This window comes from Mangifera indica, chromosome 14, assembly GCF_011075055.1.
Source record: "Mangifera indica cultivar Alphonso chromosome 14, CATAS_Mindica_2.1, whole genome shotgun sequence".
In the NCBI taxonomy this organism is placed as follows: domain Eukaryota; kingdom Viridiplantae; phylum Streptophyta; class Magnoliopsida; order Sapindales; family Anacardiaceae; genus Mangifera; species Mangifera indica.
The window spans coordinates 14131634-14203722 of NC_058150.1; the positions used below are offsets into that span (position 1 = coordinate 14131634).

Consider the following 72089-nt stretch of genomic DNA (forward strand, 5'->3'; position numbering starts at 1 on the left):
TTATTTTGTGATTTTTGTTAATGAGTTTTCTCAGTTTACTTGAATATATTTTATGAAAAATTGTTCTCAATTATCTGAAATCTGTGTAAATTTTTTCACTCTTGTAAAAACCCAATTTTATTGTGTTATTAAATTCTTCAAGCAGATAATATTATGGAATATAGAGATGCTAAACTTCTTACTCTTCTTTCCTGCCATGGCACAATTGTTCATATGTCTTGCCCAAATACCTAACAATAAAATGGTCATGCAAATACAAATACAAACACATTTTTTACATTGTCCATTCTCTTTTAATCTCTACATCATGTCTTGAATGATTTTGGGGACAAAAGGTTATTACCATTGTTTAAACAATCAATTGCATTCTTACTTTTAGTGACTAATAACCAAAGTTGTTATGAATGACTATATGGTAAAATTGTTTATTAAATATTCTTAGAGTCTTTGGATCTACTTGTTTTGTTTTTCTATAATCAAATAAATGATCAAAACTAGAACCTCATTCTAGGTTATGTTACTTTTTTGGGTTTTGGTATTGAATATAAAGGCAATTGTTATTGGGATCCTACTTCTGAACATCTTCGTATATCTAAGCATGTTACCTTTTGGGAACATAAATTGTTCTTTACTCTGTTTGAGTTTAATTTGTCTAAACCTAACTCACTCTTTTTCACAAATTTATCTATTAAGTTGTTTCTTATTACATTCTCATTTAATGACAACACAAAAACTGCTCCACTTTCCTCTAACCTTATTAATGCAAGACATACAAATGATCACATTACCACCAGTCTTGAAGCATTTCACTAGTCTATAGCCTTCACCAAGTTCTTCCTTATCAATGCGATTACCTTTGTTATTCTGCTATTGTTTCTTTACATGAATCTTTCTCTTATACATAAATTAATGCAAACCTTCGTTGGCAAAAGACAATGCTATAAGAATTAAATGTCTTAATAAGGACTTATACTTAGGACTTGGTTGACCTACCATCTGGTAAATTTATGTGCGATGTAAATAGGTTTACAAAATTAAAACTCGTTCTAATGGCTTAGTAAAACATAGTGGAAAAGGAATTTACTCAAGATTATGGGATTGATAATGAGAGACATTTGCTTTAGTGGCTTGCTTGACTTATATTTATAGCCTTATAGTTGTTGCAACTATAAAAAATTGTAACTTTTCCAAATGGATGTGAAGAATATCTTCTTGAACAGGGATCTTTCTGAGGAGATGTATATGAAACCTCCACTTGGGTATAAATATTATCCTAAAAAGGTTTGCCATTTTTATAAAGCCTTATATGGCCTTAATAGACCCTAAGAGCATGGTTAGCCAAATTTAGTGTAACACTCATAGAGAATAGAGAGTTTAAGAAAGATTTTGAATGCTTTAAGCCTGTGAACGCAAGGGGTGGTGGAGAAAGGTTATTCAATGCCATGTGAGGAGTTCTTGCTTTATCAGAATTAAGGTAAGTAGACAATTTTTTGACTTCTTTAGATATTCAAATTATTTGTTGATATTATATGTGTGAAAGTAGGCTGATGAGCAATTGTTTAATGAACTTGAGATGCTTTAATGCGTGAATATGAGTATATGTATGATGATGATCTAGGGAGCATTTGTTTGATATATAATGGTGTGATCACGATTGTAGAATATGAAAATATGCTGATCATGCTAGAAAATTCCTCTAATATGCATGAGAATGATAATTTCGTGATTGAATGTGTAATATGGTCATTTAGGATTAATATGAGGACAAAAGGATTACTAAATTGTTGATGACTCTGTATGAATTTCATGTGTATTATGAATTATGGTATGATTGATCTTGGGTAATCTCTTGGCTAAATTAACCATTGAATTCTCTTAAGCTTGACAAAAGTAATTCTAGAAATTTTGGGTGATGATAAGGTCGTTGTTGAAAGAAGCAGAAGAGGAGAGAAAGGTTATGCGAATAACCATGTGAACGTGACTTTGTAATGATTAGGGTGTGGTTGTTGATGAGAAATTATAATAAGATGTTGTTGAAATATGTTAAAAGTTTTTGGTTTGGTGTTAGTAGGTTGGAATAACGCAAAAAAATGTTTACCAAATTCTGGAAGAAAACAATACATGTCTGTGTATAAAAAATGCATGGTTATGTGCTTTGGCCGGGGGGGGGGGGGGGGGTGGAATTTCTTCCTATGTAGATTAATGCAATGGGAGTATGGATTTGGGAACAGACACACGCCTATATGGTATAGGACAATTGGCCATGTGCCTTGCCTCAAAGATATACACCCATGTGCTTAGGGTTTTCGCCATGTGAATTAGATAACACATGCCTGTGTATGAAAGATACACATCTGTGTATTTTTGGGAAAATTTGAGAATAAAGACATGAAATGTTAACAAAGAAAGTAGGGAGTTCGAATATGAGTATAAGAGTTTGGAAATGATTAATTTACCTTTAAAAGGGATGATTATGAGGAAAGACAATGATAAGACCCTAATAAAGGCTGTTGGTGATAAAAATCATTATAGATATGCTTGATTGTGTGGACAATGACATATACCTTGATTGAATCAATTCCGAATCAAAAATTGGAAACGATGTACTTTACTAGTTTGAACCATCGCGTAGTGTGTAGTATGGTAGTAAAAATAACAGGGCTAGTTTGTATGACCTTAATACCTTTAGATGATTATGCACCGATGACAGACATCGTAACATTTGGAATGCATATGCCATAGTAAGAGAGGTTCGGGGTCTCACTGTTATTTTGATTTGGTATCCTTAGCCCAAGCCTGGTTGACACGTGTATAAGGTATACCTTATGGATGACATTTGAGATATTACCTATTTTCACTAGATATTTGAGACGTCAACATACATCGTTTGACATTAGTAATCTAAGATGACACTGCCACTGAGGAAAAGGCGCTAGGCACCAAGATAATCGAGATGGGTATTTGAATATGCTAGAAAACATTCGTGAGGCCACAAATGAAATAATAAATGACAAATAAATCCTATTATGTACCAACATGGGATTATGTATTGTGCTTTATGGATTTCCTACTTACTAAGTATGTATCACTCACATGTTCTGTTTGCATGGTTTTGTAGGTATAGTTATGAAGCAGTGAGGAGCTAGCAGATCAGCTTGTGGTGGTACACGAGGGCAGGGGCAATTTCATCATGATTAGATACTTTATGTATTTCTATCTGTTTACTATTTATGCATATTTAGTTTATGATTTCGCTTTTTAGATTTATATACTTGGATTTCATATAATAATTAATACACTTTTGTGATTGAGGGATTTTATTTCATGAAACATATTTAATAATTGTTGTTGCATGTGAGAGTTGGAGATGATATACAAGGCATTAGAGAGTTAAAATAGTTCCTTAACTCACAATATGAAATGAAGGATTTAGGTCATTTGAGTTATTTCCTTGGTTTAAAAGTCTCTTTTGATGGTGCTAGTTATTACTTATCTCAAGAAAAATATATTATTGATCTTTTATCTTGTGCTGGTCTATTAGATAATAAAACTGCCAACACTTGAGACCAATGCCAAGTTTTCTCCTATTATGAGGACTATTCTGGATGATCTTACTATCTATAGCTAACTAGTTGGATGTCTTATCTAGATAATGGCTACTCAACCATATATTACATATGTTGTTTATCTTGTTAGTCAATTCATGGCAACTCTTCGTACTACTCACTTTGCGATTATGCTTCTCATCCTTCAATATATTAAAAGTATTTTGTTCCACGACCTTCATATTTTTACCTAGTCATCACTTATTTTATGTACATATTCTAATACCGATAAGGTAGGAAATCCCACAAATAGACTATCCACTATTGGCTATTGCTTCTTTCTAAGAGATTCTCTCATCTCTTGGTGTACTAAGAAGCAAAAAATCGTTTCTTATTCAAGTACAAAAATAGAGTATAAAACACTTGCATACACTATTTTTGAGCTTCTTTGGCTTTGATGGTTGTTACAAGATACAAGAGTTTCTCAATCTAAAGTTACAAATATCTATTATGATAATCAAAGTGCTATTCAGATTACTCATAATGATATTTTTCATGAACACACCAAACACAATGAGATTAATTGTCACTTTGTTTGTTATCATTGGGTATGATCAATGACATCCTTCATCTTATTTTTGTACTTTCTATGAATCAAGTAGTTGACGTCTTCACCAAAACTCCTATTCTCGGACACTTTTATGACTTAAATTACAAATTCAAGTTAACAAACTCTTTGCCCACTTGAGTTTGAGGGGATGTTAAAATATATTCAAAATAATTTTTTATTATTGATTTTCCCTTTGCATATGATTTATTTTGATTTATTTCCTTGTACATCATAAGACTCATGTATATATTTAGTCGTGTATCAATATACAATATATACAACTCCAATTTCATTCAATATTTTTACAAAGTTTAAATTAAAAATTAAACTTGTTTTTATAAATGAGTTGATTTTAAGCTATTTTAAATATTCAAATATGAGTTGGTTTTGATCAAATCTAAAATTAAATTATTTTCAAATTTCATTTCATCGTTCTCAAATCAACCTTATTTGGATTCGATTCGAATGAGTCCAGTCCTACTGATGCTGAAAGGTTTACAAGTCTATTATTCAATGCACTGACATTTATTAAATATTTTTGCCCCAAGTTGGTTGGATTTTTCGGATTTATAGTCTTAAAAATCAATGGAATTTACACCAATAGAGAGTTAGGTTTGAATTTTGATTCAAATTTATACGCTTAAAATGATTGCGAAGCTACACCCTACAATGGTTCCTCATCAACTCTGCCTTTTAGGACGGATATACTTCACACTCCAACTATATTCCATATAAATAAGGCCACCCAAGGTTTAATAATACAATAAATTCCTAAACTTTATGATTTGTAAGTAAATAAATAAAAATTGTATATATTTTTTTTTATGTCAGAGGTTAATTTGATTAGAATTTTGTTTTTCGTTTTCTGTTACTTTTTGCATTCTAGCTATCCAAAATCCTTCATGCATATATGTTCAGTCAAACTACTCATTCCGCATGCTTTTCCATGGGGAAGGATGGTCCTCATCACATGTTTGACTTTTTACCATCACTTCATATTTGACCGAATTACTTAAGTTTGAAATTGAGTTTGAATCAAATAATTAAGTTTAAGTTAAAAATTAGATTTATTTTTATAAATAAATTGATTTAAAGTTATTTCAAATATTTAAGCTCGAGTCAATTGGTTTTATTAAATATAAAATTAAATGTTTTTAAATTAAATTAAATTTTCATCTTTATTGATCTCAAATTGTTCTTATTTAAGTTTGATCTGAATGAGTCCAACTCTGATCACACTAGAAGGTTTACAAGTCTATCATTCAATACGTTGACATTTCTTGAAAATATTTTCGCTCCAAGTTTGTTGGATTTTTCAGATTTATAGTTTAAAGCCAACGGGATTTACACCAATAAAGAGATAGGTTTGAATTTTGATTCAAATTTATACGCTTAAAATTTGTACAGAAGAGAATAATCTTGGTCAGATGAGGAAAAGTAAACAAAGCTTTTACCTTCTTCTACTTTTCTGCACAGGCATCGTCATTGCTGACACATATCAAGCTGAACAGCGACTATAAGTACTGCTGATTTCACGCTTCAACATCACAAAGACTCAAGAAATAAAAAAATATTTGACTTGGGGAAAATATAGCTAAGCAAAAAGGAGAAATGGCAAGTGACAGTGAAGTAGTGGTGAACAACAAGCAAGTGATATTGAAGCACTTTGCTAATGGAGCTCCAAAAGAATCAGACTTGGAGGTGAAAACAAGTTCCATTTCTTTGAAAGTAGAACCTGGTTCAAATGCTGTTATTGTCAAGAATCTTTACGTGTCTTGCGATCCTCTAATGGGGAACCGGATGAAGAATCTGGGAATTCCTGGTTTATCTTACACACTTGAATCGGTAAGCACTATACTTGAATGCCAAAGGGTTTCGGGTTTCTTTTTGTCCTATTTTGTTTTTTACGAAGTTTTCTTGTTCATTTTGATGTATGCATATGCATGGTGAAAAATATGTGTAGCCACTGGAAGCATTTGGAGTGGCTAGAGTTGTGGATTCAGGGCATTCAGAATTGAAGACAGGGGATTTGGTTTGGGGTGCTGTGGGATGGGAAGAATACAGTCTCATCAACAACACTCAAAGTCTCTTCAAAATCCATCACACTGATGTTCCCTTGTCCTATTATACCGGAATTCTTGGTGAGTCCTTCTGGTGTTTGCCTGCCTTTCATATATAATATGGTATATGTTTCTATGCATATAGCTGGCTTACCTCAAATCTATGGCTTAGCTTGAACAAATCAATCTCGAATTGGAACTTCAGTTCTATTGAGATCGGCTTATTTGTTTATCATGTGACATTGTTTGTCTCACCAATACTGCTTATTCCTCTGATGACATTGAACACCCCACCAGCAGCTTTGTACTAACATTGTGCATAAGCTTTGGAGCTCAAACCGGGGATTATAAGGCTTGGATTGGATCGGAACCACCATAAATATTCATATTTATATGCATCTTGATTTAACTTCTTAATGTCAACACAAAGCCTATTCACTTTTTAATTTACATCTAGTTTTTTGTATATCTATAGGCATGCCAGGCATCACTGCTTGGGCCGGTTTCTATGAATTAGCTGCTCCCAAAAAAGGAGAAAATGTGTACATTTCAGCAGCTTCAGGCGCTGTTGGTCAACTTGTTGGACAATTTGCAAAATTAATGGGCTGCTATGTCGTTGGAAGCGCTGGAAGTAAAGAAAAGGTAGCCAATGGCTCCACGAAAATCTTCATTCTTTAATTAATAATAATTCTTATACAAAGAATTAGTATACCACGCCTGTGTTTATACCCATTTTTAATGTATATAGTATTAATCTTAATAAATGAAATACTAGCCAAGAATCAGCTATATATTTAGGATTTTGCTCCATTAGGAGTTATTTAAAAGAAATGTAGGCATAATTTAAAAATTATAGATTAAAAATACAAAAAAAAAAAAAAAAGCAATAAAACTCAAAAATTTGAGGCACCAATTAATAGAAACTTAACTACTTTAATAGAAGAAAGGGGGGTTTTGTTACAAATACAAAATAGAAAGGGAGTCATTAAGTTTCCAAGAAAGGAGGGGGGGGGGGGGGGGGGGGGGGTGGTGTCGGGGTGTGGGTGTGGGTGAGGGGCGCGTGAGCCGCCACTCAGCCCTTAGTGGCTTTATCCCTGCGTAGAGTTACTGGTTTGTTGCAATTAAACATTTAATTGTTATGCAATAATTCAACTTGAGTAATGCTTCTGACAATCACTCGTACAATACTTTAGGTTGAAATTTTGAAGAACAAGTTGGGATTCGATGATGCTTTCAACTACAAAGAGGAGCAAGACTTGAACGGAGCTTTGAAAAGGTAAGTTTTGTTTCATATATTTACTCTAGGGGTGGATTCTATTCTAAGGTTAATTTGGACTCAAATTGAATTCATAATACCCAATTCAAGTTTAAGTTTATTTAAGTTGATGCTTAATATTACAAAAAGATTATCTATGGGTGAATAGTGACACTAACAGGATGAAAGTGTCTTCAAATGGAAAAACAAGTTGATCTTAAGTTGAGTTACCGAGCTAGTACTCGGAGTAGATTTGATTTGAGTTGTTTTAAATTAAATATATGATTCGACTTGAATGAGTTTATTTCGAGCTAGAGCTCTAGCTTAGCAACTTAGCTCGAGAACAACTTGTTCCTTCATTTAATAATACTATTTATCCTACCAGAGATACTGTTCACCAGCCAATGATAATATTCATCTTGCCTACAACCCTCAAATGATATTGTACATTAGCTCGAACAATCTTAAATTCAAGATCCAACCAATTGTAGGCTTGACTTGGCTTAAATATTAGCTAGCTAAAGATTTGGTTAGAAATGAACTCGTTCAAATTAGGCTAGCTGATATTAGATCTACCTTTAATTTACTCTTTCAAATTTAGGATCAAGAATGATGGAAACTCATCAACTTTTATTTTCTTTTTTCAGGTGCTTTCCTGAGGGAATCGACATTTACTTTGAGAACGTAGGAGGAAAAATGCTTGATGCAGTGCTTCAAAATATGAGAAATCATGGTCGAATTACAGCATGTGGAATGATCTCACAATACAATCTTAGGCAGCCTGAAGGTGTTCACAATTTGATGAACATTGTTTTTCAACGGATTCAGATGAAAGGATTCTTTGCCACTGATTACTTTCATGAATATGCAAAGTTTTTGGAGGTTGTGTTGCCTTTGATCCGAGAAGGGAAAATTATTTATCTTGAAGACATTGTTGAAGGTCTTGAAAATGCTCCTGCTGCTCTTGTTGGTCTATTTAGTGGTCGCAATGTTGGGAAACAAGTGGTAGTTGTTTCCAAAGACTAATATGTTATTAGGATAATAACATTTGAAGATATCAAATTATTACTTTTTTTTATTGAAGAGACTGAGCTTTGTGTTTTTTTTTTTTCAATTGAAGAGATTGAATTTTCAAATTTTTAGTATTGAAGAGGTTGAACTACTGGATTTTCCTATTAAAGAGATTAAAATTTGATTATTTCCTGTTAAAAGTTCCAAATTAGTCACTTTGCTTTCAAAACAAACAATCTTTATTGTGTTTGTTTAGTACCTTTAATAGGTAATACTGTAAATTTGATCGTTTTATAAGAAAATTTGAAAGTTCAATTCCTTTAATAAAAAAATTTAAGAGTTCAATCTTTTCAATAAAAATATATAATGTTTAATCACTTTATTAGGAAAAATTATAATAGTTTGATATCTTTGAGTGTTGTTATCACTTATGTTTTTCAAGCCTTCCTAATTTCTTTTCATATTTATTGGATTGAAAAATATCCACAATCTATTATGCCTTCCTTTAATTGTATTTTCATTTTTCCACTATTAAGCATATAATTTTTGATTTGTTCCTTAATTGCCCATTTGTACTATTGGAAATTAATGAAGGATGCGTAGATGTTATCTATTTTGGACTCAACATCTTTACAATTTTGCCTTTGAGATTTAACCCAAAACATATTTATCCAATGTTTTTATATTTGGATTAGGCCTTAATCCAGTCAAAGGAGGCTAGTTGGGCAAACTGGTGATGTCAATATAATGTAATTAAAATTATAAAAAGACTTTTAGTTATGTTGATGTCGACATGATGGTTAGATTGGTTTGATTTAACAGTTGAACTACTGTACAACATAATTGGAACTGGGCTAAATTTGATCAAAGCCTAACTTGAAATTGACTCAAATTTTTATGAATATATTATACTATGGAAATTTTTATTTCAAGCAACCATGTATGGGCACTTGATGTTGGTGTTATTTGTCCTTTTTGAGTTTCAAGCATTTATTTGTCTCAGACAAGATATGTTACTGATTTACCAGAAAGAATAAGAATATATGAGTGTAATCTCTTTGCCACACCTTTAGTTGTTGGAACCAATTTTTTTTATAGATGATAATCTCCTACTTGATGATCCTACACCATATAGAAGCACCACAAGCGAATTTCGGCATCTCACTATGACTAGGCTTGATATCTCTTTGTTATGAAAAAAGTTGAGCCAATTTCTTAAGGCTCCTACCATTCAACATTGGCAAGCTTGTAAATGAATGCTTAGATATGTCAAAGGCACTCTTGATCAAGGCCTAATGTTCAAACTATACTTATTGCCGCAAGTTGAAAGTTATGCAAATGCTAACTAGGCTGGAGATTTGGAGGACAAAAGATCAACTAGTGGTTATTGTGTATTTTTGGGACATAATATTATCAAATGGACTTCTAAAAAACTAAAGGTTGTTTCATTGTCTTCCACATAGACAGAGTATACGTCTCTTAGTCAGGTAGTAACAAAAATATCATGCTTAAAAGACTTACTCACTAAGATGAGGGTCAAAGTTTTGGACAATGTTGTAGTCTGGTATGATAACCAGGGTGCCAAGTCTTTAGCTTCAAAGTTTGTTCTGTATAGTAAGACAAAACTCATTGAAATAGATGTTTACTATGTTAAAGACCAAGTATGCAAAGTAAGCTTAAAAACATTTTAGTATTTTCTTTGTACTTAATTGTGAATTTTAATGAGATTTATGTAAGGACAATCATGCACTAAAAATGTGACACCTATTCATGCCTTGGAAGGGTAGAAAGTCATTTCATATTGAGCATGTGAAAATAACTAAGTACAAAACGGCACACGCCCGTGTGTGGAAGAGCACATGACCGTATGTCATTATTAAATTTGAATTTATAGATAAGATCAGTTTTGCATCAATTTCAAAAACTAACTTTATTAAGTAGCACCACATACGTCTGTGTATAGTGGAACACCACACATGCCTGTATATAGTAGAACACATGCTCGTGTGTTGTGTCTAGTAGATAAAATAAAAAAGGTGCAAGACTGATATTTGTTATTTTTGCACACAAATCCTTTATAAAATAAAAAGAATGGCCACTAAAGGAAAAAGAAGAGCAACCAAAGGAGTCTTAAGGGGAGTTTGGATGTTGAAAATTTTTTAGCCAAGCAAAGACCTTACTTGAATGTCAGAGGACAAGCAAGTATGGTATTCTTTTGGTTAATTAAATTCTAAGTATAAGATTATGATCATACTCGATTTTTGGTTTGATTTAGACTTTTGAATATTGTATGATGAATGTGATGACTTTAATAATGCTATTTGAATATGGAATCCACTTGTTTTAACCTGATGATTTGTAGTTATAATCCTGTACGATAAGAGTTGCGAAGTTTGGTTGATAAATTTCATGATATGAGGATTTTGATGTTATATTGGTGTGTAAATTGGTCAATAAAAGATTTTTAGACATGTAGTAATTGTTTGATTGTGTTTGGATTTGCTAGAACATAGTTCGCACAACTAAAAAACTTAGAAACCGATAGGTCAGACAATTTTAGATCATGAAACATGGTTGTGTGTGATGACTCACACGATCTATATCTCTCTTGTATAGAAATAATTCATGAGAAGTAGCATGTTCGTCCTAAGGAGAAACTCACATTGTTGTGTGGTATGAGATACACGCTCGTGTGTGTCTCCCCAATAGTGGGGCCCATGTAAAGCATAAAGAACATTTGTGTTGGAGTTATAAAGAACACGAGGAAATAAAATTAAAAGACACTCATGTGTGGTCTTTGTGAAGAACACAGGGAAGGTAAAGCTAAAGAACACCTATGTGAATACAAAGAAATAAGAGAAAAAAATACTATTTTACCCTTAGGCTATGTGCAAAAAAGGAGCAGAGAAAAAAAAGCGTAAAGAAAGGGTGTAACAAATCCAATTAAGCCAACTAGCCATACTTAAAGTGTCTGACTCTGTGAAAGATGACATAGACCCTGACCAAGTCAAATTTGGGTCGAAAATAGGAAAAATTAAGAAAAGTGGTGTACACCTTGTTAGCCACCAATTGTGTATGAAAGTGGTAAGATATGTAAAAACAATATGACTATGTGAGAGATAGATACTTATAAGATACATTATACACTTAACGTTAAGGGTCATTAGCCAAATAGTTTAGTTCAATTCAGGTATGCATGATGGCATTTCAATTAATTTCTCACGTGGTTAGCGAGATATATCACATACGCACCTATGGTAAGAGCTACCCTAGGCTGGTAATACAAATAGTAGTCCCATAGCTAGACATGTGTGGTAAGAGAGGGACTACGACAAATTTTTCATATAATCAGGGTATCATAGCTAGTTAGCCAAATAGTTAGACTGGTATGTGCACAAGACATAATACTTGGTAGGTATTTAGGATGTCAATTGCTTTCATTAGGGTATCAAATATATTAAGATCAACTTAGACCTTAGTAGACTATGTGAGACGACGTATGTACGTAGTGCACAAGGGTGTCGCGAATTTATGGATAGACAAAGAAGAGTGTCGAAAAACATTTGTTTTAACCATATATAGAGACTTAGTGATGGAAGACTTAGTTTCAAATTTATGCTTTGTGTAGGGTGTCGAGAGGTCACCTATTTATTGAGTGTTTTTTACTTATGCATTCTAATTCTATGGTTTTATAGGTAGAGATGAGTAGCGAGGTTATACAATAGAGCCAATAGTCTAGCTCAAGCTGTTACATGAGGGTGAGAGACAAAATTGTCATTTTTAGATTTTATGTTATTTATGCATTTATGCTTTTAGTTAAGACTTCATAGGTTGTGTTTAAGGCTAGATTCAAGTCAAACTGAACTTAAGTTTAGTTCGATTTGCATGAAACTAAGCTCAAGCTCGGCTTTTGTTTGACTCATTTCAAAAGAGTCGAGCTCGACCTCAAATCAAGATTTTAATTGGTTTGTTATTAAAATAACGTTATTTTAATATATATTGATCAAAACAATGTTGTTTTGTATCAAAATTTTTAGCTTATGAGCTTGACGAGCTAAACACTCCAAAGCTCAAGTTTGAGCTCGAGTTCGAAAATGTTGAACTATTAGGCTCGAGCCTGAGCTAGTTTGAGCTTAGTTTGTTTAAGGTTTGTTTGAGAATCGAGCTCGATTCTAATTGAGCCCTAGTTGTGTTGATGCATTTATTTGAGTTGTTGGATTTCATACATTGTTTGTTGAGATGATGGTTATTTAATTATGAATTTTAGTTATTTAGTTACACCTTTTTGTATACTTGAGTATAAGTATTTAATAACATGCTCTTTTTTCATTGTATGATTTAAGAGTTTCAATTGTGCACATCGCTTTGGGTTATATTATGTATAAAGGTATGTATTTTGAGAGATGTGTTATAAAGTAGATTCCAAAATTTTGTCTATTCAGTATGTCCCCACTGAATTTTAGATTGCAAACTTGCTCACCAAACCTCTCTCTGCCAAGAGTTCTGAAGAATTGAAGATAAGGATGGGTATCTCTAATAGAGATGACTCTTATGTTCTCCATGTTAATTCTATTGAAGAAAACAATGCTTCAGAAAATGACTATCAAAAGTAGAGGAGATATCCCTCAAAGCAAAAATAATAACACTTGCAATGCGGTAAGTTTGTTCTGCACAATATTTGGTTGATCAACTGTGTTTGGTATCATGGTTGGATTTGAGCAAAGTCGAGTTCAAATTCGACTTGATTTACATGTAATTGAGCTCAAGCTCGAGTTCAAACTCAAACTCGAGTTCAGGCTCGATTTGAACTCGAGCTTTTACTAGTTTGTTAGTAAAACAACGTCGTTTTAATACATATCAGTTAAAACGATATCGTTTTTTATCAAAATTTTTAACGTGCAAGCTTGACGAGTTAAACATTCCAAGACTTGTGTTCGAACTCAAAAATATTGACGTTGCAAACTCGAGCTTGAGCTTCTTTGAGATTAGCTTTTTTTGGGTCGTTCGAACCAAACTCAAACTCAAGTTTGAATAAATTCGATTCAAATCTAACCTTATTTGGGATATGAATGAGATTGCTCTTGTCTAATTCATGGTTAAGCTGCAAGATGTTTTCTGAGCTACAGGTTCAGGGAGGATTTCTGTCAAGGCTGATCTCCAAATGCAAAATACGAGTTTTTGAGAGGACAGTATACTGGTGAATTCTCATCTGTATCAGTTCTCAATCTGGTTCCTTTGGTTTTTTTTTTTTGGGAAACCAGTCATTTTATTGTAAAGTTCGTTTATTCTTTTATTAACTCCAAAACGGTGCATTTTCGACCCTTTGGGAATGTTTTATTCTCAAAAGGGCAGAACGGTGTCGTTCCGTTGAAAAGTATTAGCAAAGGGTGGAAGATTCTTGAACCCTCTAATTTCTTCGGATACTTTTCATATCTCCTCTTTTTCTCTTCTCTCTCTAAAATCTGAGAAGAAAAGTGTGATTTAATTCGGTTTTCATCCAAGCTACGATGTTTGTTGATCCAGATCCAACGGTGAATTGCTGTTTCAACTTGCAGGTTTGTTATTTGTATCAATCATTGTAATTTTTTAAAATCCCTCTATATAAATGGAGACTCTGTAATTTCAAGGCCAAAAGACTATGTCCCACCCAAGGTTTTCTAAAATTACATTTACCACCTGTTAAGTTTGGAAAAGCCAAATACCCACCCATAAAGCATTTCGGTTAATAAAATCTATAAAAGGTGGGGACACAATAGTCTTTTTGTTGGCCTTTTTAACACTTCCCTGTAGCGGAAGCACTTATCACCTTCATTTTCTCTTTCTCCAGACTCTCTTCTTTACTCCATTTCTTGTGTTTTTTGTTTTGTTTAATTTTCAATGAATAAAGTTATTTCATCTCCTACCGAATGCTCAGTTTGCGAAGCCATCTGGCTGTAGAGGAATTTCAACAAACAGATTATGTGCACAAACCCAGGAACCTTCAAACAACCAACTCCCGATTCCCAGAACCAATTCCAGTCACAAAACAACACTCCACTCATAACAATCCTCAGCATAATCAAACCTCACAACACAGCTTCCAATCAATTCAATCAACACCACAAAACAATTCATCTGAAACTGGACATAACTAAGATGAAAATGACTAATGGAGACAAACCAGTGATAAGGGATGAACGACGGAGAAGCAACAACAGTAACAGAGGTGAAAGCGACAGTGATGAAGCAATGAAGACAGACAAGGAGCACTGTTACAGCTTGCCGCTTCTTCAACAGCAATTACGGCCTCATCAACAAATTACCCCGAATTCGTTGTTCGTGAATAATAATAATCATAATACGGTGCAAAATCGAGTTCAAGCGTAAGATTCAGAGAAGAAGATGTTTAATTGTCTTCAAGAACTCGAGAAGCAGCTATTGGATGACAACGATGAAGAAGGTGATGCGGTTTCAGTGATACGAATACTATCAGTGAGTGGTTCGAGACTATACAAAATCTCTTGAGTCTGAAATTCATTTTTACAATATCTTCTAGTTCACCTACTTCATCGTCTTCGTCGTCCTCATGAGTGGCTTCTCCGATTCCTAGTTGGTGTTTATTTTCATGGATGATGGGTGGTTTTTGTCAAGGGTAAATAAGTAATTTAATTAAAAAATATTAAAATAAATGGATGATGAGGAGGTATTTGAGTTTTCTAAATTTAGTTGATGAGAATTTGTTATTTCAGGAAACCTTGGGTGAAATATAGTCTTTTAGCCTAATTTCAAAGCAATAAGAATTCAGGAATTTTCATTCAATATTTTGTTTAATTTTCGATTCTTGGTTCTACCTTTTAATGTCTTGACCCAATCAAACGAGATTAGTTGAGCAAGCCAGTGATATTATGATAATATAATTAAAATTTTAGTAACTTTTTAGTTGACATTAAGAGCCAGATTGGTCTAAGCTCATAAGGTTGAATTGTAATTCAATACCATTAAATTAGTTCAAACTAAAATTAATAGAGAGAGTAAAGATGGATTAGAACTAGACTAAATTGGTTTTTATGATCTTATTATGTTATGGAATTTCCATTCCAAGCAATCATGTATGTGCACTTGATGTTTGTGTTATGTGTTCTTTTTGAACTCAATAATACAAACTCTATTCCATTCAAGGGGGCTCTAAATGTTTCCCTCAGTAGAAATCCTATGTTTAGTAAGAAGAATACGTGTTGATTTTATAGGTTGAAGAATATGTGTTAAATTTAAAGATTATTCAAAAATTAAAGTCACACTCTTCAATTTGCATGTTATGAAATAAGAAAAGATTGATAACACGTGCATATTCCTACCGTTGAAAAGTATATCTTATTTATGTATAAAAGTGAACGATATATATGGGAAATCACAGCTTTTAAAATCATACGATATATTATACATATTGTACGATATAATACAAATAAAAATTATATATATATATATATTATATTAAAATTTATAAAAAAAATTGATATATTTTTGAAGAAGTGATGATGTGGTAAGAATGTATCTAGAAAATTTAAAAATTTTTGAAGTGTTTAAGATATTTTTCGAGATGATAACATAACAATTAAAAAATTTTATTATTTAATTATTATTATTTTTAAAAAGATATATCACACAATATAATACTATATGAAATATACGATATAAAAAATTAAATTCTTAATACACAATACGATACACGATTCAACTATCACATACGCAACATTTTCATTTGCAAGTACTATATGACAATAACAAATAACCACATGCTTATGCATAATTATATTTCCACACTTGTGCTTTGAGACTAATTTTGAGAAAATATACAATTCTCAACTTTAATTTATAGAAGAAGGGAACAATATTATAGGAAGTGGACACACCTCACAATCTCACAAAAGAAATGCAACTCAAAGTTCCTAATTACCAATTTGATCCTTTCTAAACAAAAGGGAAATCAAATTAAATACACAAATGTTCAAGATTTTTAACTGCCTGCATAAAAACATTTTATTGCAAGTCTAATCTTCAAACAAGAATTAAGTGAAGTTGCTTTTATGCCTATAAATACTCATGCAATAAGCCACTTGAGCAATAAGAAAAGGCAAAACCAAAGAGTTCTTTTATTCTTGTAGTGCTTCTTTTGATCCTTTTCTTTGATTCATAAAAAGCAATTCGTGTGGTGGTCAGCTTTGGCTAAAGAATGGTAATGCCGGACATGCCATAGGTATGTGAGCCTTGATAGGCCTTGCTGACCACCAAACCTCAAGGCTCACGGCACGGTAGGATTCTACCATTATAAGCTTTTTTATAGATCAACCCACATAGATTTTTAATTTTTGATTTTTTTTTTTAAATTTTGCAGACTCTGTTATGCTATAATCTACAGGCTTTACTATGAGCTCCTGGCACGACTCACGAATTTTTGAGATAAGAGAGGTTTGCTAGCACTTATTATTATCAAGCTATACATTCTTATAGCATACTGCAATACAAAGACACAACACCTATCAAGAAATTCTATAATTTCGCCTACTTATGCTCTATAACATATTTTAATTGCCAATTTTTGGGTACAACAAAACTACATTGCAACTCACAGAATTTGCTATTATGAACCAAAGAAAAGGATAAAAAGAAGCACTACAAGAATAAAAAAAACTCGTCGATTGGTTTTGCCTTTTCTTCTTGTTCAAATGGCTTAGTGATGAAGTTAAAATGGCTTATTCCATGGAGTATATATAGGCATAGAACCAAGTTGCTTTAATTCATGATTGAAGATAAAACAACTTGCCATAAAATATTATGTATGCATGTGGTAACAAATATGGAATATTTGTGTATTTAGTAAGCTACTAATTTGATTTCTCATTGTTTCAGAGAGGATATAATTAGTAATTAAGAACTTTAATTTGTTTCTTCTATAATATTGTACCCGTAGTTCATAAATTAAAATGAGTAATTACGAGCTTTAATTTGTTTCTATACATGCAAAGAAAATGTTATCTACATGTTAGTTGAATCGCTTAAAATATTCGTGTATTAAAAACTTATTTTTGGTATCATGTCATATAATATATTGTATCTTAACATCTATCGTTAAAAAAGAATAATAATAAAACAATAAAATTTTGAATTTTTATGCCATCAACTTTGAGAATTCTAAAATTTCTCCTATATATTCTTGTCACATCATACTTTTTTAAAAAGATATATTAATATGTATTGATAATATGTATTATATTATACAATACACTAACTCTATTATTACCATTATACTAATTTTCAATACACTTTAAGTTATATATATATTGTTTTTCACCTCTGTTACATGTATTTGTAACAACCATGGTTGTCTATTTTATTTGCCTTTTCTTCATTTGACAAATATTCATTCCAACCATAGGCATATGCACAAGTATTGTTGCTACATTTCAATGATACGGTGCGTTTTATCAAAGCACACCGTTTTACTCAACTTTTAATGCTTCCCGTTATTTCACTTTACAACTCCTGTACTTCCTGCACAATTCTTTTTTACACCACCTCAACTTCTTGCTTTTCAGACTTAATTTTTCTCCTCACATCTTCCCTCAATTCCAACTTACCAGTTGGAATTGTCAAGGAGAGTAAAATTAAAATATCAATCAATCAACATCTCAGCTTTTCCACCATATTCCTCCCTCATTTTTTTTTTCAGACGGACCAGTATTCTTTGCTTCACACCTGCTCCTCTCTTAAGCTGACTCCTCTTGTATTTCAGCACTTCCTTCCTCATCATCTCTTTTATTGGATTCAATATTTCCTTCTTCTCCTTTCTGATTTTTTTTAATGTCACCTACTTCTGTCCTTTCTGCAAACCGCAGCTTTTCTCTTAGTATTTCAAAACATGCAGCAGATGAAGCTTTAGTCAGTATATTTGCTGTCCGGTGTAGTGTTGGTACATACTGTATGGATACTGCCTTCGACCTTACCTGCTCCCCAATGTAATGCACATCTGTCTCGATGTGCTTGGTCCTGCCATGGAATACTGAATTTGCTGATAAGGCTGCAGCTAGACCTGGCCACGGTTTGTGAACCGTCGGTTCACGGTTCGAAAACATAAGGACTCTGAACCGAAACCATAATAGGACGGTTCGTCCATGGTTCGGAACCGACGGTTCCGGTTTATGGCCCCGATTCGGAACCGACGGTTTCGGTTCGAAACCGATATTGAACCGTTAATTCTAATACATGATCTTGATTTAATTTTTAAATTATTAATTACAATAATTGAAAATTAAAAGAAAGGCTTGGACTTAATTTTTCAATTAAGTTTTCTACGTATCTTCTTGGGGATTAGAAGAATCAAAACCTACGTAGTTCTCTTACCTTTGTCATTTTTTGATAATAAATAAAATTAATTATATAAATAAGTTATTTGATTAATTATAAAATATAATAAAAAAGTAAATAAAATTAATTATATAAATAAATTATATAATTAATTAGGAAAGATAATACAAAAATAATAAATAAAATTAATTATAGAAATAAATTCTATAATTAATTATGAATTGTATAATAAAAATATAAATTAGAATTAATAAAAAATTAAGAAAGAATTTAATTAAATTTAAGAGAATTTGATTGAATTGAAAGATTGAGAGAGTATTAAGAGTTGAAATAATGAGAATGAGAGTTTGAAGGATTGAGAGTGAGAGTAGTAGAGAGATTGAAATTTGAGATAATGAAATTTGAATTGGTATATATATAGAAAAAAAATTTTTTGAAAAAAATTAAAAAATAAGGGGGTAAATTGTAATTTAAAAAATTGCAGGGGACCAATTTCTATCAAAAATTTGCAGGGGACCTATTGCAAGCCCAGGGAACCGTTGTCTATTTAAATAAATTTTAAAAAAATTCTAAAAATTCAAAAATTTTCTGTTCAGCACAATGAACCGTCGGTTTATATATCGGTTCATAAACCGGTGTGAACTGACGGTTTCACGGTTCCAATTTAGGTAAACCAGAACCGAACCGCCAAAATCCGGTTTCGATTCTGGTTCAGTCTGGTTCCAGGTTTACCGGTTCTGGTTCCGGTTTCGGTCCGGTTCACGGGCCAAACCAGCCCGTGGCCAGGTCTAGCTGCAGCACTAATATTATCACACCAGATCGCAGGTTGTCCAAACCAGTCTATTTTTAGCTCACCAAATAAGGTCTTCAACCATGCTAACTCTATAGCTGTTTGACTCAATGCTCTTTACTCTGATTCAGTGGATGAAAGAGCCACGATCTTTTGTTTTTTTGGAACTCCATTGAATTAAATTTCCCCCAAGAAACACGTAATATCTACTAGTAGATCTTTTATCCTCTAGGTTCCCAGCGCAGTTAGCATCCAAAAAAGCCTCTACCTTCAACAATGATGCAGGCTTAAACATGATGCCATAGTTCAAAGTACCTTGAATATACCTGAGTACACGTTTCACAGCTTGCCACTGCAGTTGTGTAGGCTCTTTGACGTACTGGCTTAAGCTTATTCAGAGAGTATGATAAATCTGGCCTTGTAAGAGTAAGGTACTGCAATGCTTCAATCACACTCCTATACATTGTAGGCCCTTCAAACAAAGGACTATCACTTGCAAACAGTCTCCCTCCTACTGTCACAGGAGTAATCAGTGCATTGCAATCTTGCATATTTACTTTATTCAACAATTCCATTGCATACTTGCTCTGACACAACACTAACCCACCATCAATTTTATTTGCTTCTAGTCCATAGAAGAAACTTATCTCACCCAAACCTTTTAGTGAGAATTGCTTGTTCGAATCTGCCACTAGACCTTCAATGAATTAAGAATCAGGTCCAGTAAGAAGGATGTCATCTACATAGATTAACACATAAACTAGTGTGTTTTTCCTTCTTAAACACAAAAAAACATGAGTCAGCCAAGGAATTTTCAAAACCTCTAGCAAGGCCTGCTTCAGCTTATTAGGGCTGGATTCGAGCCGAGCCGAGCTCGGCTAGCAGCCAGCTCGGGCTCGGCTTGGCTTTTTAATGGCTGGCTCGAGTTCGGCTCGTTTTCAGTTCGGCTCGGTAACGGCTCGTTTTTTATATCAAAACGACATCGTTTTGTATATATATATGGATCAAAACGACGTCGTTTTGTATAAAAAAATTTTTAAAAAAATATACCGAGCCAACCCGAGCCAGCTCGGGCTCGGCTCGAGCTCGATCGAGCCGAGCCGAGCAGAGCCCGGCTCGTTTCGGGCTCGAACCGAGCCGAGCCGAGCTCGAGCTCGAGCTGGCTCGGCTCGAATCCAGCCCTACAGCTTATCATACCAAGCCCTTGGGGCTTGCTTCAGGCCATCCAGTGCCTTTTGTAGTTTACACACAAAATCAGGACAAGATTTATCCACAAATCCTTCAGGTTGTGTCATAAACACTTCCTCTAGCAATTCTCCATTGAGAAATGCATTATTTACATCAATTTGATGTATTCTCCAATTAAATGACACAACTAGGACAAGAATTACCCCTATAGTACTAGCCTTTACAACTGGACTGAAGGTCTCGAGAAAGTCTACTCCAGGAGTCTATTGAAAGCCCTTTGCCACCAGTCTTGCTTTTAATTTATGCAGAGACCCATCAACATTTAGCTTCTTTTTAAACACCCACTTGTGATCAACTATATGTTGAGTTCTAGAAGCTGGAACTAAAGTCCATGTTTGATTTCTTTTCAGGGCTTCAAATTCATCCTGCATTGCTTGAAACCACAAAGGATCAACAATAGCTTCTGTTGCATTCTTAGGTTCTGCAGTCCATGAAGACACTACATGAGCTCTAGATTGAGGTAAACTCCCTGTTTTCATCCTAGTAACCATAGGATGCAGTGAACAAGCTGGTGCTCGAACAGGTGCTAGATCACACTTATTCTATTCATCTATTGCACTAAGTTCTTTAGAACTCTCTGTCACACATTCATCCAAACCAGGAAACTGAACTTCAAGTTGTACAGTTGTGTACATATCTTTGGAATTAATAGTTTCTGGTGACTGAAAGGTAGCAGAAGATTTGTTTAAACACAAATCTTTTTGAATTTTACTAATAGATGGACTTTGTGACAATGCAGGCAATTGTATTGTGGTTTTCACAAAAAAGGTCAGATTTTCCTTTAATAGTGTCTACTGTGTGGTTGGCTGAAGAATTGAATAGGGTATTGTGGACTGACTGCCGAAGTTTGCTCAAGAATATAGGATCCTACTCAGTGCCTTTAGAGTCTTTTTCAGGAGCTATATCAACCTGTTTAGATTGACTTTAAAGAAGAAACATACTCAAGGTTGAACTCAAATCAGGCAGAACAATTACATTTTCTCTATCATAATTCTCACCGAATTCGGGATTAAGTTTAAAAGGAAATTCAACCTCATCAAACCTGACACTGGTAGAAACATAGACTTGACCGCTAGCACTCAAACATTTGTATCCCTTATGGCTAAAACTATACCCCGCAAACACACATTTTTGGGTGTGAAATTCTAACTGATGTTGATTATAAGCTCTGAGGTCGAGATAACAAGCACACCCAAAGGTTTTTAACATTTTGTAATTGGGAGTTTCATGAAACAAAACTTGGTAAGGTGAGCTGTATTCAAGAACAGAAGATGGTTGTCTGTTTATCAAAAATATGGCTGTTTGGAAAGCATTCCACCAATGGGATAAAGGTAAATAGGCTTGAGACAAAAACATTAGTACTGTTTCAACCAAATGTCTATGTTTCCTCTCTGCTCTCCCGTTTTGTTGGTGAGTGTATAGGCATGGATGTCTGAATTCTATCCCATGAGATTGAAGGTATTTAGCTAAGGGTCTAAACTCACCACCCCAATCACTTTGAACTCCTTTGATTTTCCTATCAAACTGCCTTTCTACAGTCTTATGAAATTGGATGAAAACATGATATACTTGAGATTTAGACTCTAGAGGATAAAGCCAAGTAAATCTAGAGAAGTCATCCAAGAAGTGTATGTAATTCCTGTAACCTTCTTGAGATAATGTTAGGGCTGGTCCCCAAACATCTGTATGAATTAGATCTAGAGGACCTTTGGCTCTTGAACTTGAAATAGGAAAGTTGAGATGACAATTTTTACCATGCTGACAGTCCACACAAAAGAAATCTTTATTATCAAACTTGAAAGCAATGAATACAGTACCAAGCATTTGGGACATGACTTGCTTACAAGGGTGGCCTATTCTCCTATGCCACATAACAAAATCAACCTTATTTATTTGAAAACTCATACTACTTAACTCTTGACACTCAACAGAGGGGTTTCTTTGGGAAGTATTAGCATGGCAAGACTGACTAACAAGTTGAGAAGAGTTGGAAACCATTAGCTGATATAGCCCTTCCTTGACAACTCCATAGAGAAGCACTAGCCTTGTTTCCTTATCCTTGACAAAACAAAATTTGTTAGTAAACTCAATAAACACAGGATTGTCCATCACTAGTTTTGAAACACTTATCAGGTTTTTGGTTATTCTTGGTACACACAAAGTATTCAACAAGGATAGGCTTTTATTTGAAACAAGAATGGGTAAATGAACAAGACCTGTGTGTATGATTGGCAAGCATTCACCACTGCCAACTTGAAGTTGTTGTTTCCCGGTGTAGAGTGAATTGGCATCCAATTTACTGAGTTCTAAGACTGTGACCTGTTACCCCTGACTCAAGGTACCAGCTTGGATCACTCACCACCTCTGATGTGGCTATTAAAGACTTGGTTGAGATACTAGTATGATTGGTAGGTGCTCTACTTTCATTGTTTTTCACCTCGGGAACCTCTTGAGTAACATTCCAACCTGCAAAACCTGATTGATTCAGCATATTGTTTATACCCTGTTGCCGAAACTCCTTTTGTACTGGCTAAGAGAGATTAGAAGTCTATGACATATAAAGAGCAGCTGAGGACTTCTGACCTTCATCACTTCCAGTCTCCGAAGACATTCTATTGTTCCCAGTGCAGTGGACATCAAACCTTCCTTTAGCCCTTTCATTACTACCTGCACCTACTGCAACCTGATCTCCACCAACCTGATTATAACTCCTAGTTTCCTCAGCATTTCTATCATATTGATTCCTACAAGGATCTGCATTATTGACTCTAGTTTTATTAGCATAATTGACAGTGCTACCATATGCATCTAAAGTCAACAAATTATTTTTGTATATACGTTGCTCAAACTTCTGCAAAATGAACTTGATCTCAGCCAACGTAATATTGTCACCAGGAGAATCTAATTTTGAATACACATGGACAATTACAGGGTCGTACTCAGCACCTGAGCCATCAACTATAAAAGCAATCAGTTCTCCTTCTGAAATAGACTAACCACTAGCATTTAGCGCATCAGCTATTTCCTTCATTCTTTTAATGTAATGACTGACACTTAGAACACCTTTCTTCATGGTTTTCAGAGTATTTTTCAGATGAACAACCCTAACTTTAGTCTCTGTAACAAAATAAGACTCTAAGGCTCTCCAAACATCACTGGTAGTAGCAAGCACATTTGGCCACATGATCAAACATTGATTCTAAGATCGAGGCTAGCAACCAGCTCATTAAGAGTTTATCGCATTTTTTCCATACATGATATTAAGGATTAGTTTGTTTCACTAGATTTGAGCGCGCCTGTAATGATCCTCAAGATCAGTGCTCCCACTGTGACCAAGACTTGAGCGCGCCAGTAATGATAATTTTCTTCTGTTAGTCTCGAACTCACGATCTATAGACTAGAAGTTGAAAAATTCCCAAACTGTGGCATTCGACTAGATTGTAGCGATATGTTACTGTTGTATTGACTTGATGAACCAGGACTGCATGAATCAAACATAAAATCAGCCATTGACGTTAGTCTTAGGCTCTGATACCATGAAACGAAAACTAATTGAACAGAGGAAACTAATACACTCGAATGAACTGAAAAACCTTCATCTTTATTTCTTAACTACTTTTTACAACACAATAAGCATTTTTATACAAGAAATTGAGAGGGGAAAAATTGTATAACTGTTGCCAACTGTCACATGTAATCTGAACCATTCACCAGAATCTAATCAGACTGTCACCAGAAAACAATCTTCGATACTGTCAGATCGTTTATCCGTGCGGCCAATTCTCTGATGAGAGAACTTTAAACTTCTGCTTTTGCAATCTTTCCTTTCGAAAGAGACAGACCTGCTCTTATTCATTGCTACATTTTAATGACACGGTGCGTTTTGTCAAAGCACACCGTTTTACTCAACTTTTAATACTTCCCGTCATTTTACCTTACAGCTCCTCTACTTCCCTCCGGCAGTTTTCTTTTTAACGCCACCTCAACTTCTTGCTTTCCACACTTAATTTTGCTCTTCACGGTACATACATGCTATAAATTATTTTGTATTAATTTTTTTAATTTAATTTGCTTCCTTATGGGGGATTCATAGTTCATTTTCAGCAAAATGAGAGTTGTTTGATTGTTTGAATAAATAAAATTCTATATGATGTGGGTATGTGAACGTGAGAATACTAATTCTTAAGCTAGCTTTCGATTTGCGTGAGGCACAAGAGATTCAACAAATGGTACGCAGAAAAGTCTCTTTATCTACCCAGCTTTGGCGTGAGAGAATTCCAATAACAGTTATTATTAATTAAGATTTTAAAGAAATGCATTCTCATAGCAAATTGCAGTACAAAAAGACAACACGTATCAAAAAATTCTTTAACATTTTTGCCTGTCTATTCTCTATAACATATTTTAATTGCCAAAACAACTATCGGGCAGAACGAAACCACGAGTACAGCCATCAACATGGCTACATAATGCTTTAGCTGGTTGATTCTTATAAGTCAGATTCAAATCTTCCAACGTTATCCCAGAACATGGATTCTGCCAGCTGCAATTAAACTTCACACCCACTTCAGTTGCAGATGTTCCAATTATATCTTGGTATGTCACATTACTTATTTTGATTCCTGAAACCTGTTGCATGAACAAAAATGGTATAGTGTAAGAATTTCAACGTCGGAAATAGCCTTATAAAGGGTAAATTTTTGTCCAGAATAATAAACTTGTGACGTTCTTACCTGATCTGGGCATTTTTCCTTATGGTCACAGTAATTTTGATCAATAATAACAGGATTCTTGACATTGTTCATGGTGGCATTTTGAAAAAGAATGTCACTAACGAAACCACTGCTAGGTTTCGCCCAAGTTTTGATCCTCACTCCATTATCAGTACCTGTAAAATTCACATTTTTAACTGTCACATTTCGCACACCACTCTCATCTTCTTCCTTGCCAAGACTGCCAATACTGTAACAACATCACAGCAATTGTCAACACCCGGGAATAATCATCTTCATCTCTCTAAATATATTGTTACATTTATAAAAGTTTTACCTAATCCCATGGCCTGGGCCACAAGCAACACCCTCAACCCATAAATTGTTAGTACCGGGGCCAATTGACACACAATCGTCACCAGTGCCAATGTAAGAGTTCGTGATAGTGACATTGCTTGAAAATCCCACATGAATTCCATCGGTGTTAGGGCTGTCCCATGGAGCTGAAATCGTAACTCTTTGCAAATTCACATTGTCGCATTTATAGATAACTATATGAAACATCTGGCTATTTATCAACGATAACCCATATATCCCACTATTATTTGAGTTCATAAACTTTAGTGTCTGCACATAAACACAAGAAAAATATTTTGAAAAGCTTTCAAGAAATTTCAACAAGCTAGAAATTTATTATGTACACAAAACCTTTGACTTACAGTGCCGCCCATAGGGCAACTTTTCCCTGTCCTTTTGCAGGTCCACAATCTAGCACCTTGGCCATCAAGAGTACCACCACTAATCGAAACGCCATCAACAAGGTGAAAAACAAGCCAATAATCAGCATCTCCAATTAAGTTATAATCCGCTGGAGCCACAAGAGTGCCATCAATGCGTATGGTAATATTATTGTTCTTGCATCCACCTTCAAACTCAGTTTTTCCTAGCAAAAACCTCCCTTCTGGCACATAAATCGTTGCTGCCTCAGTCAAGCCACAAGCTTTAGTCCATGCATCAAGAAAGGCTTTTGATGAATCAGTTATGCCATCGGGTTTGGCTCCTAATCTGACCACATTGTAAGTCATAGGAATTGATATTGATGAATCAAAGAAAAGGATCAAAAGAAGAACTACAAGAATAAAAGAATTCATTTGTTTTGCCATTTCTTCTTGTTCAAATGGCTTATTGATGAAGTTAATTTGGCTTATTGCATGGATTATTTATAGGCAAGTTGATTTAAATCATGTTTGGAGAAAAGAAAGCTTGCCACATATAGAATATTTTAATGCATGAAGTAATCATTCTGTAATATTAGTGTACTCAGAAACTTCTAATTTAATTTCCTTATTGGTTTGGGAAAGGATTTAATTAGTAATTAGGAACTTTAATTTGTTTCTTTTTTGTATGGAATTTGGGGTTGTGTCCATTAATATTTTCCCCTTATTTCTGTATTCTTTCTAAATTAATTTCAGTGCACACAGTATCTGAATATTATTAGGCATAAACATGTGGCTATTTATTATTGTCATATTTTACATGCAAAAGAACACATTGTTTACAGTATTGTTGAATTGTGTATCAAAAATTTAATTTTTTATATTATGAATCGTGTATAATATTATATTGTGTATTCAAAACTTAATTTTTATTATCTTGTATTGTATATAGTATTATATCGTCTCTTGAAAAACTAATTTTTTTTATCATATATTGTAAACAGTATTGTATTATAGGCTATGTTTAAAAAAAATAAAAAAAATTTAACTTTTATATTATAATCTTTAAAAATGTCTCAAATACTCCAAAATTCTAAAATTTTTCTAATATATTCTTGATTGAAAGGATTGAATTCTAAGTTTTTCTTATTGGAGGAACTAAACTTTCTTATTTTTTTATGCAAAAGAAATCTAATTTTTACTATTTTCTATTGAATATAACAAACAAATACAATTATAATTTTTTTTTTTTTTTTTGCTTTATTTTGAAAGCAAGTTGGTTGGTTTTTTAATAGAAGATAGTGAAAAGTTTAATTCTTTCCATATGAAAGCTTAAAAAATGTGATTATTCGATATCTTTAATTGTTGTTACCCCAAAAGAAAAACACTCCACATTATCAAATCTTAGATACCCTTAATCCATAGACTAAATCGATCAATTAAATTATATATATCTATAAAATTTTTAAAAAATAATACATACATACATACATACTTATATATGAAGATGCATGCAATTGCCACCACACAAAAATGTATGGATCATATTTGAAATACAAAGTATAAAATAATAAGAGAGTTTATGGAATGAAAAATAGAAATTAGTTACACTCAAACCAATATAAATAATATAAAAGTATAAAACATGATTTATCCAAAATAAAGTAAATTACTTTTTTGGCGAAGCAAGTATTGTATGATTTTATCCACTATAATGATTGCAATTCGATAACTTTTAACCATTCCATTGCATCGATTCATGGCCTAAAACTCTATACTGAGAAAATGTATACGGATTCATTACTATTTATTGACTATTTTATGCATCATCTATCACCTCCCTTAGAATACAGAAATTTGAATATCTAGCACAATTTAATACCGAATTTGCTTATTTAAAATTTACAGAAAGGAGAGGAGAATACTATGTGGAAGAAAAACAGTGGGGAAAATAATTCATATTATTTTATTCGATCACGATGCTTGTATTTATACTTTCGGAGTCTAGAATATTAATACCAAAAATCATGGAAAAGAAGGAAAAATAAGAAAATTGGTTTCTTGTGATCAAGAAAAGTAATGAAAATAAATGGGGAATAACAAGTCTCTTACATTAAACTATGGTCAAAACATAGTTTTCTCTCCACCCAAACATTCTGTATTTTCTCTGACATTTGTTGAATTCTTTTTTAAGGAGTGTTTCGTTGTTTTAAAAGTTAGACACAACTAGTCGGTGGAACCAATGGTAACTTAGATCCGGTACAGGTAAAACTCATTTTAGTCTTTAGACTCACTAAATTGAACCAGTTTAATTCTGTCGAGTTAAGGTTCACCCATTGAGTTAATCAGGTTATACTATCACGTTAATGATGTCAGCATAATTAAAACCAATACTCTGAATAAAATGACTCAATCTTGGATTTGGACACAAATATCATCAGATGGGAAACATTTTATATTTAAAGTTGTCCCCTAAATATATATACAATAAAATTGTATATATATATTTTTCATACACAATTTAGATACATATATAATATATCATCATGTGATAAGATGATTTTGAATTAAAGATAAAATAATACTTAATTATATAATGACGCATTATTTGTGTATTTAAAACTACAAAAAAAAAAAAAGGTTTAACAAGAGAAAAATTAGTTGTTAAAAATCTATTTTCCATCATTAAAGAGTTTCAATGATACAAAAAACTTCATCGTCATCTATTGTTATAGTTTTCGCAATTAAAAGTACTAACAACAAGAACAAAAGTCTCATCATTAATATAAACAACGAGAGGGGTAACTCTTGTCATTAAAAATAGTAATTTCAATAATAAATATCTCCCTTGTTACAACAATATTTATCCATCATTTTACATAATATCAACGGTAAATATAATTTCCATTACCTCAAATTGTTTCAATTGATGGAATACAACATTTAATGACCAAAAAAATTCACAAATTGCAATCACACAACACAATCAAAATTAAGCTTCCAATAACATAATTCACAAATTCAATTCATTATCAACCAAATATAAAAAATTAAAAAAATATTCAGGAAACAAATATCAAGATCAGCGTATTGACCTAGAAGAAAGATCAGTGATGAAACTTTGCATAATCATAATGATCGCTTTCACTGAGTATGGCAAAGGCTTCGACAAGCTCGATTAAACTATCATGTTACAGTTTGTTGATTTGTTCTTCTCTGCTCTTCTCTATCAACGAATTTAGAGGCAGAGCAATGACGATAGGAAATGAGAATGTTAATGCTGTTAACCCAATTTTTCAGTGACAGGGAAATGTTTTGGGGAGGAGGGGAAATTTGGAATAAAATAAGTGATGAGGTACCTTATAGTATATTAATTGAGTATTGTTTAAATAAAAAATGATTTGACTTAAGTTTGGTTTGAGTTCATTAAGTCAAAATTATAGATAGCTTGAACTTAGCTTAAATAAAAATAATTCTACTTAAATAATTCGAATTGAATTGAACCAAACTAAACCCACTTTTAAGATTGAGTTAATTCAGTTTAAGTCCAACCTTATTAATAATAATGGGTTTATTAGTTATTTTAGTAAGAAATTTAAAAGTTCATTGTTAAATGTATATTTTTATTTAGCTTTAATGTGATATAAATAATTAGTCTTTAAAATTTTAGAAATAGAACTTATAATGACAGTATATTCATCCTTTCGTTATTTTTCCAAATATAGCTTTTTTTTTTAGTGTAAATTGTATACCAAAGTTTATACCAAAAACATTCCTCATAAATGTTAAAAAAAGAAATTATGCATATAGTTAAAATTAGGCCAAAGGACTATTTCTCATCCAAGTTTTAACCTATTCTCAAAAACATATTTGTTGAGTTTCAAAAACCTAAATACCTATAAATTCCTAAATTTTTGTCAAATTTTTAGCTAAATCTAAGGGTAAAATCGTCATTTTATCAATAAACTCTAAAACCCTCAAAGTTTATATTATTTTCCCCCTAGCTTAATTATTTTCCAACTCTAAAAGTTGACTGCCCCAACACCCCCCCCCCCCCCCTTTCCTAAAGTCTAGGTTTCAACCACTCATATTTTTCTTATATACAATTGCCCCTAATCTTTTGAAAAATTTTAGTTAAACCTAGGGTTCAGCTTAGCTTCCAAATTGTTATAGGCGACCTTCTCCCTCCATCTCTAGCATCCGAGACCAGGCTGTCATGGCATCTTCTTCGTCTTTTTCACATTTCTCTCTGGTTTGGAACAGAATCCAATAGAAATCGCAACGTCATTCCCATAGATGTAGAAGACTGAAGAGGGAAGAAGGCCAAAATTGCAAAATTTGGTTGAAATGGTGGATTCACTAGGGAGAATGAGAGTATAGCATACCAAAGAACAAACCAAAGAGGATTCACGACTTCATTCTCCCTCCCATCGGCACAAATCTGACCAAAATCTAGTGAGATCTCTCACTCAATTTCAATCGGATTTTGAGTTGTACTGAAGAGAAATGGGAAGAAGATGAAGGGGATGTCACGACGGCTTGGTTTCGGATGTCGGAGGCAGAAGGAGAAGGTCGTTGACAATGATCTAAAAGCTAAGCTAAATCATGGGTTTAACTAAAATTTTTCAGAAGATTAGGGGGCGACTTTAAATGAGAAAAATATGAGAGACTAAAACCTTAGACTTAGAGGGAAAAACGTTAGTTTTTAAACTTAGAAAATAATTCAAATAGGGGAAAAATTGTTGGTTTTCAAAATTAAAGGGAAAAAAAACCTTTAAGGTTTCAAATTTATAAGTAAAATAACAATTTTACTTTTAGATTTAACTAAAAATTTAATAAAAGTTTAAGGACAAATGAGTGTTTAAGTTTTTAAAACTTTATATATATGTTTTTAAGAATAACATAAAACTTGGGTGAAAAATAATCCTTTCGTCTTAAAATTATGTTGATACTACCAATTTGACCTATCAGTCAAAATTTGAACCAATCCTTTGACTGAATCAACACCCAATCAAATTACAAAAATTTTGAAAATATTTTTATTTTTGTGACTTGGATTGATTAATCAATTTATTCATATCAAGCCACGTGAGCCAGAAGTATAAGCTCGAAACTCCATGCAATTATCAACTCCATCTTTTTCTTAATTTAATTTTAAATATTAATTTGCATGTTAATAATAAAAAAAATTCTTATAATTGTAACAACACAGCCCAACCAAAAGGGGTTTGTACATACAAATGCTAAATGCAAGGCCAGGCTCCAAGTAAGCCCAGAGGAAGGACAAAACCACAGGCAGAAGCAACAAATCTACACTAAAATCTAGTTTTCAACCATTGAATCCATCCAATTAATACATAATTCAATCGTGTTTGCCTGGCTGCAAGACACTGGTGGGTTGAACTAAACCACAAGCCATTCCATCAGCATGGCTGCAGGATGCTGACGCCGGTTGATTCTTGTATGTAAGCTTCACATTCTCCATTCTTATCCTGGAGCATGGACACTTTGGATTGCAATCAAACTTCACGGCAACCGCTGTTGCAGGAGTTCCATGAATGTCTTGGTATGTTACATCGCTTATTTTAACACCTGAAACCTGTCATGAGCAAACAAGATGAAAGAAATTTAGATTTTATTGTATAAAATTTAATTAGAATCGATAAGTTGTTCAATTAGATAACAGTAAATGAGTTGATTGAATCATGACTCTTTCTATAGGTTTCAAGAAAGGCATGGTTAGCCAACTACAGGTGGATTTGAGCCAACCCTGATCAAGGGTCACCTCAAGTTTGGCAAGCTTAAACCAATGAACAATAATGTTAGAGAAGAAAAACAATAATTAAAAAAGAGGAATAGTGGAAAAAAAATGAAGAATCGTCGTAGAAGAATTGCTAAAAAAAGAAGTAAAAGAATTATTAATAATGTGAACTCCAACATTAAATTGATCTCAAATTGAGCTCAAACTCTATGAGCAAATTATTTCAATTTGAGCTCACCTCATTTGAGCAGTTGAATCTATCGTTATTGTAACCCAAGTACCCAATTACCTAAATGGTTTACTCATTGGTCGCATAGTTTCTATTTATAAAGACACTTTGTCCTAAATAATTGAAATATTGTAATATTCAACTGATTTTTTTCATGAAAACCCTTTTGAAATAGTACCTTGCCAGGGCAATTTATTCTGTCAGAGCAGTAATTTTGATCGATAATGATGGGATTCTGGACATCTGTCATCACTGCATGTTGAAAGAGAATGTTCCCGGCAAATCCATCGCTTGGTCTCCCCCAAGATTTTATTTTGGCTCCATTTTGGGTACCAGTAAATGTTGCAGTTTTAACTGTCACATTTTGCGCTCCAGGCTCTTCCATATCCTTCCCCAGACTTCCAATGCTGCATCACAAACCAACCAAATAAATAACATCAGTCATTTTATGCCCAGACTTTAAAAGCATGTAAGAGAGCTATGCTATGTGTATACGATATTAGATATATAATTATATATATAAATAATATATTATTATATGAATAACTATTAAATTAAGAATAATATAACATCAATCACATCGTGTACCAAAAAGGTATACATAAAGTTTTATTGTTCATACCTGATTCCATGTCCAGGGCCGCATTGAACATTTTCAATCCACAGATTGGTGGTTCCGAGGCCAACTGAGACACAGTCATCACCAGTCGCAATCCTGGTGTTGTAGATCGAGACGCCGGTCGATAGTTGGACATGGATGCCGTCAGTGTTGGGGCTTGTCCCGGAGGCTGAAATCCTGACGCCTTGCATCTTCACGTAGTTGCAACCATTGAAAACGATGTGGTAAAGTTGGCTGTTTAGCGATGTTAATCCATTGATGACTATGTTGTTGGAATTCATAAAGCTTATTGACTGCCCAAAGCATAAAATAAAAATTCCAATCTGCACGACTTTCCAGGAAAAAGGAATAAATTAATAAAGCTTTGCCACTTACCGTGGCACCACCAGGGCAACTTTTTCCAGAGTTCTTGCAAGCCCACAAGCCAGTCCCTTGCCCATCAAGAATGCCACCATTAATGGTGACTCCATTAACTTGCTGAAAGAGAAGCCAATACTCCGAATTTCCAATGACATTATAATCAGACGGAGCCACCAGCGTCCCATCGATTCTTATAGTGATTTTGCCGCTCTTGCATTGGCCTGCAAACACCGCATTACGAAGCAAGAACTTCCCATTCGGCACATAAACGGTTGCAGCAGCGGCTGAGCAACAGGCCTGAGCCCAAGCATCAAGAAACGCCTTGGTCGAGCCACTTTTTCCAGCGGCCTTCGCCCCGAATGAGACGACATTGAAACTACCAGGACCTGCTGAACATGAAGGGAAGAAGAATGCGAGATTAAGTGAAGCAAGAAGAAGAAGAAGAAAATTGTAACTTGTTTTGTTTTCCATTTTTGTTGAGAAGTTTTTTTGGAAGAGTAGAATGAAGAGAGATGGAATTGAAAGAGTTGAGAGGGGTATTTATAGGATTTGAAAAAAAGAATTAAGCTTTGGGTAGTAGACTTGCATGAATTAGAAGCAAGCTGCCCCGAACTTTGAGAGGAGATTTTACTTTTTAAAAATTAATTTTTGGAGTTTTTACTAAACTACCCTTACTTGATGCTATTTTAGCTTGCATTTATGTTTTGGATGTCTTTCGGTTACGTTATAGTTTTCATTTAATGAATAGTTTAGTTCTAAACATTTTCATGATATAAACTTTTCTTAATATTAATATTAGTATTCTTACTTGGCTCTGTTAAAATTCTTTGCTATCAAACAAAAAAATATATATATATTAATATTATTTTTTTAAATATTAATATTTTATCTTATAATTAAATAATTTTTAATTAAATATAAAATAACATTCAATCATATAATAATATATTAATATTTATACTTTATATATATCCATTGATAAAACATTTAGTGTTATCCATTACGTGAAATTAATATTTGATCAAAGACTTTAATTACAAGTATAATCTTGATGTGGATAATAACCATTCTTGTAATATTCATTTCTAAATTATTACAAGAAATTTTCTATTAAAAACAATTTTGATCCTAAAGAAAGTAAATACTTGCTCAACTGAAGATATCATTACCACTTAGTGAATTAAAAGTTTTTAAAAGTAATTATATATACGGATTAGGGGTGGATTCGATCTAAATTATTCAAGCTCAGATCGATGTTCATATGAAATGAATCGAATTCAAATTAGACAAATTTTAGTTTGAACTTGGCTCAACACATAACAACTTTTCTAGCGATCTTTTTTTTTTTCGATAATAACAACTTCTTATCAGTTAACTTGATCTCTAGTTAATTGTTTTTAAATTGAAGTCGAATTCAAGCTAATCCTTATTTAAAGTTAGGAATTGTTTTAATATATGCTTCAATGTGTAATACATTAATATATTGATTTTTATTTAAGTGATTTTTGTATGTGTACACCTCTACATATATTTTTACATAGAATAAAAAGAAATTTCTATAAACTTTTTGTTTTCTTTTTAATAAAAATTGTACATGATGCAATTAATTGCATCTACAAGATTAAATTAGAATATATTGGATCCGGTCCACCCATGATAGGTTGACCCAATCCATTAGGGTTATAGGTTAACCCATGATTGGCGATATTACTATATTGCCCTTGACAGTTATTTTTAATAACTGTCACTCCCTCTTTTATTTAAATGGAATGTAACTTCCATTGGGAAGTTAACAGAAACATAATTACAGCAAAACAGAAATAGCATCACAGTACTCTTCCAAATCAATTCTCTGGAAGAATTCTTGCAGAAACGTAGAGAGATAATAAGCAAATTGTGTTGTGGACATTTCCAGGAGTGCATCGAATCACCGAATCATCATCAATTGTCAGATTCGTTGAACCGGGTGTGTTTATTGTGATCCTGGAATTAGTTTGATTTATGCTTACATTGGTATCAGAGCCACTTATATCTGTGCAATTGTGATGCTGGTGATAAAAACATGATTAGGAAGCATGTTTAGGGATTGAATTACGTGAACAGTAATTTATTTATTAAATAATGCGTACGGATGATTATGCTTATTGATGGATTTGTTGCAATTTTGTGAAATTGTTGCTTAGAATCATGTTAGGATGAATCCTGGATATTAGTTTCATGATTAATTAGAAAAACATTGCACGAAATCGCATGAAAATGGACGAAATTCAGTGGTCTATGTTTCACCCAAAAACCGTGACATTCATGCATTTAATTCGCCAAATTTCGGTGACTTCGTCGCCTGAAAATTGATGTATCTTAATCTTCGTGTCTTGGGCTTCAAAAGCCCTATGAAATTGTCGCCGGTGAATGGCCGGAAGACAGCCAATTTTGCCCTCAAAGAATTAGGGTTCATACAGCGTCGCCGGTCACAATTGGGTTGGGAAAACCCAATTGCCCGATCTGAATAGTCAACGGATTGGTCAAACCTGATGGTCAACGGTTCAACCCGTTTAATCAACCGGGTCGATCCAACCCGAATCCTGACCCATGGCAACCCGGTCAACCGGGGTCAACTTTTGACTGGTCAACGGTCAGCGTTTTGACCGTGTGTGTGTGCGCGTGGAGGCGCGTGAGGACCTGGTTCGGCGCGTGGAAGCGCGTGAGTTGAGTTGTTCGGCGCGTATAAGCACGTGAGACATTATTTTGGCAAGTGGAAGCGCGTGCATGCTTCTATTAATGCCCAACAGCTTATATTAGCTTAGATTCAGTTCTGAGTGATCTGTCTATGCATGAATTAAACACTTATTGGTGTTATTTTGATCATGGTTTTGAATTATACTTTGCTAAACATGTGAACATGTGTTGTTTATATTGTTATGCATGTATAATTTATTATTGTCTATTTGTTGGTCATATATATAAGGTGAACATGTTGAGTAAGGACTACTATCTGAACTATAAGAAGAATCCGGAGCATAACTTACACACTCACATTTAGACCATGACTGAAAGAATATTACAATTAAGAGCTGAGGGCATATCCCTTGCTCATAATGAAAAGATTTATGGACTATTGATGTCATTGCCTGATAATTGGTCTGATGTAGTCACTAAGATTATCCAAGATGACAAGAAAGTATTGAATTTTTGGGATTGCGTGTATGAGTTACAAAAGACAGAAGAGCAAAACATTGTTATGAATATAAGGAAAACAACAGCTCTTTCTATTTTCCCAAATCAGCGGAGTGTGAGGCATGTTGGCTATCGCAAACAATGCAAAAACTTTATATTAGATAAAGTTACTCCGAGGATTATTGAAAAAAACAGAGGAAGTTTATCATTTTCGGAATTGGTATCGAGTTGAAGATCGGTTGATTGTTAAAATGCCATGTTTTAACAATTATAAACCTCGAATCAAAGAAAGTTCAGATTCTAGTTCAAGTCAAGATTAGTCTTAGTCATTGAATTTCATGTCCATATTTATTTCATGCATATTTGTTTAATTTTGAATTATTGTTATGTTAAACTCTCAATGTTGATATAATATATATGTTTTATGGATTATTTGTGAGAATTCTGAGACTGGTAGAATTAAATTATTCTCGTCTGGAATATACATTGACGCGATTGGATTAATTGTTAAAATGTGAAACATTTGTGTCATTGACGATAATTGGGAACATAGTGAACTTTCGACTCTATGCCTTATGTGACATATTTTAATCTTTAATGCACAATTGCGACAATAAAATGTGTATATATCTTATTATTGGTGTTGTGTTGCGTATCTCTGTAGTTATATATTGAAATGGCTTCAAAAAACATAATTACCGATTTGAATAAGGGAGAAAGATTGAATGGAGACAATTATAAAATATGGAGAATGAGAATGCACTATATCCTAGATGAACAGGATGCCTTGGGGGCTGTTAATCAGGTAATGGATGAGCCCCTGCCAGCTGAGGGGCATAATCCTAATAATGCCCAACATAGGCGTAACATGGACGCTTATAATTCCTGGAAAAAGAAAGATTCGACAGCCAGAGGAATACTCATCAGCTCAATGAATGATGATATTGCTTATCAGTATGAGCAATTTAAAACTGCAAATGCTATGTGGGTAGCATTGACAGAAAAGTTTGGAGGAACGACCGTCTCTAAACTGTGGCAGTTGACCATCAAGTTCGACACATATAAGAAAGTTCCTAATAAGCCAATGAAGCAACATCTGAGGGAAATGTCGAACATGATAATTGAGCTGAAGAAAGCTGGGCATGATCTGACTGATGAACAACAAGTGTAGGCTGTTATACGCTCTCTTCCTGATAGTTGGGAGCACATGAAAGTGAACATGACTTATAATGGCAATATCAGGACTTTTGATGATATTGCTCGCCATCTTAAACTGGAAGCTGAGCGCCTAGAAGCTGCTGGACTAAATGTTCAAGCATATGTTGCTGAGTCTAGTTCGAAGAAGTTTTCTGGCTATAAGAGAAAATGGCGAAAATCAGGAAAAGGAAAAGAGATCGCCCAAGGACCTGTGAACAAGAACAAATGGTTCAAGCGCAAAAGAGGCAAGCGCTATGGGAAAAGAGGTAAGTCTAAACTAACCTGTTATAACTGTAGTAACAAGGGTCATTTCGCCCGTGAATGCATGGAGCCGAAAAAGGTATTGTCTTATCTTGTCTCAAATTGTGAGATTTATGTTTCCAGTATCGTTTTCTTAACTGAATCTCATCTTATGTGGACTGTAGACTCAGGAGCCACAGACCATGTAGCTCGTGATAGAGACACTTTCGTAGAATTTCGTCGAATACCGAGAGAAACGCGATGGATATATGTAGGCAATAATACCAAAGTTGAAGTGAAAGGAATGGGCACATACAAATTGGTTTTGCGTGGTGGTCAAACCTTGTACCTACATGATGTTTTATATGCTCCAGAAATTCGACGAAATCTGATCTCTGTAATGGTTCTGTTAAAACTGGGATATTGTTTTATTTTCTCTGAAAACTTGGTTAAACTTTTTTATAACGATATATTTTATGGATGTGGATTTATGTCTGAAAGTTTTATGGTGCTGGACACCTTAAATTGTATTAATGATAATATTGTTAGTTTTTCTTTATTTGCAACTCCTAATAGTCTAGATGTGGATGCAAATAAATGACATGCTAGATTAGGGCATATTGGCCAAGAGAGAATGAACAGATTGGCTCGTGAAGGTTTATTAGGACCTGTCACGAAAATAGATTTGCCTATTTGTGAGCATTGTCTAGCGGGAAAAACTACTAAAAAACCTTTTGACAAAGCTATTAGAGCTGAAGTTCCTCTGTAACTTGTACATTCAGATATTTGTGGACCTATGAATGTTAAAGCTAGAAAATGAGCATTCTATTTCATCACTTTCATAGATGATTATTCACGTTTTGGTTATGTCTATTTGATCTCCCATAAGTTAGAAGCAATAGATTGCTTTAGACATTATATGAATGAGGTTGAGAATCAGTTGGACAAAAGAATAAAAGCCTTGAGAACTGATCGAGGTCGTGAATATTTATCTACCAAATTTAAGGAATTATGTAGTGAAAAAGGAATTATGAGGCAATTGACGATTCCTAGAACTCCGCAACAAAATGGTGTAGCAGAGAGACGGAATCAAACACTGTTGGAAATGGTTAGGTCTATGATGGCGTAAGCAAATCTTCAAATTTCGTATTGGGGAGATGCTTTAATGACTGCGACTTATATACTTAACCGTGTGCCTACTAAGTCAGTAATTTCTACACCTTATGAGTTATGGACAGGTAGGAAACCTGAATTAAATATAATGCGCCCTTGGGGGTCTGCTGCATATATCCATGACACATTTCATAAATTCGGAAAATTGGGTCCAAGAGGTAAGAAATGTATCTTCATAAGATACTCTGAGCACTCCAAAGGGTACATGTTCATAACTGAGGACTTTGATAGAAGAGTGACTGAAATAGAATCTCGAGATGTGACGTTCATAGAAAATGAGTTTCCTAAAAAGGGTGATATCGATAAAAGTCTTCATCTGTATGAAACGGAAGAGGAATGTGGAGAAGGTTCGTCTCAGCGACCATTAGTTGTGTCACAAGAGACGATGTCTCTACCAGATAGTGGGAGCAATGAGGTTATGCTCTAACCTATTTCGGATAGTGGGAGCGAAGATCCTCAATTACGAAGGAGCGAACGTTCTCGAATCCCCAAGAGACGTTTCGAAATTGAAAATGAAGTTTTCATAACTGCTCCTCTAAAAGACGATGAGCCTAAAAATATCAAAGAAGCTCTATCATCCCTTAATAAGGAAAAGTGGCAAGAAGCATTAAAGGAAGAAATGAAATCCATGGAACTTAACCAAGTTTGGAGTCTAGTGGACTTACTGTCGGGTCGAAAACCCATTGGGAATAAATGGATTCTCAAAATTAAACGAAAGGTGGATGACTCAATAGATAGATACAAAGCTCGCCTAGTGGCAAAAGGTTATACTCAACAAGAAGGTATAGATTATGAAGAAACCTTTTCGCCCGTTGTGAGATTTACTTCAATCCGTGTCATTCTAGCTATAGTAGCACACTTAGATCTAGAATTGCATCAGATGGATGTCAAAACAGCTTTTCTTAATGGAGAGCTTGACGAAGAAATCTACATGGATCAGCCTGTAGGTTTTGTGGTAAAAGGCCAATAGCGCAAAGTATGCAAGCTCCAAAAATCTATATATAGCCTAAAACAGTCATCAAGACAATGGTACTTAAAATTTCATGAGGCAATATTGTTTTATAATTTTAAGATGTTAGAACAAGATCATTGTGTTTATGTGAAAAGATCTGATGACAAATTTGCAATTCTATCTCTTTATGTGGATGATGTGCTGATAGCTGGGAATGATTTAGAATATGTGATGATCATTAAAAATTGGTTATCTGCAAATTTTGACATGAAGGATATGGGTGAAGCAGATTATATTTTAGGTATAAAAATCAAAAGGGATCGTTCAAAGAGACTTTTGGCTCTATCACAAGAGCGTTATATCCAAAAGATTCTAGAACGATTCAATATGGGAAACTGCAAGCCCGTAGATAATCCTGTGTCAAAAGGCGATTCATTGAGCCAAGACTTATGTCCAAAAACTCAAAATGAAAGAAATGAAATGTCTCTAGTACCTTATTCAAGTGCAGTTGGAAGTCTTATGTACGTGATGATGTGTACTCGTCCCGATATATGCTTCATTGTTAGATTGGTCAGTCGATATCAATCGAATCCAAGAAGGGAACACTGGAAGGCTGTAAAGAGGATATTGAGATATCTGAAAGGCACTGTGGATTATTGTTTATGCTACCAAGGAAAAGATTTATGTATCGTTGGCTATTCGGATGCTGACTGGGGTGGTGACTTAGACCAACACAAATCAACTTTAGGTTATGCTTTCTTACTCCAAAATGGCGTTATATCTTGGAGCAGTAAGAAACAAACGTGCATAGCCTTATCCACAATGGAAGCAGAATTTGTAGCATGTTCTGCTGCTGTGCAAGAAACTGTTTGGTTGAAAAGATTTTTTGAGAATTTGGGTGTAATGGATGCATCAGTTGGTCCTATAGTTATACATTGTGATAATCAAGCTGTGATAGCTTTCACAAAGGATCCCAAATTCCATAATAGAACCAAACATATCGACACCAGATATAACTTTGTCAGAGACATCATTTCGAAGAAGGAAGTGATCGTACAATATATTTCTACGCATAACATGATTGCTGATCCTCTAACTAAACCGATCTCAAGATATGTATATCTTGCACATGTTAAGTCTCTTGGCTTGCGTAGAATATGATAGATGACTTTTTGAGTATATATTGTACTTGTAACACAACGTTAGAACATCAAAGAGTTTGAATTTATTTTATGTGTTTGAATTCATGGTGTTTATGGATATACACATTGTTTATTTTTGAAATCTCAACGAGATGATAATGTCACACAAGTTTGATTGGCTCTCTCACACGAGCAATCGCCTTTGACACTGAGGAGAGCGTGCAAAGATGAGACATATTTCTTGAGGTTGATGCTGCTTAAAGAGCGTGCTTAGAAAATGAGAATTGTTCAAGAAATGAATTATTTGATATGTCGCCTTGATGATTAATCAAGATGAGGTCATGACTTGATGGATTTGAAAATGACCAATTTGGATTCCCTACGTCCAAATAACTTGTGAATGCCAGATATGAGTTCTTAATTGTAACATCCCTCCCTAGTAGTACTACCCACCGAAGGAGAAATGTTACGAATTAATATTCGTAGCGTCTATTTTTTTTTCTTTTTAAAAATACTTTACAATAAATGCATCATTAAAAGTGTTTAGGAAGTATTCCAAGAAAACTAAAAATCTGGAAGCGAACAAAAGATGTATATACTCATATGAAGACTCATCTGAAAGTATCTGAAAATAGGGAGTAATCATATGTAACTGTACCATAATCTCAAAAAGTCAAAAGTCGATAAAAACATGCCACTGTATGCATGTAATATAAACCAGAGATAACCTGCTTCAGCCGGATCTACCTACGCTGACCTGACCCTGCCTCGCAGCTACCTCGATCACCTGTACTTGCAATCAGGAAAGAAAAGGGAGTGAGTGATAAGAACACTCAGTAAGGGGAAAGAATCAAGTAAACTATCCTCTTTTTTTTCCTGTTCTTACTCACTTTTGGGACTCAACCTCACATCTTAACCTTTATAAGAGATTGAAGGGATAATTTAGTTCACTCTTTACTATTTGGGTCATACTTTGTCCCATCTGGTGTCTATTTAATACTTTCTGGAAGCTAACTATAGGGATTTGACACTTTTCTAAGCTCAAGCTCTTTTTCTTTCACTACACTATTTCTGAATCTGAATTGAGCTCTACTGCAAGCGGACCTTACTAGGGGTCTATGTCCTACTACGGACGTGTCCTACTGCGGACGTGCCCTACTGCGGACGGTGTAGTTTAAAGTGCCCCCTCATAATTTATAGCATGCATGCGGGTCTTATATCTTACTAATTTTGCTTCCATTTAAATTTATTCATAACGCACCAGACATTACTCTTGGGACGACTCCTAAATCTTGAGCCCCAAATTCTTTTTCTTGTTTTTCTTTCTTTTTGTTTTCTTCTTTTCTTTCCTTTCCTTTCCTTTCCCTTCCTTTCTTTCCTTTCTTCTTCCTTTTCTTTCTTTTTTTCTTTCTTTCCTTCTTTCTTTCTTGCCCAGAATTATGAAACACTGTTCACAGAACAGTCATTTAACAGGGCAGCCTTCTTTTTCATACAATTTAACATCCCAAACGGTTTCTACTTCATACAAGCTATATATCGTTGAAAAGAGGATTCAAAGATCTTTCCAACGAGCTATAATAGCACTCATAATTCAATAGATAAGGCAGTCAAAACGTGAGCGAAACTCAGTGATAAAATTACGAAATACTGTTCACAGAACAGACATTTAGTAGGGCAGCATTCTTTTCATACGATTTAACAGCCCAAACGGTTTCTAATTCATACAAACTTTATATCTTTGAAAAGAGGATTCAAAGATCTTTCCAACAAGATATAATAGCACTCATAATTCATTCAATCAGGCAGTCAAAACAGCAGATAAATTCAGTGGCAAAAACTGCCTCCCCTGTTTATTTGATAAAGCAGTCCTTTCGGTTTATACAATCTTTAACAGTCCAAATGATCTCTAATTCATACAAGCTATATATCATTGGAAAGATCATTCAAAGAGATTTCCAACAAGATATAATAGCGCTTATAATTCAATAGATAAGGTAGCCAAAACATGGGACGAACTCAGTGGCAAAAACTGTAAATATCATGCAACTTTCTGCCTTAAACCAAATCACACACATAGACATCCCAGATGGCAAAACAACATTCCTCAACTTCAAAATCACCATTTATAACATAGATCCGAGGAATCAAAAGCTTAAAACATGCAACATATCAATAATGATTCCCCTTACCTTGTTTCAAGTCAGATCTTTGCAAATTGGTTTCCTTCTCTTTGTTTTGCTTCTTTTATCACCAAGACCACTTTAAATCAATACCAAAACACACTAGCATAATCATATAACATGCATATAAACATAGATAAAAGGGAAAAGAAAGAGATCTTTGGTTACCAAAGCTTCCAAGTGCTTCCTTTTCTTTTTCTTTCCTTATTTATCTTCCAAAAGCCTTCCAAATTACTCACTGTGCAACAAAGAAAGGAAGAAGATTGTCTTCCTCTCTGGAAGAGACGAAAGAACGATGGAAAAAGAAAAAGGAAAGCAAAAGGTAAAGGGAGCAGGTTATTGACTTTTCTCCTCCTTTTCTTTTTTTTTCAATATATTATTATTATATTATTATTTTACTTTTATATATATCTCAAAACACACATACAATTGGAAATATTTCCAAACAGGGTCAAAAGACGTAATTATCCCTGAAACATATCTGAGGGTATTACAACTCTTCCCCCCTTACAAGAATTTCGTCCTCGGAATTTACAAAAACAACTCTGGATGTTTCTCCTTCATGGTTTGCTCCATTTCCCAGGTAGTCTCCTCTGTCTTCTGGTTTGTCCATAAGACTTTTACTAGAGGAATCTGTCGGTTCCTTAGTTGTTTAATTCTCCTGTCAAGTATCTGAATTGGTTTTTCTTCATAACTAAGGTCTTCTGATAACTTAATATCTTCTGTATTTTCAACTTGGGAATGATCACCAAGACATTTTCTTAACGATGAGACATGAAATACATCATGAATCCGATCCATACTCGCTGGTAAGGCCAATCTGTAAGCCACTTTACCAACTCTCTCAATTATCTCATATGGACCAATAAATCTGGGAGCTAGTTTTCCCTTCTTTCCAAATCTCATCAAATGCTTGAATGGAGCAACCTTTACAAATACAAATTCACCTACATTGAATTCCAAGTCTCGACGTTGACGATTTGCATAGCTTTTCTGTCGATCCTGGGCCTGTTGTATTCTATGTCTGATCAATTGGACATCATCAATCATTTTCTGGGTCAACTCAGGCCCAAGAGATCGGGATAACACCTCTGTCTCTCCTATCTCATCCCAATGGAGAGGAGAACGACACCTCCTACCATATAATGCCTCATAAGGTGCCATTTGAATAGTCGTCTGGTAGCTATTATTATAAGCAAACTCCACTAAGGGTAATATTTCTACCCATGTAGTTTTATGATCAAGACAACAAGCTCTCAACATGTCTTCCAAAATCTGATTAACCCTCTTTGTCTGACCATCCGTCTGAGGATGATAAGCTGTACTAAAGGCTAAATTAGTACCCAAGGATCTTTGAAGACTCTTCCAAAAAGCTGATACAAATCTTGTATCACAATCAGATACTATAGTCTTGGGTACCCCATGCAATCTAATAATCTCCCTAACATATAATCTTCCTAGCTGATCTGTGGTAGTAGTATCTTTGATGGGTAGGAAATGAGCTGACTTAGTCAATCTATCAACAATCACCCAGATAACATTACATCCATTCTGAACTCTAGGAAGTCCACTAATTAAGTCCATGGAGATATGCTCCTATTTCCATTCTGAAATAGGTAGAGGCTGAAGTAACCCTACAGGTCTCTGGTGTTCGGCCTTAATTTGCTGACAGGTGAGACATCTGGTAATAAACTCACCTATATCCTTTTTCATGCCTGACCACCAAAAATATCTTTTTAAATCTTGATACATCTTTACACCTCCAGGATGGGCAGTGTAAAGAGAACTATGAGCCTCTGTAAGAATTTTCTGTCTCAATTCAGTCCTCTGAGGAACATATACTCGATCTCTGAATTTGAGAATTTCATTCGCTACTTGAAAATCTGTCTCGAGACCCTCTTGAACCTTCTGAATTTTCTATTGACACCATTCATCTTGTGTCTGAGCCTCTTGAATCTCATTTATGAGAGTGGGCTGAATCTCTAGTCTAGCGAGGACCCCAATCACAAGCTCAATCTGCTCTCGGTCCATGTCTTTCTGAATTTCTCTCTGGATCGTCAGTTGTGATATCATCACATTTCTACTGAGGGCATCTGCAACCACATTAGCTTTGCCTGGATGGTATTTAATATCACAGTCATAGTCTTTTACTAACTCGAGTCATCGCCTCTGTCTCATATTTAATTCCTTCTGAGTGAAGAAATATTTGAGGCTCTTATGGTCAGTATAAATATTACATCTTACCCCATACAAATAGTGTCTCCAGATTTTTTAAAGCAAAAATCACTGCTGCTAACTCCAAATCATGCGTAGGGTATCGGGTTTCAAATTGTTTCAACTGTCTTGAGGCATATGCTATCACCTTGCCTTGTTGCATCAATACTGCTCATAAACCACCATGTGAGGCATCGGTGTATAAATCATACTCAACTCCCTCTTCTGGAAGTGCTAACACCGGAGCAGTAGTCAATCTTCTTTTCAATTCTTGGAAGCTTGCCTCGCAAGCATCTGACCACTGGAATGGCGTTGCTTTCTTCGTGAGGGTTGTAAGAGGTCTAGCTAATCTGGTAAATCCTTCCACAAACCTTCGATAATACCCTGCCAAACCCAAGAAACTACAAACCTCTTTGACTGTCTTTGGTCTCTGCCATTCGACTATTGCCTCAATCTTATTGGGATCCACTGATATACCCTCTGCTGAAATCACATGCCCCAAAAAGGTAATTCTATCTAGCCAAAATTCACATTTTGAGAATTTGGCATACAATTGTTTCTATCTCAATCTTTGGAGGGTAAACCTCAAGTGCTGCTCATGCTCCTCTCGACTACAAGAATATACTAAGATATCATCAATGAATACCACAATAAATTTATCCAAGCAGTCGTGAAATACCCTGTTCATCAAATCCATAAATACTGCAGGGGCATTTGTCAATCCGAATGACATCACTACAAACTCAAAGTGGTCATACTTTGTTCGGAAAGCTGTCTTGGGTATATCCTTCTCTGTCACTCTCACATGGTGATAACTAGATCTTAAATCTATCTTGGAGAAGACCACGGATCCCTTCAACTGATCAAATAAATCATCAATCCTGGGTAACGGGTACTTGTTCTTAACTGTGACTTTATTTAACTCTCTGTAATCAATGCACATTCTCATAGACCCGTCTTTCTTTTTCACAAATAGGATGGGAGCTCCCCAAGGAGAATGGCTCGGTCTGATAAAACCATGATCTAATAACTCTTAAAGCTGTTTTTTCAATTCTTGTAACTCGGCAAGGGCCATTCGATAGGGTGCTCTTGAAATAGGTGCTGTGCCAGGTGCCAACTCTATGCTAAACTCAATCTCTCTCTCAGGAGCTAATCCCGGTAGCTCACTTGGAAACACATCTGGAAACTCACGTACCACTGGTGTTTCCTCAATAGTTGGCCCTGACTCAACCTTGCTCACTACATGAGCCAAATACCCTGTACACCCCTTTTTCAACATTTTACTAGCTTTTAACATATTGATCATCAAACTCTGGATATGACCCTCGCCGAACTCGAATTGATCTCCAGAGTCTAGGTTAAATCTCACTTTCTTCTTTTTACAATCAATTTTAGCTCCGTATCTCCCCAAAAATCCATCCCTAAAATCATGTCAAAATCTGGCATTTCGAACACAATCAGGTCCACTAGTAATTGTCGACCCTGAATCATAATACTCTGTCCTAGTAGTATCGTCTCACTAATGACTGAGCCCCCATCAGACAACTCAATCATAATCCTCTAGGCTATTCTAACAGGTTGCAACTTTAACCTCTCAAGCAAACTCTTGGCTATAAAACAATGAGTAGCCCCACAATCAATCAAAACATAAATAGGAGTATCAAGATAAAGAATCTGACCCGTGACTGCCAATGGGTTAGCCTCTGCTGGGCTCTGGGTGATCGTATAAACTCTGGCTGTGGCCCCTCCTATAGGCTGCTGCTGCTCTACTCTCACTTGGGCAGCTGTACAGAAACGAGCAATATGTCCAGGCTGACGACATCTGAAACAAACTGCCTGACCTGTCAAACACTCTCCTCTATGATGCTTCCCACATTTCTGGTAAGCTGGTATCTCAGGTCCTCTTTGTTTCTTTCCACTCTTCCAGTTCTTTTTCATGCCTCTAAACTGGAGAGGTCGTTTACCTTTCCTGTCTCGCTCTGGCGAAGAGCCTCTTTGTGCTGAAGCTGAATCACTACTCACCGGGGGAGCTGGCATGGTAGTAGGAGGTGTAACCTTTTACCCTGTGGTCTGACCAAACCTCCTCCTAACAAAAACCTCTGCCCTCAAAGCTCTATCAAAGGCCTCTATATAAGTTCTAGGTGGTTGCGTCCCGGTCATAACATCTCGAGCTATCTCTGGATCCAGCCCGTACACAAACTTCTGCATACGCCCCATTTCTGTGCTAGCTATCTCGGGGGCATACTGGGACAATTGATTAAACTTTGTGAAATATTCTTTTACAGAGTCTGTCCCTTGCACTAGACTGATAAATTCCTGAGCCCTGATACAAGTAACATCGGCACCTCTATACTCTGCCTCGAATCGGCGCCTAAACTCTGTCCATGTCATCTCTGAGACATTGACTATCTCCCTGACTAAATTCCACCATATTCTTGCCCCTGACTTGAAAAGATAAGTGGCATATCTCACTCTTTCTTGGTCAGTCATGTCAAACAAGGCCATGACACTCTCTACTGATTCTAACCACTCTTCAGCTGCTACTGGGTCCCTTGCACCATCAAATTTTTGAGGTTGGTGCATACTAGGGAGGTTGAAAATAGGATGCAACTGAGTCCTCGCTGGGGCTGCTGTAGATGCTGAAGTAACCTCCCTCATATCATGTCCCTGGATGGGCGGCGTATGCGCCGTCTCACTTCCCTGTGTAGGAGCACCTTTATGTTCTCTCATCATTTCTCTGAAAATCTCGCGCACATCATGTGCACTGAGTGCCCCCTGAGGTACCTGGGGAGCTGTTCCTTCACTCTGGCTCCTCTGAGAGGGATCTACTGATGTTTGACTCATCGGTCCTTAAAAATTAAACACATTAGTTTCATAAAACTCAACAAGTACAAGTGAAAACTTAACTAGTACAAGTGAAAACTTAACTTACAGTGATCGGCTGCGAGGGTGGTCAGCGTGGCTGAAGGGTATTTCATCTCTGTGTTACTTTGATTACTCCATTTTGTTTTAGAAAACATCTTTTGGGTTCCAAAATTATGCTCTGATACCAACTGTAACATCCCTCCCTAGTAGTACTACCCACCGAAGGAGAAATGTTACGAATTAATATTCGTAGCGTCTATTTTTTTTTCTTTTTAAAAATACTTTACAATAAACGCATCATTAAAAGTGTTTAGGAAGTATTCCAAGAAAACTAAAAATCTGGAAGCGAACAAAAGATGTATATACTCATATGAAGACTCATCTGAAAGTATCTGAAAACAGGGAGTAATCATATGTAACTGTACCATAATCTCAAAAAGTCAAAAGTCGATAAAAACATGCCACTTATGCATGTAATATAAACCAGAGATAACCTGCTCCAGTCGGATTTACCTACGCTGACCTGACCCTGCCTCGCAGCTACCTCGATCACCTGTACCTGCAATCAGGAAAGAAAAGGGAGTGAGTGATAAGAACACTCAATAAGGGGAAAGAATCAAGTAAACTATCCTCTTTTTTTTCCTGTTCTTACTCACTTTTGGGACTCAACCTCACATCTTAACCTTTATAAGAGATTGAAGGGATAATTTAGTTCACTCTTTACTATTTGGGTCATACTTTGTCCCATCTGGTGTCTATTTAATACTTTCTGGAAGCTAACTATAGGGATTTGGCACTTTTCTAAGCTCAAGCTCTTTTTCTTTCACTACACTATTTCTGAATCTGAATTGAGCTCTACTGCGAGCATGCTCTACTGCGAGCGGACCCTACTAGGGGTCTATGTCCTACTACGGACGTGTCCTACTGCGGACGTGCCCTACTGTGGGCGGTGTAGTGTAAAGTGCCCCCTCATAGTTTATAGTATGCATGCGGGTCTTATATCTTACTAATTTTGCTTCCATTTAAATTTATTCATAACGCACCAGACATTACTCTTGGGACGACCCCTAAATCTTGAGCCCCAAATTCTTTTTCTTGTTTTTCTTTCTTTTTGTTTTCTTCTTTTCTTTCCTTTCCTTTCCTTTCCCTTCCTTTCTTTCCTTTCTTCTTCCTTTTCTTTCCTTCTTTCTTTCTTTCCTTCTTTCTTTCTTGCCCAGAATTATGAAACACTGTTTACAAAACAGTCATTTAACAGGGCAGCCTTCTTTTTCATACAATTTAACATCCCAAACGGTTTCTACTTCATACAAGCTATATATCGTTGAAAAGAGGATTCAAAAATCTTTCCAACGAGCTATAATAGCACTCATAATTCAATAGATAAGGCAGTCAAAACGTGAGCAAAACTCAGTGATAAAATTACGAAATACTGTTCACAGAACAGACATTTAGTAGGGCAGCATTCTTTTCATACGATTTAACAGCCCAAACGGTTTCTAATTCATACAAACTTTATATCTTTGAAAAGAGGATTCAAAGATCTTTCCAACAAGATATAATAGCACTCATAATTCATTCAATCAGGCAGTCAAAATAGCAGATAAATTCAGTGGCAAAAACTGCCTCCCCTGTTTATTTGATAAAGCAGTCCTTTCGGTTTATACAATCTTTAACAGTCCAAATGATCTCTAATTTATACAAGCTATATATCATTGGAAAGATCATTCAAAGAGCTTTCCAACAAGATATAATAGCGCTCATAATTCAATAGATAAGGCAGCCAAAACATGGGACGAACTCAGTGGCAAAAACTGTAAATATCATGCAACTTTCTGCCTTAAACCAAATCACACACATAGACATCCCAGATGGCAAAACAACATTCCTCAACTTCAAAATCACCATTTATAACATAGATCCGAGGAATCAAAAGCTTAAAACATGCAACATATCAATAATGATTCCCCTTACCTTGTTTCAAGTCAGATCTTTGCAAATTGGTTTCCTTCTCTTTGTTTTGCTTCTTTTATCACCAAGACCACTTTAAATCAATACCAAAACACACTAGCATAATCACATAACATGCATATAAACATAGATAAAAGGGAAAAGAAGGAGATCTTTGGTTACCAAAGCTTCCAAGTGCTTCCTTTTCTTTTTCTTTCCTTATTTATCTTCCAAAAGCCTTCCAAATTACTCACTGTGCAGCAAAGAAAGGAAGAAGATTGTCTTCCTCTCTGGAAGAGATGAAAGAACGATGGAAAAAGAAAAAGGAAAGCAAAAGGTAAAGGGAGCAGGTTATTGACTTTTCTCCTCCTTTTCTTTTTTTTTTCAATATATTATTATTATATTATTATTTTACTTTTATATATATCTCAAAACACACATACAATTGGAAATATTTCCAAACAGGGTCAAAAGACGTAATTATCCCTGGAACATATCTGAGGGTATTACATTAATAGATAAAGACACCTGCAAGATTGAAGAGATGATTAAGAACTCAGGGTAGGCGCTGAGTGCAGCGACTGAACTAAGATCTGTACAATGTTGGAAATGACATTTTGAAAAGATACACATTGTAGCACATGATTCATACCATGTGTGCATGAATAAGACGACCGTTTTAAGTAGTGGAAGGATGAATCCCTGCTCCTTCACTGTGTGAGACTTTATGAGGATTACCTCATGATGGTACCCTTTGACTCTTTATTGTTATTTGATGTTTATTCTTAGTGTTGCTATCTTAGCTTGGAACCTATGGGTATGAATGATTCGGTCTATGGAACATGACTAGAAAAACAGCTAAATTTAAATTGAGAATTCCGAGTAGATGAGAAAGACTTATATATTACGTGTGTCCATTGGTCGGCCGGTCATGTCACTCATACAGGAGATTGGACTTGATCATGGATACATAGGAATATAACACAATAATAAATAAGGGATTAAAGGGAGCTAGTGTTATCGAGTAAGTCTGGGGTGCTGCGAGACTAACGCTTTATTTTATTTTGGGTTGAAGCGACTATGTTATTCCTAACAGATGCATAGTAAATTAGCTCCCAAGTGCAGGTTGCTCGCAAGGTCGCACGACACATTTGCTAGTATGAATTGCTCTGTTCTGTAAGATTTCTGTAGAAGAGTATTGTGATTCGGATCACCCATCATGTGTGAGTGGGAGATATTGGATCCGGTCAACCCATGATAGGTTGACCCGATCCATTAGGGTTATAGGTTAACCCATGATTGGCGATATTACTATATTGCCCTTGACAGTTATTTTTAATAACTGCCACTCCCTCTTTTATTTAAATGGAATGTAACTTCCATTGGGAAGTTAACAGAAACATAATTACAGCAAAACAGAAATAACATTACAATACTCTTCTAAATCAATTCTCTAGAAGAATTCTTGCAGAAACGTAGAGAGATAATAAGCAAATTGTGTTGTGGACATTTCCAGGAGTGCATCGAATCACCGAATCATCATCAATTGTCAGATTCGTTGAACCGGGTATGTTTACTGTGATCTTGGAATTAGTTTGATTTATGCTTACAGAATAGGACAATTCAGTAAATCAATACGCAATCAAAGTATTTTACAAAGGACAAATTAATACACGTACGTACATGTAGCTTGAGAATTGGAGTTTCTAAATTAACCCACAAAACACCTAACGCAAATTAATATCAAACTTTAATGTTAATCCGTTAAAATTTTGCCTTTATCCGCATTTCCTCTCAATCTCTCCTTTTCTCTAATTTCTTGCCATGTTTTCCTTGAATTTGATCCGTTTTGTTGTCACTATTTTTGCGATTCCTATGACTAATTATCTGTGCAATAAACATCCAGGAAAAAATGGACTTTTTGTCACTATAAAGTCTCTCATAACTGCTCAAAATCAATTATGATTTTATAATTTGATTTGAATCGAATCTAGGATTAGTTCATTTTGAAATTAAATTTATAATTTTCAGTTCAAATTCATTCGAATTGATGTACAATATTATTGTAGAGTTGTTAACAAAGTAAACACTATTGTTTGATAGGTAAACTGGCAAGATAAGCAATACCTTTAAATAATAAATGAGCCGATCTCATCAGAATTGCCAAGTTAAACTTTAGCTCAAGATTGTCTCATTCAAATCAAACTATAGACAAAAACTTAACAATAATAATGTTTCATTTAATCACATAATAATATATCCTTCATCATACATGTTTTAATTTGTACCCATTGTAAGTCTTTACAATATGAAATAATAGGGCATAATAATGTGGAAATGGATTTAAAGTAAAGCTTTTTAAACAATAAAAATACGTTAAAACGAAAAAAATTGAAGATGTGAGCAGTTGTGCTAACAAGGGCATAAACGTGACATGTGGAGTAGAATAAGGGGAAGAAATCGGGGACTTCTAGTTATTAAAACTTGACCTCACTTTTTTGAAACAGTTTCATAATTTGTTTCTTTTTAGCTTTTAATATTTATCATTTTATTGAATTTGGATTTTTGTTGTCAGTAATTAAATCTCGACCTTCTTGTCAGACTACCTAAAGGTCATCCTTCACCGAAAATAAATACATTAACATCAAAAGTTATTATAATATTATGGCTATCCAATTTTGACAACTTAATTAGATATTTTGATATTGTATTATTATATAAATAACTTTAAATTAAATTAAAGTGTATAATATTATTCATAAAGTTAATCATGTCCACCTATCACTTTCCAACACAAAAAGTGTCTAAGCTATTGAAAATAATAACATTTAATCTAGTGAACAAAGTTCTTGAATTCATAAAGAATTGAAGTTTTATAAGTTATCCGAAGATAGTTTGAGTGATAAAAGTTAGAATTATGTGTCTAAGTAGAAGAGTAATTATTAAAAAGTTTTATATAAATATAATGATTATAAAATTAATTATTAGATTTGGAGTCTCACATACTTAATATGGTTAATTCTATTTTAAATAAATAATTCGACTGAAATAAATATTCTTTATTAAAAAAAATATAAGTTAAATGGAATCACAGTGTGAACATAGCTAGGGTTTCATTCTACTTAAATTAAAGCAAGTTCATGAACATTATAGCCTGACAATGTAGGGAAAATATTTTCTTCTCAGACAAAATAGTTGCACATCACGGCACGCCCAAGTTTACATGTTTAATAATTTATAATTCATCATTTTGTTAATTAATTATAAAGGAGTAGGGAAGAGTTGCATGAAAAAAATATTAAATCGATCATGTCAAGAATCTTATAATTTAATTGGGTTTTAATTAATTCTTCCTAATCATTTATAATCCAAAATTAGAGTGCTGATTTTGTTAATTATCGGATTAATTGTATAATTTGTTAAGATTCTTTCTATACCACAACTCGTACAATTAGTTGTATATACATGTTTTCTGTTAGGTATAGATATTATATGAATTAATAAAACTTTGTGCATAATTTTCATGTATAATTTTGTATATAAATAATAATGTATTATCATGTAATTAAAATTTATTTTATCTTTAATTTTTAATTATCTAATCATATAATAATACATCATTATTTGTACATAATATTATTTTATATGAATAATATATTCAATAATGCCTAATATTTTATAAAAAGAAAAAAACGTGTTTATGTTTTTAATTAATACACAAATTAGGGATGAGGATGGATTCAAGTTGACGTGACTTGGGCTCAAATTCATATTCGGCTTGAGTTTGCAGGTTTCCTAATGTTGCTGCACTACAGATCTTCTTCTTTAATGATTTTGTTTTTTCGCCAATGACTTTTTTTTTTTTCTCTTGTAAAAAAAAGGGTCTGACAGAATGAGGATTTTACATGATAGAGGCAAGGAGATCAATCTCTTTTAATCATAATTATTAGTGTTATACAATACAATATTATATAAATAAAAAATAATATATATTATAAGATGTGTCAAAACTTCTTACTACTCGATATGTATTAGTTTGGATTGTAATTTTATCAATATGAAGTAATATACATTTTTAAAAAAAATACTATTATGTGTATATATTTTTTATATATAATTTATATATATAAATGATGTGTTATTATGTGATTAAATATTATTTTATCATTAATTCAAAATTATCTACTTATCTAAATTGTGTACTAAAAATATATACACATAATTTTATTGTTTTGAAAAAGTGATGACTTGGCAGAGAGTGTATCCAATAAATTTTAAAACTGCGGAGGTACTTATAATATTTTGATGATGATGATATGGCAATTGAGATTTGTTATTAATTTATATAATGTCGTTATCATGCAATACAATAAGTTAAGCAATACACAATATAAAAATATAAAATTTTTGATACATGATACGATAAATAATTTAACTACCATGTTTTCAACTATATAATAGCTCATAAGTCATACGTTAGGCTTGTAATTTCTGTTGACCTTTTTATTGATTATAAATTAAATTATATTCAAAGTCTAACAGTATGAAAGAAGACTTTACATTAATAGACCATTAATAGGGTGGATTTAAATTGAACTTGAATAAAAGTTAGTTTAAACTTGATTCGAATCCAAAATGATAAATTTGAATTTATGATCAAACTAATTTGAACGGTGACCAATGATGTCAAAAAATATAACAAGTAATTGGAGAAAAAAACAAATATCATCTACAAAGAAATTAGAAAAAAGGAAGAATGGATAGTAAAGAAGAATTGTCAAAAATTAAAAACAAAAAAATCATTGGAAAAAAGAGCTCCAAAGAAGAATCACTAACAAAACCTTATATTCGAATTAAACTATTGAACTAGAGTTTTAATTCAAGTTTAGTTTATTTAAATTGAATATAAATTCTAACCCCAGACAATTTGGCTTGAACCGCCCTTAACGATTAACATCCTGTCTCTCTACAAAAACCTAAAATTTACAAAAAAATTTCCAAGAATCCACATTAAGTCAAACCTTTGGAATTTTTCTTTAGAATGACATGAGTAAACTTTTATTTTTTGAGAAAAAGAAAGCAACACCTTAGATTAAGATTTATTAATTAATTATATTGACGTAATCAGTTAACCAACCTACTAAATTAGCTATTAAGTAAAAATATTAGGTCTACATCCGTGCGAAATTCTGCATCGAAAGAAAAAAAAATATATATGTTATATGCTAACTTAACCACATATTACAGGGTTGATATCATCAATCCTAATATAAAGAGAGTATTTTACCAAAATATTCAGTTCGATTCTAAATGTAGTCTCCTAGACGTCTCATACACTTTTACATACCACCACAAGTCCTCCGTAAATCAACATTTGTTATCACTTGCCTTTCATGAGTTACCAGACACTTTCACACGCATCAGGCACTTTTATGAAATAAATCGTTAATGCACTCTCAAGCGTTATCACACACCTTTAATGCGCTTTACATGCCACCTTAAATCTTTTACATGTTCTAATGTGCCTTATTTATCTTTTATGCACCACCACACACACACACACACACACACACTAGAGGTGTTCAAAATTATCCGATGATTGAACTAAACTGATTTTTGAACTAAAAACTGAATCAAAAAATAAGTTATTTGAAAAATTGGTTCAAAAATATAGAAAAACCAATTTTTTAGTACGGTTACCAATTTGTCTAATTTTTAAAACTAGTTAACTGAATCAAACTGACTTTTAAAAGTTGAATAACAAATTAATAAAATATTAAACACATTTTCAAAAAAGTTGGAAAGAATAATAAGGTATGATAATTTTTTGAAATTCGATTAAAAAACCGATTAATTGAAAAATTGATTCCGTTAATTGGTATTTTTGATTCAATTTAAAACTCGTTAATCTTTAAATAGATTCGATTTTGGTTCATAATTTTTTCAAACTAAAAATTTGGTTTGATTCAAAAAAATTAGCAAATCAGTTTAGTTTATCAGTTTTAAACACCCTTGTTTACTACGCACTTACATGTTTAGAACCCACACATGTTCCTAGGATCGTTTTGTGTGCCTCTATGCATCGTAGAAACCCTCCACACACCTACACAACGTAATTATGCACGTGCTCTAACAAACCAAAACAATGTTTTTGCTTGCTACGCGCCACCACGGGCTCAAATATCACCATTACACACACTCACACGCCTCTAGAACCCATACAAGCACCAACATGCACTGTTGGACCAATTCAGGCACCTATATACACTTCAAAAGATTTCCACACACCCACATAGCTCTTATACCTTGATTTATCAATCCCAAAAATACTCTTATACTGTTGATTTATCAAGTAGGTATCTGGAATATCAATCCCAAAAATCATGGAAAAGGAGGAAAAATCAGGAAATTGGTTTAGGGAAATAAATGGGGAATAACAGGTCTCTTACATCAAACCATACTCAAAATATAATTTTCTTTCAACCCAAACATTTTCTCTTTTCTCTTAGATTTGAAGAAATTTTATTAATGTGTGTTTCTTTGTTTATCAATTGTTTTAAAACTCATACTAAACTAATCAATTGAATCGATTCAAAGAGATAACGATGATAAATCCGGTTTGGGTTATGAGTGAAACTTATTGTAACCTTTGAACTAGGTTAGTCTGCGGTTAAACCAGTTAAATTATGTAGAGTGGATGTTCAACCATTGAGTTAATGGTTGATTAGACTGTCATGTTGATGATGTAACATGATTAACGCCAATAATGAGGATGAAGCATTTCAAACTTAAGTCAAGACATTGATATTATCAAACTGGAAACATTCGATCAAGGTTTGAACTATTATTTTGACCAAGTCAACATCCAATCTAAGTATGAAACTTTCAAAGTTTATCATTCTATGACTTGGCCTACAAGTTGATCAAGCCATGTGAGCCAAAGGTATAAGCTCGAAACTCCATGCATATATCAACTCTTATCTTTTCTTAATTTAATTTTTAAACATTAATTTTTATATTTTTAATGGAAGAAAAAAATAATATTGACAAAAATAAACAAAATCTCACTAGATAATGCAGGATTAATTTTGGATCAGATTTCGGCTACCCTTAATATTTTTTTTAAACTAAAATTGCAGCTCCTGGAATGTTGCTAGGCTCACATGATTAGGTTTAATCTGGTTTAATATCATACATAAAATATAATATTATCTAATAATATACAATTAATTAGGTTTAATCTGGTTAATCTGATTCAATGATTAAAACATATTTTAGTTATAAACTAGATCAGATTTGTCATCAATCATCAGTTAGACTAATTGATTCATTTCGGATTTTAAAACAATTATGCAGGCAGACCTATGAGTCAATTGCCTGTTGAACAATGCAAATATTGTTAAGCAACTACTTAATCACAAATTAATTCCGGTTAACCAATCTTTTATTACATTAATTTACCAATTATTGGATCTATTGGCATTGACCATGGCCGAAACCCCAAGCCAATGGGTGCTCTAAACATATTTAATCATAAATAATTTTCTTTTTTAAAAGAAATGGGTAAATAAATAATAGAATTTTTATCAAATTTATATGAGAAATATTATTTCTATATTCAAAATCAATATAACATCAATATGATATTTATGCACTAACCGCTACCCAGAGCTTTTGAATCTTGATCATATCTTACTTTAATAATATTTTATGCGATAACAATAGTACAAATACATGTATAAATATTAAAATATCATTTTATTCAATGACATAATGATAAATCAGTTTTATAGTCATATTTATGTTCAATGTATATAGTATTCCTTATTCTACTTACATTGGTAAAAAGTGTATTATCATACAAATTAATTTTTAAAAGAAAAGATTTTATATAAACCTGTGTTGTATTATAATGTAGCTGAGTTTTGACGTTCAATTTTAATCCATAGTAGTTTGAAATAAATCTATATATACTAATGAGTATTTATTTTTATACTAAGATAATGTATAACTTATGATTTATGTTATTTTGTCTAAACATGTCCATACTTGATGGTAGCTAATGAAAAAACTAGCAATCAATGATATTACTATAATTGTGAGAAGACAAACAACAAAAAGGGGTTTGTACGAACAAATGCTGGATGCAAGGCCAGGGTCCAAGTAAGCCCAGAGGAAGGGCAAAGCCATAGGCTCAAGTAATAAACCTACACTAAAATGGATCCAGTTAATACATAATTCAATAGCTTTTGCCTGCTACAAGCAACTGGTGGGTTGAACTAAACCAGAAGACGTTCCATCAGCATGGCTGCAAGATGCTGATGCCACTTGATTGTTGTATGTAAGCTTCACGTTTTCCATTCTTATCCTGGAGCATGGATACTCTGAACTGCAATCAAACTTCACGGCCACTGCTGTTGCAGAGCTTCCATGAATGTCTTGGTATGTTACATCGCTTATTTTTACACCTGAAACCTGTCATGAGCAAACAAGAAAAATGAAATTTAGATTTTATAGTAAAAATATTGTTTTAAGTTTTGAGAAAGTTTTATCTATATTTAATTAGAGTGATTAGGTTATTCAATTGGACAACGGTTTAAGAGTTGATTGAATCATCATTTAATATAGGTTTTAAGAAAGGCATGGGCCCAACTATGAGTGGATTTGAATCAAGCTTGATCAAGGGCTAGTTTAGGTTTGACTCTCTCAAACTAATAAACAATAGTGTTAGAGAAAAAGAAAAGTTACTAGAAAATAAAAATAGTTAAAAAACTGTAAAAGAATTATCATTAAGACCAACTTTAGCATCAATATTGATCTCGAGTTACTTTAACTCGAACTTGGCTTATTTGAGACGTTGAATCCATCTTTATTGTAACCCAAGTACCCAACTACTAAATTGTTTACTCATTGTTCAGTTTCTATTTATGAAAACAATTTTTTCTAAATAATCAAAATATTATAATATTCAATTGTCTAATTTTAAGTAAAAACCCTTTTGATATAGTACCCTGCCAGGGCAATTTATATTGTCAGGACAGTAATTTTGATCAATAATGATGGGATTCTGGACATTTGACATCACTGCATGTTGAAAGAGAATGTTCCTCGCAAATCCATTGCTTGGTCTCCCCCAAGATTTTATTCTGACTCCATTTTGAGTACCAGTAAATGTTGTAGTTTTAACTGTCACATTTTGCACTCCAGGCTCTTCCAAATGCTTGCCCAAACTTCCAATGCTGCATCACAAAGCAACCAAATATATAATTTCAGTCATTCTAAGTCCAGATTTTAACTTGGAGCATCATAAAATTTTATACAAGTTCCGTAATGTAGCACCCAATCGCATAAAACATATAGCTTTATTGTCAGTACCTGATTCCATGTCCAGGGCCACATTGAACATTTTCAATCCACAGGTTGGCGGTTCCGGGGCCAACTGAGACACAGTCATCACCGGTTGCGATCCTGGTGTTGTAGATCGAGACGCTGGTCGATAACTGGACATGAATGCCGTCAGTGTTGGGGCTTGTCCTGGAGGCTGAAATCCTGACGCCTTGCATCTTCACATTGTTGCAACCATTGAAAACAATGTGGTAAAGTTGGCTGTTTTGTGATGTTAATCCATTGATGACAATGTTGTTGGAATTCATAAAGCTTATTGACTGCCCAAATCATAAGATAAAAACTGCAATTAGCACCGACTTTCCAGGAAAAAAGAATAAATTAATAAAGCTTTTGCACTTACCGTGGCACCACCAGGGCAACTTTTTCCAGAGTTTTTGCATGCCCACAAGCCAGTTCCTTGCCCATCAAGAATGCCACCATTAATGGTGACTGTATTAACTTGCTGAAAGAGAAGCCAATACTTCGAATTTCCAATAACATTATAATCAGATGGAGCAACCAGCGTCCCATCAATCCTTACAGTGATTTTTGTGCTCTTGCATTGGCCTGCAAACACCGAATTACGAAGCAAGAACCTCCCCTTCGGAACATAAACGGTTGCAGCAGTTGCCGAGCCACAGGCCTGAGCCCAAGCATCAAGAAACGCCTTGGTAGAGTCACTTTTTCCATCGGCCTTCGCCCCGAATGAGACGACATTGAAACTACTGGCACTTGCAGAACATGAAGAGAACAAGAATGCAAGATTAAGTGAAGCAAGAAGAAGAAGAAGATTGTAACTTGTTTTGTTTTCCATTTTTGTTGTGAAGTTCTTTTTTTTTTTTTAATGAGTTGAAGCAAGGGAGATGGAAGGTGATGGAATTGAAAGAGAAGAAAGGGGTATTTATAGGATTTTAAAAAATGAATTCAGTTTTGGATTGTGGATTTGCATGAATTAGAAGCAAGCTGCGCCGAACTTCGAGAGGGATTTTGCCTTTTTTAAAATTAATTTTTGGGTTTTTTGACTAAACTACCCTTACTTGATGCTTTGATTGCTTGCATTTACGGTTTATGTTTTTAGGATGTCTTTCGGTTACACTATAGTTTTTATTTAATGAATAGTTTAATTCTACAACATTTTCATAATATAAACCTTTCTTAACATTAATATTCTTATTTTTTATATGTAATATGGATTGCAGCATATCTCATCAACAATAATGTTTTATACAATAACAAAAGATATAAACATAAATGCAAATATTTATATTTTATCATATGATTAATTGATTTTAAATTAAAAATAAAATAATATTCAATCATACAATGATATATTTACATTTATATCTATTGATAGAACATGTTGTTAATCTTAAATTAATATTTGATTTAAGGACTTCAATTACAAGTACAAACTCGATCGTAATATTTATTTCTAAAGTATCACAGAAAAGTTTTTATCACGAACAATTTTGATCCTAAAGAAAGTAAATATTTGATCTTCACTTTGAATATTACTGCTATTTAATGAATCAAACCTTTTTTAGAGTAATCATATGTATTGATTAGGGATAGATTACATCTTACCTGCTCAAGCTTGGATCAATATTCATCTCAGATAAGTCGAATTTAGATGGAATAAATTTCAATTCAAACGTAGCGTAGCTCAAACCCTTTTAGTGTGTCAACATCGCTGCACTGGAAAATTGGCTCATTGATAATTTTTCTTCTTTTTGTCACAAATTTTCTTTTTTTGTTGCAATCTTTCTTTTTCTCTATTAATAACAACTTTTTTTAGTGATTTAAATAAGGTAAACTCAACCTTAAGTTAATTATTTTAGAATAAAGTCGAGTTCAAATTAATTCTTGTTCAGACTTGATTTGAATCCATTTGTAATATGGATGATCCTAGTATATACTTCAATATCTAATACATTAATATATTGATTTTTATGTTAGCAATCTCTACGTGTACACAACTCCACATATATTTTTACATAGAAAAAAACAAAAAAGGAAAATTCCAAAACTTTTTTTCTGTTCCTTCTAAGAAAAGTTGTGCATGATGCAATTTGATTGCATGCACAAGATACATTACAATAGGACAATTTAGTAAATCAATACGCAATCAAAGAATTTTAATACACGCACGTACATATAGCTTGAAAATGGGAGTTTCTAAATTAATATACAAACAAAGGTTACAAATATTGGAATACAAAGCAACAACCTTGACTCTTAACGTGAAATAAAATTCTTTAATGTTAATGCCCAATTTAACCCACTAAACATAACGCAAATTAATGTCAATCTTTAATGTTAATCAGTTAAAATTCTTGCCGTTATCCGCATTTCCTCTCAATCTCTCCTTTTCTCTAATTTCTCGCCATTCTTTCCCTAATTTCTAGTTTCTCTATTTTTATCACTATAAAGTCTCTCATAATTGCTCAAAATCAATTATAACTTTAAAGTAAAGGTGGATTTGATTTGAGATGAGTCTGAAGTCAATTCGATCTCATATCAAATCAATAATACTTAGTTTAAACTTATTTGAATTGATGTACAATTTTACTCAAGAGTTGTTGATAGAGTAAACAATATCATCGGAGAGATAAAAAGTATCTCTGATAAGATAAATAGTATTATCAGATAAACTAATCAATCTCAATCTAAGTTGCAAGGTTGAAACTTCAACTAAAAAAATAAATCCACACAAACACGTTATAAGATATCATCATTATATAAGTATATATATATAATAATTGTAAATGCATTGCACATAATAATGTGGAATTTGATTTAAAATAAATTTTTTATATAATAAAAAGACATTAAAACGAAAAAAAATTGAAGATGTGAGCATTTGTTGTAACGTGGGCATAAACGTGACATGTGGAGTAGAATAAGAAGAAGAAATCGGCGACTTCTAGTTATTAAAACTTCACCTCACTTTTTTAAAACAGTTTTTCAATTTGTTTCTTTTTAGCTCTCAATATTTATTCAGTTTGGATTTTTGTTGTAAAATATTAAATCTTGACCTACTTTAAAACGATCTAAAGATCATCATTTTTCCAAAATAAATCTATTCACATTTTAAAGTTAATATCGAAGAAAACGACGGGTCATTAGAGAAATAGGTCATAAAGAATTTGTCATGAACTCTCAAATTTGAATTAAATTAGAGTTTAAACTCAAATTCAGTTTGTTTGCATCAAACATATATTCAAACTCAAGTCAGCTTAACTCAAATCTATCTCTACTTGAGATACATAATTCAAAAGGGTAATACACATTTTGTAATTTATTTTTCACTTATTTAACTAATTTCTTAGGCCAAACTTTCTGCCATTTTCTTTAGGGCATGAAATTAGGGATTGCAACAAGTTAGATACAGGACGAATACCCGAACCCCATAACCGTCCATGCAAAAGAAACCTTTCTCCTTTCTCTATCTCTATCTTGTCCTCGATACGGAAAATTCTCGTCCCTTCTCCACAAAATAAATTACTCTCCCCTTCCCCTCCTTGTCTTTGTAGGGAAAATTCCCCTCACCACATGAAAAATTCCCCTCACTGCTTAGAAAAATAATGAAATACTTATTAAGTATCATAGTATATCTATAATAATTCAGAACTTTTAAATGTAATTTAGCATTTAAAAGTTTAAGAAATATATCAGGGAAGAGATAAACTAGAGAGAGGACATATTGAAGATCTATTTATTTATCTCTGTTCTTGATTGTGAAGATTGTCATTGTTCTCGTCTTTATTCACATCCTTCTTTCTATTGACGAATTTTCTCTCCATTCAGGGAAGGGTGGGCTAGGGACTTGGTTTGGAATAGGGCTTTGCAAGCATCAACGTGACAAAATACCATTGGTGAATTAACTCCAAATTAATCAATAAGAGAAAGCTATGTGCCCTATAAGCTAAAGTCACATAACCCCATGTTATCTATATCTTATTTAATCAAAGATTATGGTGATAATCTTGTTCTTCTATCACTTTTCAACATGAAAAATGTCTAATTATTAAATATAATAACGTTAAATCTAGTCAACAAAGTTCTTAACATGCATTAAGAATCAAAGTTTTATAGGTTAAATGAAATCAGTGTGAACATAGCTAGGGTTTCATTCTACTTATATTAATTAAGACGAGTTCATAAACATTATAGCGTGATAATGCAGGGAAAATATTTTCTTCTCACTGTCAAAATAGTTGCACCATCATGGCACGCCAAAGTTTACGTGTTTAATAATTTATAGTTCATGATTTTGTTGAGTAAATTACATTTTCCCATCCAAGGTTTTGCGAAAAATAATATTTTAATAGATAGATGACATAATCAACATTTTCTCACCTAAAATCAAGCTCTATTAATGAAAAAAACAAAACAAATTTATTTATACTATTTCATTGTAAAATTACTATATATCCACAAATTTTTTTTATATATATAATAAACTCTTATCCATATTGCATAAGATTACTCTATTTTTTTCCCTTTTCACTCCCCCTTTCTCTTCCTTTGAGATAAAACGAACCGTAGTCAGTATTCTCACTTTTAGCCACTATCTCTAGTGATGATTTGACTTTCAAATGCATATTTTTATTTATTTTCACTTTTAGCAACCATCTCTAGTGATGATCTGACTTTCAAATGCATATTTTTATTTCTGGCTCATTCCCTCAATGATTTCCCTCCATGACAATGAATCAATCTCCCTTCGATCTTTGTTGCAACTCTTTGTCACACAATCTTGCTTTTCTCAGCAACCTTGGCATCATGGCTTAATCATTGACCATGGTGATGATAGGATTTAGTGGTGGCTAGGGTTTTAGAGGTGTTAGGAAAATGTTATTTATCAGTGGCAGACTTAGCAATGAAACTTAGGGGGTCAAGATTATAATATTACAAATAAATTTAAATAAAAATAAATACAACTAGGGTTGGATCCAAATTGATCTAACTTGATCTTATAAATTGGCTCAACTTGGTTCAGAATGGCTCGAATTTATTTAATCTAAATTCAAGCCAATTTTGAATAGGAAGATTTGACTTATTTTTTAAACCAAATTAAACTTGAACTAAGGATGTTCAATTTAAATTAGACTGGAATTAATAGTTCAAATTTGTAGTTGGATTTGTAGCTCAAGTTTGACTTGAATTCACGACTCAAATTAGTAGTTTGAATTCATAGTTCAAGTTCATGACTCATTGATAAATTGATGTTGTTTTACTATAAAAAAAAGGAAAATGATGTTATTTTGTAAATGAGTCATAAAGTAAAACCACAAATCCGAGTCACAAATTTGAGCTATTGATTCGAGTTATAAATTCAGATTGAACTTAAGTTGAATGAATCATTTTTTATTCGAACCGAATTGAGTTACAAATGGGACTAGTGAGAATAGAACACTAATTTTTTGAAAATGGAAAGGATATATCAATTAAAATATATACAATGGGTATAATGTAAATTTTATCTAAATTTGTTGGGTTTTTTGAAAAGTTAAGGATGGTCAAATGACTCCCCTTGACATCCCCTCCGTCACCACGGTTATTTATACTATTTAGAAGTAGAAATGTGTATTTAGGTCAAACCTTGGGTTGGAAAAGTGGTTTACTCATTTGTTAATTATAAAGAAGAATGAAAGAGTTGCATGAAAAAAATATTAGATCGATCATGTGAAGAATCTTAAAATTTAGTTGGGATTTAATTAATTCTTCTTGATCATATATAAATCCAAAACCATGTGACAATACATTGATTAGAGTGCTAATTTTATTCCTTATTATTAGATTAACCATATAATTTGTAGGATTCTTTCTATACCACTATCCGTACAATTGTACATACATGTTTTCTGTTACCTATAGATGTTATATGAATATAATTATGTTCAATAATGCCTAACATTTTATAACAAAGACAAAAAGACTTAATGTTTTTAACCAATATAAAATTTGGGAATAAGTGTGAATTCAAGTTGAGGTGATTTAGGCTTAAATTTATATTCAGCTCGAGTTTGAGGGTTTGTTGATGTCATCGCACCAAAGATCTTTTTCTTCGACGATTCTTATTTTTCTCCAATGGCTCTTTTTTATTTCTTCTTCTCCAATGAGATAAAAAGGGCATAAAAAAAAAAAAAAGAGGATTTTACATGAGAGAAGAAAGAAGATCAATATCTTTCAGTAATGGTCAACTAGTATCATATGATGCAAACAAATATAATATGACTAGAAAACGGTACATATATTAAGGTATATTAAAAATTGATTCTATATGATGTGTCTTGCTCTTGATTAGTAATTTAATCGATGTGAACCAATACACTTTTTAAATAAGTAATGATATTGTAGGATGTATCTGATAAATTTAAAAAGTTTAGAGAATACTTAAGATATTTTTTAAGATGATGATATGACTATTAAAAATTTTTATTATTTGATTAATTTTTAAAAAGATATATCATATAATACAATACATAATGTAAAAAATTAAGTTTCGATACATGATATGATAACATCATAATTTCAATTATACAATTGATTATGAGAATGCCATATGAATGAATAATCTTTAAAAAAAAAAAATTAAGTACATGCATCGTCTAAAATGAAGAAACTTAAGATAGAAACTTGAAATGAAAAACAGTACTCGGTTCAAAATTCAAATTAGTTCACCAATATTAACAATATTATACTGTTGCTATAGTTTCACTCTTACATGCTGATTTTAATTTGTAGCCGCAAGAAAAAGAAGAAAGCAATGAAGGATTAAGTGTTTGAAACACAAACTTAAATTCACTGAGAACACAAATTAAGACACTTGTAGTTGTAAAGTGTGAAAGCTCCATTTGTAAATGCAGTTTGCCTTGTTTCAGGCAATTTAATTAATTTATGGCATGTGATTTCTGTTGACCTTTTATTGCTTAAATGTTATAGGTTAGGCTCTTGAAATTAAATTATATTCATAGTCCAACCGTATGAGAAAAGACTATAGAATAATAGATCATTGATAAGATGAATTCGAGCTTAACCTGGATAAGGTTTAACTCAAATTTGACTTAGATTGGAAAGGATAAGCTCAAGCTTGAGCACAAGGCAATTTAAATGGTGAACAATAATATTGTAGAAGATGACAAGTCATTGAAGAAAGAACAAGATGATGAAAAATCATCAAAAAAGTGTGAAAAAGAAAAGGAATGGATGAAGAAGAAGAAAAATCACTGGAAAAGAATAAATTCATCAGAGAAAAAGAACTCTAGAGAAGAATGAGTGACAAACCATCAAATTCGAGTGGATCTATTGAATTAAAACTTTAACTTAAGTTTGGTTCATTTAAATCGAACCTTTGGTATATTTTGTCAGAGTTACGTGGAGAAACTTTAATTTTATTAGATATAGAAAGCAGCCCCTTAGATTAAGATCTATTAATTAATTTATTAACCATAATCAGTCAACCAATCAACTAAATTAGCTATTAAGAATAACTATTAGGTCTATATCCATGCTTTCTAATTATATAAGTATGCTTCTCTAACAAAAAATTTTGAAGCTACATTCAACTAATTTAGATGAAGCGTCACAGGAGATTGATAATTTCCTTTCTAAATTATATTAAAATGATAAGTTCTCATCTTTAAAGTTGAGAAATGATATTTTCTCACATGCCATTAAGTACATATGTACAAGTAGGAAAATTCATTAACTTTTAGAATAGATACCCTGAAAATTTAAAAAAATATCCTGTATTACTTTAAATGTTTAAGTTAAATAACATTTTGTCCTCCAAACTTTTCAAACATATTTTAACCTCTAGTTAAAAAAAAATTGAAATTTCAATAAATCGTAAGAGGACATTCACCTTGGACATCCAAATGATTATACCTAAAAGTGGTTATGTATAGACATCTCACATAGACTGAAAATACTAAAATAAAACTAGTTAAATAACACGTAAACTCCTAAATTGTCAAGATGCATTTTGTATTATAAAATTTAAAAGCTAAACTATGATTGATTGTATATCTATTAGATAAAATCTTAATTGTTCCGCTTGAGCCTGTGGCGTTTGCCTATTCATTGGGCTTTTTATGATGCCTGGCCTTGCAAAGTTGTTTAGAAAAGTCCAAATCTTCTCAGTGTTTTTATGATGATATACGATGAATGAAATGAATTGATGAGAAGTGATTTTTAACCCCTATCTAATTGATTTTGACCCTTTTTTATTTCTTTTTTGTTTTACTAAATTTAAGTTTTATTTGAGTTATTAGAAATATGTAATATACTATAATTTAAAAAAAATTATTTTTATTATATATTTTAAATACAATAAAAAGATAAAGACAAACATACTTAGGAGATTCAAGCCGAGGCAGGCTGACTTGATATTGGGTTTGAATGAGTTGAACTCATGTAAGGCTAACCCTTGCTTAAGTTTGAGTAGCTTAAAAGTTGTCAATAGATTCGTTTGCATGTCATATTTTTTGTTTGAAGGGGAGTTTATGATGATGCGTTAGGAACCTTTATAGAGAATAGCTTGTGAAGTTTAGAAGCTATTTATTGCCAATGATATTGCTATGTTTGCATTCTATGATATACTCCATTATTGGGAACATTAATAACAATGCCCTAATAGCGTTCTTAATCTACTCTAACTTTAACAGTTAGAGATATGATATTGAGTCTGCATTGCATATCAAGTATATAAATTTGGCCCTACGAATAGATGAACCACCCAAGCATAAAGATGAAAGTTCATTTGAATTAAAAGGATTTCCATTTTGAGTAGGAGAAAAATCCTTTGTGCCAATATTCTTTGCCATGGAGATACACATATTGTCAATTACCATAATTGTGGTTTGCCTTAAACTCTAAATGTTAATGAGTTCATCATCCAAGTTAGTCAGAAGTATAATACATTTGATAATATTGAAGCTTTCTAGTTGGTGAGTAATAGAACTCCAAAAAAAAGAAATGACTTTTCCGAAGTTCTTTTAAGAATATGATATTAGTCAATAGATGAAGGACTGGTAAGTGAGAGTCCAAATTAAGAGTTGAGAACAGTGTGGATGTTTAAGTAAGGCATAATGAAATTTTTTGTTGAAGTTTTAAGGATTTTGGGACCTTATAATATAACTAATTCCTATTATAGAATCAAAGGCCAAGATTAGAAGTGATTTTAGGTGATATTCCAATAAGACATTTTTTAAGTGGATATGTTTGGTCATAACCTTTAGATGGTAGATGATCATTATTTGAGATTGTCATTCATGTTAGAATTCATGGACTAAATGTGTCAATGAGATCTTTTGGTAACCATAGAAATTTTGAACAATTTTTCATGGTATGAAACTAATCTAAAAAAATCTAGAGTCATACTGGAGAAGTCACCTAGGATGCATAGTTCTCTTATATTGGGTATCAGGCACCCTATAAGCCATGCATCTAATTCATGGGATGTATCTTATGTGGATGAATTTCCAATAGATCTTGAATGTTCAAGGTAGCATTGTTTTGGTCTCATGGACATTAAAGTGACAAATGAGATTGATAATGATTGCAAGTGGTTCCATAATTTGTTGTACTTCAAGTGTCCTTGTAGGAAATTGGGAAAAGATTTAAGTATGCTTCTTGTTTCTTGAGTTTCTAAGATAAGTGTGTTATTATGTGACTCTATTAGAAACATGTGCTCATTAGTATATTTCTTTAAAAGTAACAATACATGTATATTTATAGTATGCTTTTGGAAAGTTGGGCATATCTATAGTCATTTTGTTCAAAAGTTTTAGTTATTTTAGGTATGGACTAAGACAACCTTATGCAAGGGTTGAATATACGCTTTGTTACTATAAGTTTGTTCCAATATAGATATTTTAAGGATTCTCCTCAAAGTATTTTTGTTCCTAAATAAGATCTAAGTAACTATGGAACAAACTGGTAAATCTATAAATTGTAAATGGGTTTACAAGCTCAAAAGAAATTTCAAAGGGAGAATAAAATGTATGATACAATATAATTTGCAAAGCGGTTCACCCTAAGAGAACATATTGATTAGGCATTCTCTTTAGTATCTATCAAGGACTTATTTAAGATCATGATGACATGATAGCTCATTTTGATTAGTATGAGATGGTTGTCAAAACTGTCTTTATGAGAAAGCTTATTTGATGCAGTTAGATTGGCCTTAAGAATAAAGAAAGAAGCTTCTACACTACTAACTAAAGAAATCTATATATGGTCAATCCATACTTCTTGACAATGGTGTATTATGAACAATGATTCTTTTTTTAAAACTTCAGATGACTTTATACGGAACAAATTGGATTGGTATGGATATATGAAGATCAGTGGGAGAACCTGTGCCTTCATTGTTTGGTTATCTATGATGGTAACATTTGCACCAATTTTTTGTTGAAAACAAAACTAATTCTTGTCCAAAACTTTGATGTGAAGGATCTTGAAGATTCATAATCTGTTCTTAGGATTGAGATCCATTAGGATAGAAATCATGGACCTTTTTTAATTATCTCAAAATGACATTTATGGAACGTATGCTTAAGAGGTGTAACATGCAAAATAGCAAGACAAATGATTTGCCTATTGTAAAAAGAGATAAGGTGAACATCAATAATTGTTTAAAGAATGAGATTGAAGAGGAATACATGTGAATTGTCCCTCTTGGTGAAACTTTAAGAAGCTAGATGTATGAATAAATATACATAAAAACATGATATTTCTTTTGCATTTGAGCCTCACAGTTGATATCTCACAAATTCAAATCTTGATCACTGGGTTATAGCTATGAAGGCAATGAGATATAATTAAAAAATCAAGGATAATGCTTGTTGTCAAACTATAAGGAAATCTAGCTCCAGATATGTTATTATACTTATTAAAAGAGTCATATTCTAGATAAAATATCAAGTAGTTGTCAATAGTGCTCTCAACCATGTATATGAAATTTATGACCTATTATATGTCTCGGGTTTTGGGGTTGAAGGATCACAATTTTAACTACTTGTTCAATTTCTAACAAACTTATGAATTACTATGATTGTAATGAATTTGTGTTCTTTGCTAAGAACCATAATACCATAAGTAGATCAAGACATAAAAAGATAAAATATCATGTAGTTAGAAACCTCACTCAGAGGAGTAAAATATCTAATTACAAAAGAGTACATAAATTTAGAGCTGATAAGGTTAAATCCCCTAACTAGATAGCCAAGGTTTGCAGCCATATAGTCATGTTGAAAATATGAGGGCATTTGTGGCTTTTTTGATATTTGGGGTTAGTGGGAGATATTGTAATTTGTTAATGCAATGATACTTTTTTAGGATTGAGTTGATAATTTCATTTTGATCATGATTATTTTTTTATGTAAATATATAATTACCTTTATATATATGTGCATATATGTGGATCTTATTCAACAAGTTTCTTAAAAATGTGGTTTATCTTGAGTATAATAGTTTTATGGTTGATTATATTAAAATTTATATGTGCAACATGTATTTCAAGAATGTGGTTCATCTTGATTATGACAGTTTTATCTATATAATATGTATCTCAAGAATATGATTAATATTGAGTATAACAGTTGTATGAATATATTTCTTTAATTATCTTGAGACTATTGGTGAAATATATTCACTTTATTGGAAGCTGTGGATTTCTCTAACTTCTATATTTAAGCATATATTTATTATAACCACTTTCGGATGTTATTCCTGCTATACTTCCAAAATAAAAATTCATATCGTATAATTGAAATTATGAACATCTTATGTTGTTTTTGAGATGTAAAGATTATCTTGATTTATTATTGATAATTGTATTAACAAGATTGTTTTGGTTTAAGTATTGTTTTTAGACTATGCTATTTTTCTTAAAATGAGAGGCCAATAAAAAAAAAAAAAAACCTAAAATGTTGTTTACCCGAAAAAAAGGTTTTATTTTCATAAATAAATATTTTCTTAAAATTAATAATCAATATTGCCCAAGTAGGAGAATATTGAAATTTCTTATGTGCGCATACATTGATTATAATTTGTTGATGTTTGAGCTAAAAAAATTAAACATATATGAGAGATCCATGAAATACCTTCATAGTGTTATTGAAAGTGTAAAATATACGTTAGTAATTTGGATGATAAAAAAATGATTTTTTTAATATAATTATTTTATTATGGTAATTAATTGAAAATGTAAGAGATATTTTTATATTTTAAAAATTCATAAAAAATAGAAAAACGAAAAACGTATAAAACAACAAAAATAATATGAGTTTAATATGAAAAACATATAAAATATGTGTTTAATACATTTTGAGTATAAAAATTCAAAACAACA

The 72089-nt window shown here is 33.1% G+C and overlaps 4 protein-coding genes across 5 annotated transcripts; 1 reads left to right on the forward strand and 3 right to left on the reverse strand.

Annotated features, from left to right (window-relative positions):
* The first annotated feature begins 5705 nt into the window (after positions 1-5705).
* On the forward strand, positions 5706-8572 carry LOC123195955 (2-alkenal reductase (NADP(+)-dependent)-like). The gene is made up of 5 exons (XM_044609832.1): positions 5706-6000; positions 6119-6296; positions 6691-6857; positions 7409-7491; positions 8118-8572. The coding sequence occupies exons 1-5, from the start codon at positions 5767-5769 to the stop codon at positions 8494-8496; spliced, it is 1041 nt and encodes a 346-aa protein (XP_044465767.1). The 5' UTR covers positions 5706-5766; the 3' UTR covers positions 8497-8572.
* Positions 8573-25183: 16611 nt separating this feature from the next.
* LOC123196964 (polygalacturonase-like) lies at positions 25184-26735 on the reverse strand. Its single transcript, XM_044611127.1, has 4 exons — positions 26292-26735; positions 25910-26199; positions 25594-25822; positions 25184-25489 (listed from the first exon to the last, which is right to left on the reverse strand). The coding sequence occupies exons 1-4, from the start codon at positions 26733-26735 to the stop codon at positions 25265-25267; spliced, it is 1188 nt and encodes a 395-aa protein (XP_044467062.1). The 3' UTR covers positions 25184-25264.
* Positions 26736-31650: 4915 nt separating this feature from the next.
* LOC123195691 (polygalacturonase-like) lies at positions 31651-33728 on the reverse strand. Its single transcript, XM_044609501.1, has 4 exons — positions 33273-33728; positions 32901-33190; positions 32457-32685; positions 31651-31887 (listed from the first exon to the last, which is right to left on the reverse strand). The coding sequence occupies exons 1-4, from the start codon at positions 33726-33728 to the stop codon at positions 31651-31653; spliced, it is 1212 nt and encodes a 403-aa protein (XP_044465436.1).
* A 24676-nt stretch (positions 33729-58404) lies between these two features.
* LOC123196840 (polygalacturonase-like) lies at positions 58405-60597 on the reverse strand. Of its 2 annotated transcripts, none has more exons than XM_044610980.1 (4): positions 60090-60597; positions 59717-60006; positions 59415-59580; positions 58405-58816 (listed from the first exon to the last, which is right to left on the reverse strand). In XM_044610980.1, the coding sequence occupies exons 1-4, from the start codon at positions 60540-60542 to the stop codon at positions 58598-58600; spliced, it is 1128 nt and encodes a 375-aa protein (XP_044466915.1). In that variant the 5' UTR covers positions 60543-60597; the 3' UTR covers positions 58405-58597. The 2 variants fall into 2 exon arrangements, with proteins under 2 accessions (XP_044466915.1, XP_044466914.1); XM_044610979.1 differs by having other exon boundaries at positions 59352-59580.
* Positions 60598-72089: the final 11492 nt, after the last annotated feature.

What these genes read in the sequence shown, in the direction of transcription:
- LOC123196840 (XM_044610979.1), bottom strand. Translation starts at nt 60,542, where the DNA reads ATGGAAAACAAAACAAGTTACAATCTTCTTCTTCTTCTTGCTTCACTT. An exon ending in GGCCCTGGACATGGAATCAG is followed by an intron (nt 59,581 to 59,716) that starts GTACTGACAATA and finishes TTTGTGATGCAG; the next exon opens with CATTGGAAGTTTGGGCAAGC. An exon ending in ATATAAATTGCCCTGGCAGG is followed by an intron (nt 58,817 to 59,351) that starts GTACTATATCAA and finishes TGCTCATGACAG; the next exon opens with GTTTCAGGTGTAAAAATAAG.
- LOC123195955 (XM_044609832.1), top strand. Translation starts at nt 5,767, where the DNA reads ATGGCAAGTGACAGTGAAGTAGTGGTGAACAACAAGCAAGTGATATTG. An exon ending in GCGCTGGAAGTAAAGAAAAG is followed by an intron (nt 6,858 to 7,408) that starts GTAGCCAATGGC and finishes ACAATACTTTAG; the next exon opens with GTTGAAATTTTGAAGAACAA. An exon ending in TTGAACGGAGCTTTGAAAAG is followed by an intron (nt 7,492 to 8,117) that starts GTAAGTTTTGTT and finishes TTCTTTTTTCAG; the next exon opens with GTGCTTTCCTGAGGGAATCG.
- LOC123196964 (XM_044611127.1), bottom strand. Translation starts at nt 26,735, where the DNA reads ATGGCAAAACAAATGAATTCTTTTATTCTTGTAGTTCTTCTTTTGATC. An exon ending in GTTGCCCTATGGGCGGCACT is followed by an intron (nt 26,200 to 26,291) that starts GTAAGTCAAAGG and finishes GTTTATGTGCAG; the next exon opens with ACACTAAAGTTTATGAACTC. An exon ending in AGGAAAAATGCCCAGATCAG is followed by an intron (nt 25,490 to 25,593) that starts GTAAGAACGTCA and finishes TTCATGCAACAG; the next exon opens with GTTTCAGGAATCAAAATAAG.
- LOC123195691 (XM_044609501.1), bottom strand. Translation starts at nt 33,728, where the DNA reads ATGGAAAACAAAACAAGTTACAATTTTCTTCTTCTTCTTCTTGCTTCA. An exon ending in GTTGCCCTGGTGGTGCCACG is followed by an intron (nt 33,191 to 33,272) that starts GTAAGTGGCAAA and finishes TGCTTTGGGCAG; the next exon opens with TCAATAAGCTTTATGAATTC. An exon ending in GAATAAATTGCCCTGGCAAG is followed by an intron (nt 31,888 to 32,456) that starts GTACTATTTCAA and finishes TGCTCATGACAG; the next exon opens with GTTTCAGGTGTTAAAATAAG.